The sequence below is a fragment of the Lactuca virosa genome, chromosome 7 (genome assembly GCF_052849685.1).
Source record: "Lactuca virosa cultivar CGN04683 chromosome 7, Lactuca_virosa_CGN04683_v6, whole genome shotgun sequence".
Classification (NCBI taxonomy): domain Eukaryota; kingdom Viridiplantae; phylum Streptophyta; class Magnoliopsida; order Asterales; family Asteraceae; genus Lactuca; species Lactuca virosa.
In genome coordinates this window covers 225838525-225910613 of record NC_136432.1, presented here as the reverse complement: position 1 = coordinate 225910613, position 72089 = coordinate 225838525, and the positions used below count along the sequence as shown (strand labels likewise).

Genomic DNA, 72089 nt, shown 5'->3' with positions numbered 1-72089 from the left:
AAGAGATCACAAAAGGAATGATCAAGGAGATAGCTTTTTACATCCAGTTGACAGCTAGCACTGAAAGAACACTTGATCCAAAGCTTCTTCTCATTCCAAACCTTCTTGCTCTTCAATCCTCTTCTAAAAATACACTTGAACACAAGATCTTTAGCCTTTCTCTCTGTCTCTCACAACGACTACAGCTCGTCTAGGGTTTCTCTTAGTGTGTCTAAATGATCAAGGAGGCGGAAATGAGGGCTTAAGTTCCTTTAAATAGGGTGCAAACCCTAAAATTAGGGTTTTCTCAACACAGACTCAACTCGTCGAGTTCAGCCCTTCGACTCGACGAGTAGGCTTCATAATTCGCGTGACCAACTCAGCCCCTACACGACGAGTCGGGACCAACCAACTCGTCGAGTAGGTCCTACAAAGTGCATTATAACTCTTAAATTTTTCATCCAGGATTCGGGGTGTTACATTTCTCCCCCACTTGAATTAGATTTTCCCCCCAAAATCGCTCCTTGAAAACACATAGATCAAACCCAAAAACCCGAGAAGCACCACCAAAAATCTCGTATCATACAACAATCTCCCTTCCCAGACACTCGAACCTAATCAGGAACTCCCTATCCCGAAACAGGACGGACCCCTCTACCGCTGTGTACCATTCTGACTCTCCAGAACCTGGGAATCGAATTGGTCTGTCTCCCTGCTAGACCGCCTATACAAGATATCAACATGTTACTCGCTTATCGAATAAAAGGCCCCAATAACACACTGCTAACTCTAATTTTCTTGTTGCAACTATTGGAAACAAGTCGTTGACTAATAATTGGCTACCGATCACTTATGTCAGATATAACAATCGATCCAGATCGTAGCTCAAAAGGAACGGAAGGGTCACACCTCACCAGGGACCCACCAGCTGTACTGCTATCAGAACCCATCTGAAAAAAATGAACCTCAATACTCTGTCCACATACACAATAAAATGATCATGCCCGCTCGGAACTATCCTCTGACATCTATACTAATAAGTCCCAGCTTCCTCTCAAATACCCCCTGCAACACTGAGCACAAGGTCAGCTCCCGACCCAACAATGGAACTCCCAAAGTCTATCCATTGCACACCAAATAAATCGACTTTACAGACTTCCTTCCCACAATATCTATCCCTGCCCATTATATGACACACCAGTCATGAAGTTCGATTTACCTCGAGCGCATATTACAATCCCATCTGAACTCCCTTCACCCTCAAACTCTATCGTCTACCACTCGCTAGTTCCATGTGTCTCGTGGTCCTTCCCAAACTAATGAACTGACCCACTCAAGTCTAAGACATCTGATGGAACCCATTACCTTTCAAAATGAAACCCATCCGAAAATCCGGAATCTCATCCTGCCTACTCATTACACAAATAGAGCCAGACTCAAGCTTGGGAGTCTGATTCAACAAAATAATTGGAACCACTCATCTCCAATCTGATACTCAACTCACGCCCCGCGATCTACAAATATATGCGTACACCACTTCTCCAATCGGGATGTGACGATTCCCGGCCATCACGGAGACCCTAGTCTTGCCCCTGGTCCGACCTTCAGTTTCTCAAAGGCTGAATTGGTATGGCTACCCAAGCCTAAGAACTCCTCTGCGTCAATCTCTGACTAGTGAATACTACAGATCCCCGTAGTTACAAGATTCTTCCTTATCGACTAATGAGTGCTACGGCTCCCCGTAGTCTTAAGACACTACCTCACTGAATCGTGAATGCTACGGCTCCCCACAGGCTCACGACACTCTCTCACTGACTCGTGAATGCTATGGATCCCCGCAGGATTACGACACTCTCTCACTGACTCGTGAATGCTACGGCTCCCCGCAGGCTTACGACACTCTCTCACTGACTCGTGAATGCTACGACTCCCCGCATGCTTACGACACTCTCTCACTGACTCGTGAATGCTACAGCTCCCCGTAGGCTTACGACACTCTCTCACTCGCCATGGGCTCACCCAATGGTTTTCCCTGACAGTCCCAAGTGATTACTCCCACTCAGATCCACTCGCTCTCTTATCACCCCACAATCTCATCCTCGAGTCATCACCCCACTGAGTTCACTAACTCATGCTCTGCAGTCCAATCATAGATAGGTACATACACCCACCCGGATTAAGCATCACTGCTCCTGACAACAATCGTCGCAACAAAACACTTTCTCTCGCGACAATTCACATTCTTGGATAATCTCGTTCGATGAACATTAGCTGAAGGGATCCCATTGGAACAATAGTCATTCGGTACTCCACTTGCCATCTCACAAACTCAAGTCTCAAAATAATCCAAAAATTTAGGGCATCATACTCGGATACTTCGGTACACCATCACAGAACCTCACGATGTCTTTCCTTAACCACTGATCTTCCACTCATGGTATCATACTCAGATACCGCAATACACCCTCTCAGGATCTCATAATGTCTCACCTCAACCACTGATCTTCCTCTCGAACAACTCGTAACCTCGAAATACTCCAACTCACAATTTGAAACACGGAGGAGTCGTCAATGACTAGAAACACGTTGACGACAATCCGAAACCCCATCCTCTACTGCTCAAAACCCATGCGAGAATACTCATACCGACTCTGAAGTTGGTTGCCAAATCAACTGCTGCCCTTCCCGGAGTGCATATAACAACCCACACATTAAACTAGAAATTCTCAACAGTCAAAACTGGACCTCAATGAGCCAACCTCCTCGAACTCAACCACTACAAACTCGAAGACTTCCTAACCACAATAAGGTCCCTGACCAACGTCTACTCGCGGTGGATACACTCATCCTTCCTGAACACGTATAACATGCATTATCTCGCTTTGCACCTTGCCTCATCCACCAATAATCCAAGTCTCATGCGTCCGTACCGCATATCTCCATAATCAGTTCTCTAACTACACTTGAACAGATCGTTGATCCGCTCAATAGAATACCCAGTTCTCCCCCACTCAGGGTTTGAACCATCACCAATTGGCATACCTGCAGTCTACTACACAGACTGTTTCACTAGGTACATCACACTTGACTTTTGGAACGTACAACATAACACTCGATGATCTTCCCGATAGAGACCAAGCAACTCCAAATATCCCGAATCTCAGATGAAATCCTTGGAACCCTCCCAACGTGACTACCTCTAGTCATCCCGAAATCTCATACCCACACACCGCCAGATATCCCAACTATCCCGAATTAGTCACAACTCTCAATATGGAACTAATGCACTATCACACACCTCGTCTCTGATCCCTCAACCAACATTCCATTGTGTGGATCATCATATAAGTAAGAGACCTCACTCTCACAGTCGATACACAACGTAGGCAACGAGGGCCGCCACACAGGCATACTCTGGTTGATCACCTGGAACTGCTGCTAAAAAGTATGCCTTAATCAACTAAGGCATCTCCTCGTCCTCATCCATATCAGTCCCCACTGATGACTCTCTCACGGTATAAGAAATACCTCGCAGCAAACATACCACAATTACTCTAGTGAAAAATATTGCAACTATATGTTACCCCTCGGGGTTACCTCCAAACTCTGGAATCGGAAGCTCGTTATCTCGTTCTCTTCACACGAGAAGTGGAAATAGTGTAATTCTCGTCACAGGATGTGACATCTCAACCATCAGTCGATCACTCAACCCAGACCGCGATCCTCCTCAGCGTATCACCTCCACTTTTCCTCAAATCATGCGACTCCAACTGACATCCCACCAGTAAAATCCTCGGGATCTAACTCAATTACCTCACAAGGTACACTCTATCGAAGCTCAACCGACATGGCCCTCTGGCCCCCACAGTTTACCATATCCATTCTCAGTCTAAACACCCATCGTCGGATAACTGGTAAAGATGGAAACACACTCTTCTACGAATCATGGTACCCAAACCATGTTATCTCCCCACAACCTGCTATTTAGAACCTCTAGAATCCTCCCTGTTTCGAGTATGGGTCCTCTACTTTCAGTAGTACGATCCTATACTACTTGCCACATTTACCCATACTTTCCATACGGATCGTCCCAGATTTCCTAAGTAGTTGCTCAGCCTTCTCGATCACCAATCTCGTTACACATGGCTGCTCTCCAAAGAATACTCTCCTCTATCAGTGTACTCATCTAACTAAAGTAACTAAAGTATCTCCCTAGGCTCTTCCTAGGTTCTCACACTTCTCTGCCATCAACTACTGAAGAACTCCTTATGATGCCAGACATCTACCTCCTGAATATCGTCATACTCACTTAGTAGCTGACTCCCATCATCAAGAGTTCCGCAAAGCACGAAGCAAGCAGCATTCGGGCATCGGATAACCTCCACCGGCACATAAAACCACTATAGCATACAACTCCACTTGCTCTATCCATAACTCAAAAGGCATTACCGATCTCAGGCAACCCTACTTCTCGTGGGTATCTAACTACTCTCTCAATAGATTCCTCAAATGCACATCTAGGTGTCTCTCCTAGATTACTCCTCTACTCAAAGCTCTCTCTAAAAGATTCCTGCTAGATACTACTCAGCATGTACTCTAGGCAAATAACAGATAGCAACAACTCCTAGGCTAAGGCATCACAAATCAGGCAACTCTAGCCCTAAAATATGAAATACCTAGCCTATCCTCTAGTATGCATCCCTAATATCTCATGAATATCTCATAACACAAACAAGTAAGGGTATTTTGGGAAATCACCGTTCGGGCTCTGGCTGATTGTACACACTGCTCCGTCTCGTTTTCTCTTTTAAACTCTTACTCATTTTTAGAAAAATCATTTCTTTTCTAAAAAATTTCTCAAATCCTTAGTTTGAGTTCGGACATACCCGAGAGTACATCCGAATCCATCAAACCAAGGCTCTGATACCAACTTGTAACACCGTAAATTTTCAAACAAAATTTTCATTTTAAGATCACATAATTCTCATTAACACATTTGACAAAATCCCAAAGTGTCAAATTATCAAAACACAATCCAGAATTGTTTAAATAAAAATCCAGGATCCTCAAAAACATAACTCCATCTCGTGTGTACAATCAAGCCGGCGCCTTCCCGCGATCTTGAGAAGTACCTGAAACACATATCACATAACACGGTAAGCACGAAGCTTATTGAGTTCCCCAAAATACCACATACACAAATAATAAGCCTCTTATGGCTATAGCTCGACATGGGCCCTCCGGTCATGCGTCTCGGTGAGGACCCTTCGGTCTCACGGCTCGGTATGGACCCTTCGGTCATGTGTCTCAGTGAAGACCCTCCGGTCTCACAACTCGGGGTGGACCCTTCGGTCCAAACTCAATAAAGTACATAATAATATACAACATAAATCACAAAGACATAATGCATGGTATCACATAACTCAGTATAAGCATACAAGACCTTCCGATCGATAACTCAGATAAGTCCCTCAGGTCACACAGTATTACCACTCAGGTAAGTATAATGAGAAGACTCACCTTGCAGAGTAAAGAAATCTATCCCACACTCGAGCTGCTAGTCTAATCTCCGCCCCTCCATGGCCTCCAAAATCCACAGTTGACCAGAACCCTAAAGTCAACGGAAGTCAACCGTCAAAGCTGACCCAACTCTAAAAGTCAACGGAGGTCAACACTCAAGTCAACAGTCCATGTTGACTCAACTCGCCGAGTACAGCTCATGAACTCATCGAGTCCCTCAGAACTCAGAAAATCATGAAAACCCGAGTCTACTCCCCGAGTTGCTAGCCCACTCGTCGATTCCATGCAGCGTCCAAAATACCAGGAAAACCCTACCTACTCGTCGAGTTGTCTCATTAACTCGTCGAGTACACTTTGAATCCAAAGACGGGTAAAACCCTTTCAACTCATCGAGTTGTCTCATCAACTCGTCGAGTCTATCACGCGTCCAAACCTTTGGGTAAACCCTAACCGACTCGTTGAGTCGGCTCACTAACTCGTCGAGTCTCTTCAGTCCATTTCCTCATTCAGACGATTTTGGACAGAATAAGGTCTCATACTCTAGATCAAGCCTCCTAAGGCTGAACCATCACGTAAAGTTGCAAGCTTTACCTTCATGCACGGCGTATAGGGCTCAAAATGCCAAAACAAGCTCCATAAAGGTATTTATGCTTGAAGACTTGCCCAAATCTTGATAAAGCTCGAATCTTTGGGCTCATAAGGACTCATATATCTCAGATTGTAGTCTCAACTTCCACGAGTAGATCAACAACTCCAAACCAAAAGATGGATGGGATAAAGCCCTAAAACTCTCTAGAAAGAGATCTAACAAAAGGAATGATCGATGAGATAGCTTTTTACATCCAGTTGACAGCTAGCACAGAAAGAACACTGGATCCAAAGCTTCTTCTCATTCCAAACCTTCTTGCTCTTCAATCCTCTTCTAAAAATACACTTGAACACAAGATCTTTAGCCTTTCTCTCTCTCTCTCTCACAACGACTACAACTTGTGTAGGGTTTCTCTCAGTGTGTCTAAATGATCAATGAGGCGAAAATGAGGGCTTAAGGTCCTTTAAATAGGGTGCAAACCTTAAAATTACGGTTTTCTCAACACAGACTCAAGTCGTCGAGACCATCCCTTCGACTCGACGAGTAGGCTTCATAATTCGCGTGGCTAGCTCATCCCCTACACGACGAGTCAGGACCAACCAACTCGTCGAGTAGGTCCTCCAAAGTGCATTATAACTCTTAAATTTCTCATCCAGGATTCGGGGTCTTACAATCACTCATTTATTTTAATTTCCAATTAATTTATTATTCATATAATAGACTAAAAAAATTATCCTCTCTCTCTCTCTCTATCTCTTTCTCCAATTGCAATTCTTCTTAGTTACTAGTTCTAGGGGCAACCCAAAAATTACTTTGCTTTCATTTCAAAATTATACCAATTTATTTATTAGCTTAGACACCATAATCCAACAGTCTCCCACTTGGATAAGTCTATAAATAAAACTAGAAGTATAGACCTTGAAGTAAACAACAAAATGTAATACCATTACACAACCGATTCACGAATTACAACTTATATATCTCTGTTTAAAGAATAAAAATATTATCGTCTTAGAATTACTCGTGACAAGATCCATGAAGTAATCTAAAAGTGTGGGTTTATCCAATACTTAAAAACCCTATTTTAACAGTACTCATGAATATTGTAGCAGTTCCAATTACAATGTCTTAACCTTAATCAAAAATCTACAATCAATTCATGACAATCTTGATTTACTACTTACTTCCAAAAGTATGAACGACTATGGAAGTTTGAATAAATTAAATTACTCAGGAAGTATAAACATGAAAGTTTGAATAAATTAAATTACTCAGGAAGTATAAACATGAAAAAGGAAACACAAGAATGAATAATTGAATAAACGAGTATGATACTCATAAATAATTCTCTATAATTCATTCACCAAATCAATTACATGTATTTTGTTAAAAGTTTTAAATGTCACCTAACTACTAAAACTAATATAGTCTCTTAAACCTATGCTCCTAGTATGCTGGTAATGTTTGACTCTAATCAGAGCCTTTGTGAAAGCATCTGCAATATTATCCTATGATGATACTCTCTTTACCAGAATGTGTCCTTCTTCTACCCGATATCGAATATAATGGTACTTTCTGTCGATATGCTTGGATCCACCATGATCTTTTGGTTCTTTTTTCAAAGCAACTGCTCATTCATTATCATAGAAGAGCTCCATTGGTTCCTGAATAGTTGGAATGAATCCAAGATCTCTGATAAAGTTTTTCAACAAAGGCGCTTCCTTCGATTCTTCACTTCTAGCAATGTACTCTGACTCACAGGTGGAATCAGTCATCGTGTCTTACTTGAAACTTTTCCAAGTAATTGCTCCCCCATTTAACAAAAATACCCACCCACACTATGAATAACAATTCTCTTGGTCTGTTTCAAAGTTGGCGACACTGTAAGCAGTTACTCTTAACGTATCACTGCCAGCAAGAACTAGGATCAAGTATTTTGTTCTTTGCGGATACTTAAGATTATTCTTCACCGCAGTCCAATGGGCTCTGTCGGGATTTACCCGAAATCCACTAACCATGCTCAAAGCATAAGACACATCAGGGCGGGTACATGTCATTCCATACATGATCAATCCTACAGCCGAAACATATGATACTTGACTTATGCAACTATCTCTTGATTAGTATTGGGACTTTGAGTCTTACTTAATTTGAAAATACTATGAAGAGGCAATTCTCCTTTCTTTGAATTCTCCATACTGAAACGCTTCTATATTTTATCCAAAGATGTACTCTAACTAAGACCAATAAGACGATTTTCCTATCCTAATGAATCGTTATTCCCAGAATATAGGTCGCTTCGCCTATATCATTCATAGTGAAACACATTCCAAGCCAAGACTTAACTTCTCACAAAGTTGGAACGTTGTTTCCTATAATGAGTATGTCATCAATATACAACACTAGGAAAACTAATATACTCCTACTAGCTTTGACATATACAAAAGACTAATCTTTGCTTCTAAAGAACCCATATTCTTTGACTTTCTCATGGAAACAAAGATTCCAGCTGCGAGATGCTTGTTTCAATCGATAAATGGATTTCTCAAGCTCACACACTCTATCAGAAAACTTGGCATGTGCAAAACCCTCTTGTTCACTCTTGTCGACGTTCTTAGATAATTTCCCATTATGGAAATCAGCTTTAACATCCATCTACAAAATTTCAATATCATGAAATATAGCTATAGCAAGCATGATACTGATAGATTTTATATTAGCTACTGGTGAAAAGGTCTCATCATGGTCAATCCCTTGGGTTTGAGTAAAGCCCTTTGTAACCAACCTAGCTTTGAAAGTGTGTACTTTCCCATCGATGTCGGTCTTCTTCTTGAAGATTCATTTGCACCCGACTGTCTTTCAACTGGGTACTTGATTAACCAAGTTCCACACTTAGTTATCATAGATGGAATGAATTTCACTCTCCATTGCCTCGTTCCATCTAGCAGCCCCAGGTCCTGCCATCGCTTCCATATAGTTAGTTGGCTCATCCAAATTTACTAGTTTCCTATCACTGATAAACGTGTCACCGTCCGAACTAATATGGAAACCATAGAACACAGGTGGCATGCTAACCATACTGGATCAACGAAGGGGTAATGAGTTGTCGACTGGATCAACTGGAATTTCTTCCTCGGGTTGAGTGCTAGTGTTGCCAGAGGTTCCTTCATTGGATGAACCTTTAATTTCTTCAAGATCAATAGCACTCCCACTATCCTCTTTGAACATGAGCTCTCTCTCGCGAAAGACTCCTCTTCGAGCTACAAAGACTACGTTCTAAAAAGGTCTATAGAATAAGAATGCAAACAAATTTTGTGGGTAGCCAATGAAATAACACTTATCGGCTCTAGGTTTGAGTCTGTCGTGAGTCTTTCATCTTACGAGTGCTTCATAACCTCATACCTTGATATGTGCAAGAGAGGGTTGTTTCCTTGTCCACATCTCATGAGGTGTTTTGGCAACCTTATATGTTAGAACAGATTCACAATTTTGGCGGTTGTATCTAATTCATACCCCTAGAAATGAATAAGAAGAGAAGCTCGACTCATCATGGAACGAACCATTTCTAGTTAGGTTCGAATACGCCTCTTATTCACACCATTAATTTGCGATGTTATCGGAGGAGTTAGTTATGAAACAATTTCACATTCCTTGACATAGTCGTGGAACTCGATACTAAGATACTCACAACCTTTGTCAAATATAAGCATCTTTATCTTCCTGCCCAATTGATTCTCAACTTCGTGCTTAAACTCTTTGAACTTTTCAAAGGTTTCCGATTAATGTTTGATTAAGTAGATATAACCATATCTGCTATAATCATCTGTAAATGTCACGTAATATTGATTAGCATATTTCGTGGAAAATCTAAATGGGCCACATACGTCTTTATAGATGAGGTCCAATAACCCTTCACTTCTTTCACATGTTCCAGTGAAAAGTGATTTTGTCATCTTTCCCTAAAGACAAGATTCACTTTCATCATCTATCCTAAGATCAAATGATTCCAACACTCCATCCATTTGGAATTGAGCGATGTGTTTCTTGTTTATGTTCCCAATACGAAAATGTCATAAACATGCCTTGTCTACACCATCGGCCGAATCAATATGAAACACATTATTGAAAAATTTATCAATAAAAATCACAGTTTCATACACTCTATTACATCGTAAAGCTTTAAACATAAAACACCATTTTTGAAAGTAGAAATTCAACCAATATCATTATCAAAAGATTACTTAAAACCTTGTCTAAACAATGCATGAAAATGAATAATGTTTCGTGTCATTTCTGACGAGTAGCAATAATTCAAAAAATCAATCCTAACATCACTACTAAGAATAAGTTCATATGTCCCAATCTTGGTAACAGGTGAAGATCACCTATTTCCTATTCCCAGGTTCAGTCTTCCATGCTCTACTTCCTCATTTTCTCTTAGTCCCTGCAAATCAAAACAAATGTCAAAACAACATCATGTATCAAGAACCCAAGAATTAGAAAGTTGTGTAGTATTGACTTGGATACTGTATATATACCTGACGAGGACGCCTTGATGTTACCATCCTTCAAGTATTACAAGTATTTAGGCTAGTTTCTTCTCCAATGATCCTTTTCACCAAAATGGAAGCAAGTGGCCTCTTCTAGACCACTGATCACAGGAACATCAAAGTTAGGCTTCGTCTTGGACCCACTGCTAGACCCTCCAGCATAGGCATTCCCTTTCTTGTTGGATTGGGAAGTAGCCTTCCTATTTTTCCCTTTTCTAGATCCAATGACTAGGATATAATCATTTGTTGCATTAGGAGCACGATTTTTCTTCATCCGCGACTCAACAGTTTGCAACAAAATATGGAGTTGGGATAATGTTGTCTCTGTGTTGTTCAAATGATAAGTCAAAACGAACTGATCATAACTAGGAGGCAATGAGTTAAGGACCATGTCAATGACTAACTCCTTTTCGAACGACACATTGAGCCTCTAGAGTTGCTCCACGTACCTTTGCATTTTCTATATGTGAGCACAAACCGATTATCCTTCCTTAAGCTTGCATGCCATAAAAGACTTGACCACTTCGTAACGCTCTTGTCTAGCCTTCTTGTGGAACTTTCCAGTAAGGTCAAGAATCATCTCATATAGTGACTACTCCTCATAGATCTTGGCCAGATTAAGTGCCATAGTGGCCACCATGATGCAAGCAACCTTTGTGTAGTCATCAGAATGTTTGTTGTAGGAAATGATTTCCTCAAGGTTAGTGTTGGAATAATCGATTTCAACAAGAGGCTTTTGAAGGACATATTCTTTGCCCTCGTATCGAAGAGTCATCTTTAAGTTTCTCACCCTGTCCATGTAGTTGGAACTAGTGAGCTTCTCTTTTAACAAAACCCAGAGAAGAGAGAAGTTGGAGTTTAAGGGGCCGATTGAGTAGTAGAAAGATCGACATTTCCATACATTTATATAAATAGACGTAGTTTAGTTAGTGATATAAATCCTTAATATTTTAACTCAAAATAAATATTCAAAGCTATGAGGCTAAATACAATTCACAATAAAGAAAAGGCATGTCGTATTTGAATTACGAATGTATTAAGATAGGTAATAAAATTTTACCAATTCCAATATAACATGAAAGTCCTAGATCTTTTGAGATTCATTGAATCTTATCAATGACATGGTTAATCTCAGATTATACTCTTCAATTTGTGTCTGAGATGCAGATGATCACAAATAAGATGTGAATACCATGCAAACCCGCTTCACAACATCGATATCATTTATCATCAGAAATTAATGTGTCGGTTAGCCACACACGCTCCATTAACAATGATAATTTTTTATTTGTCCATTACTTATCTTTATAGTCTTAAATTAGTGTGTCGGTTAACCACAAACATCTCATTAACAACACATAAAAAGTGATGTGTGTTTTCATGGATTAACATACTATTCACATTTTACCCTAAAGTAAATAGATTTGGGATTCATATAAAATGTTTAGTACTTTATTGAAATATATTTTTAAATGGTTATGTCCTATTAACTCGTTCGGCTAACGACCCTCCACCACACAAGGGAGCGGTGGTTGAGGATAGACACCCATTCAACGATCATTTTATAGGTTGTTTCCTTATACTCCCTTATAGAATGACTTCGTAAATGAGGCATACTGACGATTGACTGACTTTTCGTATTCATATAATATATTTAACTTTTAATCATATATACTATAAGACGTATTTTAAATATTTTTCAAAATACAAGGTTTAAATATTAATTATGTAAATTATCATGTAATTAATCAATCAATTGTAAGTTAAAGTGAATTTATAATTATCCTCTAATTATTCATATAATTAAATTAATTATTAAATTCATAAGAAACTAATTCAATTTAATTAATCTAATTAAAAATTATCAAATAAGGACATCTCCTAATATCTTGGGTTTTATTGATTAGCACACAAGGAATTTAAAATTTAACAAAGTTAATACAGGATAATTACAACATATAACACCATAAATCTGATTAGGAAGATAATTATGGAAATTTTGGAAAAATCCATTCTCACGTCGTGACAAATGCATTGTCATGTTGTGAGATCAGTGATTTGCGAAAACAAGTTTAGTTCGATTCAACTCATGTGCAATCAATGTTTGAAAAGCCTAAACTCTGATATCACTGTTGGGTTTTGTAGAAAACAAATTGTACAATGCAGAATATGATTAAAAATTAATAGGGTAAATGCATCCTATAAAAGATCTATGCCATTCACCTTGATAACAACATACAATGAACAACCAAACTACCTTAACCCTAGCGTAATTCGAAACTTTCAAGGTTAAGGTACATACCTTTTGATTTTTTATTGCAAACAAATCACACCAATCCTTATAGTTGTGAAGCTTCGAAAGATTAGCACCAAAGAGGTGATGCCTCTTATGGTTTATACCAAAACCATAGCAACAAGAACACAAGAGGAGAGAGAGGATAGAGTAGCAAAATGTTGGCTGTAGGAGGAGTAAAAGAAGTGGACGAAAATATGAACCAAAGGGGTCCTATTTCTAGCTGATAAGGAATCCTTAGATAACTCTAATTTGAATATAATAATAATATCTCAAATATGGTGATTATCCAACCCCTTAATTATCAATAAAGAGCATTCTAGAAACCTTAATGCACAAGCTAAAACCGGCCATGCATGGAGGATTCTAGAATAACTCTGCTGTTCAACTATTGAACAATTATAGCTCAGTCAATGAACTTCTAATTAATTCTAATTAACCCCAAAATTAATTCCAAATACTATTTGATTCATTCTAAATTAATTATTACTTTTTCTAATTAATATATTAATCATATAATATATTGATAAATCATTTCTTTTAATTTCCAATTAATTTATTATTCATATAATAATCTAACAAATTATCCTCTCTTTCTAAATAAAAAAAGAAAACTCTCTAGAATTCCAAAAAGTGTTACCGGCTCTTGCAATGGGTCTACAAATGAATTCTTATACTTACAACACATGCATAGTCAACGATGTTAGGTTTATGGTGCTTAGTCGTGCACAACACACAACTCCAGGGTTTTAGCGGTGGGTGAGAAATGGGAGAAATATTATGCCCAGTTAGAAGAGATTATACAGTTGCGGTATACACATGATTATTCAACTATACTATTTCGGTGCAAGTGGTTTGATACTCGAACATGAGTTATTTCTGGTGATAATTTCACCTATATCGAAACACGATGCGAAGCATACAAATATAATCAACTCATATGTTCTACACAAGCCAAACAAGTGTTCTACATTAGAGAGCCTTCTCGAACAAACCAAAACAATAACCATTGGTGTGTCGTCAAGCATGTTAATCATCGAAGTATTTAGGATCTATCATCGAATGATGATCATGTCCAACTTGTTTACAATGACTCCGTCCAAAATGTTAACAATGGCTCACACAAAAATGTTGACAATGTCGACAATGGCTCATACAAAAGTATTTAGGATCTATCATCGAATGATGATCGTGTCCAACTTGTTTACAATGACTCCGTCCAAAATATCTCTTCATCCAATGCTCCACTTTTTATTGATTCTAGCATGTACTTTCAAAACATTCCTATAGTTGTTGCTAATGTAGAGAGTGCAACTGAAGTTCCTCCGCCAACTAGTAGAGTCAATGATATTTCTGATTGCGAGATTGATTATGATGAGACCGATTATGATTATGATACCGAAGAAGACACTGAAAGATATGAGGAAGATTCTAATTAGAATAGTTCTTATATAATGCGTATTTATAATAGAAAATTTATTTGGATTCCTAGTTCAAATAGAAATGTTTATTCCTATGTAATGTGTATTTGTAATAAAATTGTATCTATATATCTTATACTTTTTTCAGGAAATGGCTTCGATATGGCTCTTGTTTTTGTACACCATGGTTACTGTTATGGGTCGTGGACATGGGGGTGAAGGAGCCGAGGACCCACCTTTCCATGGCGGTAGAGATGCTGATCATCGTGAGCAGGATGATAAATCTTATTATGAATTTGTGTTTACTATTTTTATTCAATTATTATAATATATCGTTTCTGATAATTTTTAATTATAGTCATAGTTGTGCCACACATGAGAGTCCAAGGAAAAGCGAAAAACATTAAGCTCGAAAGAGCGCTCTTACAAAATAAGGGCAAACCAATTGACATGGACTATGATAGGGATACGACATATGATCTCGTAGGAGAGCCGAATGACATGTTTGTTAGCGAAGTTGGGAAGATAATGTGGCAGATGGTCCCTTTTGATAAATGGACAAGGAAGAAGGTTTCCCTCGCAATAAACGATACAGTAACGCAACATTTATGGGAAAATTATTTATATAAGAATATTTTATTTTGTTAATTATGCTTGGTTTTTACTTGGCTAACTTTTTTTGTTATTGTAGACAAAGTTTGATTTAGATCGGATGTCCCGTGATCCTGATATGGCTATGTTGTTAGAGAGTTTTAAAGCGACTTTGTTAAACGGTTATCGAGATCGTAAAACTGATATTTTTCGAAATTCGGAGGGTATGATGATAACCCGAGAGCATTGGCCACCCCCACATGATATGGAGGTTGATAATTGGAGGAAAATAGTTGAGTATTTCCAAACGGATGAACACATAGCTGCTTCGGAAAGGAAGAATGTAAACAACCGTGAACCGTGGGTGGTCAAGCTCGTATATCAGTACTTTCTATAAGAAGGTAATTATTTAGTTAAAATAAAATCTAAATTTTAATGTTAAACATAACCTGAAGAGAGTGGAAACGTTTCACAAGACTCGTACAGATAAGAATGGTGCATTTGTTAATGTCGAGGCGGAATAATAATATGTAAGTATTTAATTATAATTATGTCATATAATTAAGAGTTTATTTATACTAAATTGTTAATCACTTTTGGAAAACATAGAATCGGTTAGAAGAAGAGCTCTTAGGACAAATGCAAGGGCCAAGAGGTGAATGATAGTTAATACCCGCTGAAGAAAGAGCTACTTTCGAGAGAGTATTAGGTGAACGACGTGGCCATTTCCGAGGCATCAGCCGAAAACCTTCTACAATCCTGCCGATTTCAGAGCCATCGCAGCCACCACCACAGTCATCAAAACCATCACTGATAAAAAAATATTATTTAATTTCAATAAATGCATGTTGATTTGGTAATTTTGGTTTGTGGTGATTATTTGCTAAAAGCTTTCGTAATTGGTTTTTTTGTCCTAAATACAATGTACTTTTGGTATTTCTTATATTTAAGTGCAATAAATCGCAATGTACGTTGGTATTTTTTGTATTTAAGATTCTTTAGCACAAAAAAGTAGATTATTTAATTTCAAAGTCTCATGTATCTATATAATGATCAATAAATGCATGTTGATTTGGTAATTATGTTTGTAATTGTGTTTATGTTTTAAGTGCAAGAAATATCAATGTACTTTGGTTTTTTGTCCCTACTCTAAAAATAGCAATGTACTTTGGCATCAATAAATGCATGTTGATTTGGTAATTGTGTTTTTGTCCCAAGCGCAAGAAATAACAATGTAATTTTGGTATTTTTTGTATTTAAGTGCAAGAATTAGCAATGTACTTTGGTACTTTTTGTTCATGTTTGATAATTTAACTTACAAGTTTATATATGTTGTTGGAAAATTTTCAGGAAATACTCAACAGCCCGTCATGTAGGGAGGAACTTTATGCGTTTTTTCAATCGGGGAAAGCTCAAGGAGGAAACGACGTGAACGGAGATAATGCTTCGTCGGATAATTTGTTCGTGTTTTGTATGTTAGAATTGTCGTGACACTTTGCTACTTGTTGGAATATAAAACTTCGGTTGTTTAGTTTGATATGAAATTAATTATAACACTATATGGTATCTAATCGGATGTTATTATATATTTTTTTCTGCCTTTAATGTTGTTTTGTATCGTTTTTTTGCAACCAAAATCGTTGATTTAAAAAGAATTTAAAAAATGGAAAATGTTAATACCGGCAACACTATTATCTGCGACAGAAGGAATTGGCGACAAGAGCATTTAACAGCGACATTTTGAGCAATAGTGACTACCGACGACTTGTCGCCGCTATTGTCTTTACCGGCGACATTGCTAGCCTTTTCCGGCGACTTTTGTCGCCGTTAATTCCCTTTTTTCTTGTAGTGTTTTAGCTTTTTGGGGTAACCACCAATGATCGTGATATAGTTCTTAGGTTTTTCTTGGTTTTTGAGTTGAACACCATCAACCATCAAGCATCAGCACATTGTTATGAAAACCATCAAACACATTCTTCCAAGGCTTATATTCTCTAATCCACCGACATGTCCAATTCTCAACGCATTCTGAAAAAAGAAATTATTTAGCCCTCAAACTGAAAAACATAAAATAAATAAATAAATTGCATGTAATTTTTTTGGGGTTTTGGATTTTTCACATGTATATGTGATAATATTTAAAAAAAAAAAAAAAAAAAAAAACAACTGGAAGCGACATCATTACTGGCGATAATGTATTGGCGGCTATGTATCTCTCCCGGATGGCTGTAAAATGATGTAGTGGTTTCCAAGATTCTCTGATGTAAAAGCCTAAATGGGACAAAAGTTGCGTCAGAAAGATAACGTTGAACGAAAAGAAACAAAATAGATAGAGACGAAAGTTGCATATTACCAAAACCTCAATGACGATTTATGTAGTGATTTACTCTACTTTCCACTGTAACATAAGGACCATTTTAGTATTACTTTCATGTTTTCTTTTAACAGCAATATCACTTTCAGTTATCCCTCCGTTTTTTTATTCTAAAATTTACCACTTGAGCAAGCCATGAAACTCAAGAAGGAACGGAAATGATATTTATGGCATCTTAAGAGACTATGTATCCCAATGTCGAATCAAGTTCCGATAAGCTTGTCAAGGAAAGATATAGGCCCAAACTCATTTACGTATTATACGACCATCGAACCACGAGATCCTTGCATTTCTAAACTCCATGATCAATAATGCATACCTATTAATTATAGATTTGACATTTTCGTACTTTACATGATAAAATAGTTCCTTGATGTCAGATGACAAGAACAGCAAGATATCGCAAAATGTCCAAAAATGGTTTCTCATATCTATAATTATTGGTTGTTTATGTAAAAGAATTGCAAAGCATTACCATTGCAGAACATGTCTTTCTTGATTAGCCTCCTGGTGACTTTCTTTTTTTCGTTCATTCTAGTTAAGTTAATCAAGAGATCTAGCTCAGGGAAGGTAGATAGCAAATTGCCGTCAGGTCCATGGAATCAAGAGATCTAGTTAAGTTCATCGGGAACATGTTATCGATGGTTAGTTCAGAACTACCACATCAAGTTCTTAGAAATCTGGCCAGAAAACATGGTCCTTTGATGCATCTTCAACTCGGAGAGATATCTTATTTAGTTGTTTCGTCTCCTCAAATAGCTAAAGAGATACTCGTAAAGCACGATCTCTAATTTGCCAGCAGACCTGAACTACTAGTCAGCAAGACCGTGCTTTACAACTCCTCAGACAACGCATTTTCACCCTATGGGAATCACTGGAGGCAGATGCGCAAGATTTGCACCTCGGAACTCCTCACGTCCAAGAAAGTCCAATCATTTGTTGAAATATTTCCACGTCAAAGCAAACGAGTTCAAGCAAAATGGCGTACCGTTCGAAGAATTTTGGATCGTGATGCAGGTTATCTGGGGAGATATTGAACGACGAGATCCAAACCCGATGACGTGTTCTACCGACATCGCCACTTACAAGAACGTCAGGTCAGAAAACAAATTGTTTCAATTTGTAACACCCAAAAATTTTCAACCAATTTAAACTTTTAAAACATTTCAAACCATTAAAAATCATTACAACTTTGTTTTCAAAATGTATAATATCAGAGTTTTCCCAGAAACATAGACAAAACATGAGAAGCTGTACGATCACGCCTTCGCCTTGCCGCGATCCCCTGATGTACCTGAAACAATAAACTGAAACTGTAAGCCCGAGAGTTTAGTGAGTTCCCCCAAAATACCCATACCCGCAACAATACACATAGAATCATAACAGCATACTATGGGTCCAATCAACCATCGGGTTGGAATACCCCAGGCCCACAACAACAGGTTGGATTGCCAACACACTATGGGTCCAATCAACCATCAGGTTGGAATACCCCAGGCCCACAACCAACAGGTTGGAATGCCCACATACTCTGAGTCCAATCATCCTCGGGATGGAATACTCACGGACCACAACCTACAGGTTGGAATGCCCAGGTCTATTGGCCTTCGCACCAAGCAGATAAGCCTCAACCGCCAAACAAACATGTGCACATATAATAGATAATCACATAACAGTCTATAGACAATACTTGATCTAACGGATCTTACCACATAGCACATAACACCATCCTATCTACCAGCATGCCAATCTAATAGATCATACCACATATCATATAATATTATCCTACCCTCTAGGATACCGATCTAACAGATCATACCACATATCATATAATATTATCCTACCCTTTAGCTCGTCGAGTTCATACGTGTCCAAGAATTAGGATAAACCCTAGCCGAATCGCCGAGTCATCGAACGACTCACCGAGTTCAAGGCAATCTTCAACGGACTCGCCGAGTTTGTTCATCAACTCGACGAGTTCACGACCATCTTCATATGACTCGCCGAGTTGACTATGCAACTCGCCGAGTCCTTGCAGACCTTCATCCATGCAGACACTTTTTAAGCCATGCCAAGGTTCCAGATTACAAATCCAAGCTTCTAAGGCATGTTTATCACGTAAAGTTGCAAACTTTACACACATGCAAGGCCCTAAAGGCTCTAAATGACCAATCTAAGCTTCTAATGGAGCTTTACACCTTGGGAGAGTCTCATCCTTGCAAGAGCTGGAAACTTTATGGACTTAGGACTCAAAAGAGGTTCAGATCTAAAGTTTCAACTTCAAATCTAGCTCCCATACCAAAATCCTTTCATGAATAACTAAAGAAAGCCCTAGTTTTCACATATGAATGATTCTTAGAAGAAAAAGAGGTTAAGGTAACAGCTGGTTACCTCCAAAACGTGCCAAAACTGAAGTAGACTCTGGATCCACACGAAAATCTTGATGCTAGCCTCTTGATCTACAAATTTCCTTCACAAAAGTCACTCCCAAAAGCTCCAAAACACTCTCCAAGCTCTCACTCACGGCAATTAGGGTTTCTGGGTCTTAAGAGGGTGATAGAGGACAGTGGGAGGCGCTAATGGTCCAATATATAGGGTGCAAAACCCTGAAAATTAGGGTTTCCACTGCCAGCTCCTACTCGTCGATTCCCCATGCCGACTCGACGAGTCACTCATTAATTGACGTGTCCTGGCCCGCTGCTACTCGACGAGTCATAGCGCCAACTCGTCGAGTAGACCTTAAACATGAAGTCTAAAAGGAAAAATTAATAATACCTGACGGTTGGGATGTTACAATTCTCTCCCACTTGACTTAGACTTCGTCCTCGAAGTCAGCTGTACAGAATAACTCGGGGTAATGTGAAACGCCCGTGTTTCTGGGCTAGGCATTAATGTTGATGTAATAGTCTAGGTTAACCTTTGTAACCCGTCTTGAAATAATAAAGATGTAATATTTGAGTATTATGTGTTTTATGCTTAATTGTGTGGCTTAAATGAATTAAGAATAAAAATAAGCGTAAAAATAAAATGTTATATAAAACCGATATCGATACATGAAGACGTAGTGGTCGTGGCAAGGTTTCCGAAAATATAAAGAATGCCAAAATCCGAGTTATAACGAAGAAGTTATGACCTGTCGAAGTTTCGCGACAGAACCGGCGCGACACTGCGTGACGTAAATAGTGAATTTACGATAAAGCGATATTTAGCCTTAGTGATCTAAACGAAATTCGTAGAGTTCGTTAAACCGAGAGCGTGCATAAAAAGAACGCCCAAATCTGATTTCGTATGAGGAAGTTATGATTTTCCGGAGTTTCGACTTAGCAGTAGACAGACCACAGTTCGAATTTGAGATCAAGCGAGTTTTCGCCGAAACAATCTAAATGAGAACTGAATATCTCATCGATAGTAGTCCAACGGAAGAAAGACAGACGAAAACGGACGTCGGATGTAGAAGTTATGATTTTATAACGTCGTTTTCCTGTCCCGACCTACTAAAAATAATATAATAAAAATGAAGTCAACATTAGCCGACAGAGTCTAAATGAAAGTTGTAGATCTTAGTCTCATCTACGCGTGGATATAAAGAACATCGAAAACGGAGATCGTATAAGGAAGATATGATTTTCTGAAGTTTTTAAATAATTAAAATATATAAATTTTATTATTTATTCGGATAATATCCGAAGAGCTGACTCGTCCCATCTGATCCGAAGGGTACGCCCCGCGTAACCTTTGAGTACGCCCATCGTACTTCGGCCTTGTGTGGTCCGAGAGAGAGCCGCGTAGCACCACCCGAAGCTCGCCACGTAGCAGTCTTATCCGAACTACGCCCAGCGTACGCATGAAAGAGGCCTTACGCCCCGCGTACTTGCGAGTTACGCCCAGCGTAACCCCGAAGTTCAGCCCTATAAATAAGAGACGAGGCCTCCGGGTTTGTTGCCCAATATTTCTTCTCTTCCCCCTTATATTTCTTTCTTCTTGGCAATTTATACCCCCGAAGCCCCAGTATCATCCCGAGACCCGAAGCAAGTCCCGAAGCCCCGAAGATCCCGAGAAGTAAAGTTTCCGAGCCGAATCTCTGCCCGCGTAAAGCCCTGTTTTGGAGAAAACGTCCTGGTTTTATCGAAAAATATTATTTTAATAGACGAGGTGCTGTCCGATCATCGTCTTATCAAGTGAATGTATATTCCTTTTCTTCTAACACATAGATACGAAGTATTCTCTACAAAATACGTGTTATGTGTTTGTATATTATTTGCTTATTTGAATAATTTATTGAATGAACGATTTGTACAGGTTTTAAGCTGTATATAAATATATATATTTTTATCTACTAATATGTTGGGTAGAACATGGGTAGACAGTTGTTGTGTGATGAAATAAAATGATGAGAGGCCTCGATGTGATTGTGATCTAGTCATTCAGCAAAATATGGATGACGACCACAGACTCTTTCTAGACTGTCATGTGGAATGCTGGCAGGCTCATAACCTGTAGGTGTTGGTGAACTTGGGTGTTCATTTTTTGTATTCTATCACCCTCATGGTTGCCTTAGGACATTCATTGCTGAGGAAACCCCTTTGCAGTATTGTCCGTCCCGATGAAAATCCTAGATTAGGTCCCTTGTAATAGTTGTTGTCATAGGGACGTAAAGTGAGGATAACGGGAATGGGTAATCGGGTTATTGTTGGTTGGTGGAATTAAATATAATTATTTATTGTGGGTTGAAAACCCTATATGCTCACCAGGCTCCCAAGCCTGACCCACTCAGTTTCTTTGTATTACAGGTAGTGGCGGGAGAGCATAAGTTAGAGAACTTGTGAAGATGTTTTTGTTTATAGACCAGTAGTTTTATAAACTGTGTAAGGTCTATGTTTTATTGTTTATGCTTTTGTGTCTGTATCGGAACATGACATCCCGAGTTTTGATATATAAGGAAAATACGTTTCTTTAAGAAATGCTTTGATAAACTTTATTTTAGCATGTATTCTTTTGGGGACAAATTCTGCAACTCTTTTAAATCAATGCATTTACTCTGAAATTATTTTAAAAGCATAAATGAAACCGGTCTTTTCTGGCCGTGATTTTGGGGATGTCGCAGTTGGTATCAGAGCATTAGTTTAAGCGAACTAGGAATTTGTAGGATTTCTAGACTTAAACTTAGAATGCTAAGTGAAGATTTTGAGATAGTGTCTGTTATATTTTAGACACGAGCACTAGTTTATTTTAGGAAAGTTGCCTAAAAATGCTTTTATGTGCTAAATGTTATATGTTTGCCATATATGATATTATTTGTTCGGATCTACGGTTTGTTACCAACCGGATCTGGAAACCTTATGTGTTTAGGATTCTAAGTGTATGATTACGGTATTAGAACTAGCATGTAAACGTTTCGGAGTGATAAGGATGATTTGATTATCTATCGTGATTGAGGATCTAAATTCTCCTTATTCGGTGTATAGATCAAGAATGGCAAGAACAAGAAGCGGAGTTGGAAACGCTAACGAAAACAAGAATCAACAGCCTCAACCACCAGTGATTGAGCAAGCTCCTGTAGTAGCTGCAGCACCTGAGCCAATGACAATGGCTGGGGTACAAATGATGATTCAAACTATGTTGGATCGTCAAATGGAAGAAACGAGGCGTCTGCTTCGACAGAATCGTGAAGAACTGTCAATTCACGTGGAAGAGCCCGAAGTTAATGGAGGGCAGTCTGAAGGAGAGAACTTTAGTGGGATAATTGGTTAAGACAACCCACCGATAGTTCGACAAAACAACCAAGATGGAGGGAATAATGGACTGGGATGCAAGTACAAGGACTTTTTGACTTGCAAACCATCGACCTTCACTGGAAAGGAGGATCCGATTGGAGTCATGGATTGGATCTCTGCAATGGAGCTGGCCTTCATGACGTGTGGTTGCAAGGGCAAGCTGCAGACCACGTTTGCAGTACGGCAGTTCAGGGGTGGGGTTGTTCGTTGGTGGAACACTCTGGGGAAGACCCTAAACCCTAATGAACCACTGCAATTGACATGGGCAGAATTCTTGGTGCAGTTCAAGCGCAAGTTCTGCTCGGCCCAAAATCTGTTGGAGTTGGAGAACAAGTTCCTGACATTGACGAAAGGCAGCATGTCAGTTGACGATTAAACAAACGCCTTCACAGACAAGATGGAGTTTGCCTTGCGCATCGTCCCCGACGAGCTGACAAAAGTGGATCGGTACGCAAAGGGACTCCCATGGGAGTACGCAGTGCCAGTACGTCAGGCACCTACTCTGGAGGCAGCTATTTGGGCTGCTAAGTCTGTTGAGGACATGATCAAGGGAAGAACCGCTAGCAAAGTTGAAGTTGGTGAAAAGAGAAAGTTTGAAGGAACTTCAGGTACCAGCAAGAAAAGCAAATTTTCGAAGTCTGATTCGAAAAAGTTTGGAGGAGGAAAAGGAGGCGAATCGAAATGGTGTGAGAAGTGCAAGAAAAAGCACTCTGGAAAATGTAGCGAGGATGTAACCTGCTACAAGTGTGGAAAGACGGGGCATTATGCCAATGAGTGTCCGTCCAACAAAAGAGTGTGCTTTGGATGTAACGAAGAGGGGCACATTTTGAAAGACTGTCCGAGAAAGAAGGAGGCAGCAAAACCCAATATTCCCCCAAAGCCTAAAGCAAGAGCTTTCCAGATGACACTGGAAGCTGCTAAAGAAGAAGCTAATGTCGCTTCAGGTACCTTTCTCGTAAACAATTTGCCTGCCCAAATTTTATTTGATTCTGCAACCAACTACTCCTTTATATCACATGAATTTGGTAGAAAACTAACTTTGCCTGTTGATAGACTAGATAATGCTTTATTAATCGAAGTTGCTAGTGGCAAGTTTGTACCTGTTAGCCATCGTATGAAAAACATCTTAATCGACATGAATGGGAATAAGTTCCACGAGGAATTATTGCCTATCGAACTAAATGGTTTCGACATCGTGCTGGGAATGGATTGGCTTAGCGCCAATGATGCCGAAATACTGTGCAAGAAGAAGATTGTAAAAGTAATACCGCCAGGGAAGGAGTCATTTATGGTGTATGGGGACAAACGTAGGGTAAATTCTGGAATCATTTCTCTAATGAAAGCCAGAAAGTGTTTGGCCAAAGGATGTACATCATATTTGGCATTCGTTATTAACGCAAAGAAGGAGAAAAAGGAGGTGCAGAACATTCCGGTGGTGTGTGATTATCTGGAAGTATTTCCCGAAGATCTTCCTGGATTACCGCCTGATAGACAAGTGGAGTTCAGAATACACTTGTTACCAGGGACGATGCCAATAGCAAAAGCACCTTACCGACTAGCACCGACGAAGATGAAGGAGCTAATGATGCAACTTCAGGAGTTATTGGACAAAGGTTTCATAAGACCTAGTTCATCACCTTGGGGAGCTCCGGTGTTATTCGTGAAGAAGAAAGATGGAAGTATGAGAATGTGCATCGATTACAGAGAGCTGAACAAGGCAACAATAAAGAATAGATATCTGTTGCCGAGGATTGATGACCTATTCGATCAACTACAAGGTTCAAGTTATTTTTCAAAGATCGACCTGAGGTCAGGATATCATCAGCTGAAAGTAAGAGAGCAGGATATAGAGAAGACTGCATTCAGAACACGATATGGACACTACGAGTTCTTGGTTATGTCGTTTGGACTAACCAATGCTCCCGCAGAATTCATGGATTTAATGAACAGGGTTTGTAATATGTTCCTTCATAAATTTGTGATAGTGTTCATAGATGACATTCTAATTTATTCGAAAAGCCAAGAAGAGCATGGCAGACACTTGCGAGAAGTGTTAGAAGTCTTGAAAAATGAGAAGTTGTATGCTAAGTTCTCCAAATGTGATTTTTGGATTCGATAAGTCCAATTCTTGGGTCACGTGGTCAACCAAGAAGGAATAATGGTTGATCCAGCAAAGATTGAAGCTGTGATGAAGTGGGAACAAGCAAAAAGTCCCACGGAGATCCGAAGCTTTATAGGATTAGCCAGATATTACCGAAGGTTTATCCAAGGCTTTTCTTCGATCGCTACTCCATTAACAGCTTTGACTCACAAAGGAGCTACTTATGCTTGGAGTGATAAGCACAAAGAAGCATTCGAGTTGTTAAAGAAGAAGCTATGTGAAGCACCGATTCTTTCTCTACCCGATGGAGTTGAAGACTTCGCTGTCTATAGCGATGCGTCTGGTGTTGGGTTCGGTTGTGTTTTGACCCAAAGAGAAAGGGTGATAGCATATGCGTCTCGACAGCTGAAAGAGCATGAGAAGAACTACCCCACTCACGATTCGGAGCTAGCAGCGGTAGTTTTCGCTCTAAAAATATGGAGGCATTACCTCTATGGCACGGAGTGCAAAATTTTCACTGATCATAAGAGTCTCCAATATCTCTTTAATCAGAAAATAATTGAATATGAGGCAACGACGCTGGCTGGGGTTACTCAAGGACTACGACTGTGAGATACTTTACCACCCTGGTAAAGCAAATGTTGTCGCTGATGCTCTCAGTCGGAAAGTCAATCTTGAAAGAAAAAGGCCAAGAGCGTTGAGAATAGAAGTTGTCTCGACAATTGTGGAGAGTATAAAGAAAGCTCAAGAAGAAGCTTCTGAAAAGAATGACCGGAAGGAGGAACGTTTGGGCAAAACGTTGGTGTTTGGTACAAACGGTTAAGGAGTGAAGGTATTCCAAGATCGTATCTGGGTACCTAAGGCAGGAGGAATAAGAGATCTTCTGATGGAAGAAGCTCACAAAACCATGTACTCGATTCATCCTGGCAGCACTAAAATGTATAGGGACCTAAAACCCTTTTACTAGTGGCCGACGATGAAGCTCGACATTGCGAAGTATGTGGCGGAGTGTGTGACATGTGCGAGAGTCAAGGAACAACATCAGAAACCATACGGGAGTTTAGAACCTTTACCTATGCCTATGGGTAAGTGGGAAGACATCACTATGGATTTGTCACTAAACTGCCCAGAACAAAGAATGGTCACGACATGATTTGGGTGGTCGTTGATCGCTTCACTAAGAGTGCACATTTCATCGCATCCAATGAGAAATGGTCTATGGATAAGCTTGCGAATTCTTATGTGAAGGAAATTGTGAGGCTTCATGGTGTTCCGTTAACGATTGTGTCAGATCGTGACAGCCGTTTCACCTCGCGATTTTGGAGAAGTCTACAAGAGGAATTGGGTACAAAGTTGTGTTTAAGTACAGCTTACCATCCACAGACTGATGGTCAGAGCGAACGAACGATACAAACGCTTGAAGATATGCTGAGAGCATGTTCCCTGGAATTCCAAGGTAACTGGGATGAACATTTACCTTTGGTAGAATTCTCCTACAATAATAGTTTCCACTCGAGCATAAAGATGGCACCTTATCAAGCTTTGTACGGACAGAAGTGTCGTACGCCGTCTTGTTGGCTTGAGGCTGGAGAAAATCAGTTTATGGGACCGGAGATAGTCCATCAAACTGCTGAAAAGCTGAAAATAATCAGGGAAAGAATGTTAGCAGCTCAGGATCGTCAAAAGAGCTATGCTGACAAGAAAAGACGACTGATGACTTTTGAAGTTGGAGATTCGGTTTTGCTTAAAGTCTCGCCGTGGAAGGGACTTATAAGGTTTGGCAAAAGGGGAAAGTTAAGTCCAAGGTTTATTGGACCGTTTAAAGTTCTTCAGAGGATTGGGAACCAAGCTTACAAGCTCGAATTACCCGAAGACTGAATGGAATTCATAACACTTTCCATGTGTGTTATTTGAGGAAGTTCACGGGAGAAGTTCCCGATATAATTCCAATTTCTGAGTTAAGAATTGATGAGAACAAAAGGTTAATTGAAGAACCAGAGGCAATCGTTGACCGAAAGACTATGAAGTTGCGACGCAAGATGGTCGAATTAGTGCTTGTCCGATGGAAACATGCGAATGGGCCAAATCTCACTTGGGAAACGGAGAGTGACATGATGAGTCGCTATCCGCATTTGTTTGTTGATGTGTGATTCCGGGGACGGAATCATTCTAAGGTGGAGAGAATTGAAACGCCCGTGTTTCTGGGCTAGGCATTAATGTTGATGTAATAGTCTAGGTTAACCTTTGTAACTCGTCTTGAAATAATAAAGATGTATTATTTGAGTATTATGTGTTTTATGCTTAATTGTGTGGCTTAAATGAATTAAGAATAAAAATAAGCGTAAAAATAAAATGTTAGATAAAACCGATATCGATACATGAAGACGTAGTGGTCGTGGCAAGGTTTCCAAAAATATAAAGAATGCCAAAATCCGAGTTATAACGAAAAAGTTATGACCTGTCAAAGTTTCGCGACAGAACCGACGCGACACTGCGTGACGTAAATAGTGAATTTACGATAAAGGGATATTTAGCCTTAGCGATCTAAACGAAAGTCGTAGAGTTCGTTAAACCGAGAGCGTGCATAAAAAGAACGCCCAAATCTGATTTCGTATGAGGAAGTTATGATTTTTCCAAAATTTCGACTTAGCAGTAGACAGCCCAAAGTTCGAATTTGAGATCAAGCGAGTTTTCGTCGAAACTATCCAAATAAGAATTAAAGATCTCATCGATAGTAGTCCAACGGAAGAAAGACACACGAAAACGGACGTCGGATGAAGAAGTTATGATTTTATAACGGAGTTTTCCTGTCCCGGCCTACTAAAAATAATATAATACAAATAAAGTCAAAATTAGCCGACGGAGTCTAAATGAAAGTTGTAGAGCTTAGTCTCACCTACGCGTGGATATAAAGAACGTCGAAAACGGAGCTCGTATGAGGAAGATATGATTTTCTGAATTTTTTAAATAATTAAAATATATAAGTTTTATTATTTATTCGGATAATATTCGAAGAGCTGACTCGTCCCATCTGATCCGAAGGGTACGCCCCGCATAACCTTTGAGTACGTCCAGCGTACTTCGGCCTTGTGTTGTCCGAGAGAGAGCCGCGTAGCACCACCCGAAGCTCGCCACGTAGCAGTCTTATCCGAACTACGATCTGCGTAAGGCTTGGTACGCCCATCATACGCATGAAAGAGGCATTATGCCCCGCGTACTTGTGAGTTCCGCCCAGCGTAACCCCGAAGTTCAGCCTATAAATAAGAGACGAGGCCTCCGGGTTTGTTGCCCAATATTTCTTCTCTTCCCCCTTATATTTCTTTCTTCTTGGCAATTTATACCCCCGAAGCCCCAGTATCATCCCGAGACCCGAAGCAAGTCCCGAAGCCCCGAAGATCCCGAGAAGTAAAGTTTCTGAGCCGAATCTTTGCCCGCGTAAAGCCCGGTTTTGGAGAAAACGTCCCGGTTTTATCGAAAAATATTATTTTAATAGACGAGGTGCTGTCCGATCATCGTCTTATCAAGTGAGTATATATTCCTTTTCTTCTAACACATAGATACGAAGTATTCTCTACAAAATACATGTTATGTGTTTGTATATTATTTGCTTATTTGAATTATTTATTGAATGAATGATTTGTACAGGTTTTAAGCTGTATATAACTATATATATTTTTATCTACTAATATGTTGGGTAGAACATGGGTAGACAGTTGTTGTGTGATGAAATAAAATGATGAGAGGCCTCAATGTGATTGTGATCTAGTCATTCAGCAGAATATGGATGACGACTACGGACTCTTTCTAGAGTGTCCTGTGGAATGTTGGCAGGCTCATAACCTGTAGGTGTTGGTGAACTTGGGTGTTCATTTGCTGTATTCTATCCCCCTCATGGTTGCCTTAGGACATTCATTGCTGAGGAAACCCCTTTGCAGTATTGTCCGTCCCGATGAAAATCCTAGATTAGGTCCCTTGTAATAGTTGTTGTCATAGGGACGTAAAGTGAGGATAACGGGAATGGGTAATCGGGTTATTGTTGGTTGGTGGAATTAAATATAATTATTTATTGTGGGTTGAAAACCCTATATGCTCACCAGGCTCCCAAGCCTGACCCACTCAGTTTCTTTGTATTACAGGTAGTGGCAAGAGAGCATAAGTTAGAGAACTTGTGACGATGTTTTTGTTTATAGACCAGTAGTTTTATAAACTGTGTAAGGTCTATGTTTTATTGTTTATGCTTTTGTGTCTGTATCGGAACATGACATCCCAAGTTTTGATAGATAATGAAAATACGTTTCTTTAAGAAATGCTTTGATAAACTTTATTTTATCATGTATTGTTTTGGGGACAAATTCCGCAACTCTTTTAAATCAATGGATTTACTCTGAAATTATTTTAAAAGCATAAATGAAACCGGTCTTTTCTGGCCGTGATTTTGGGGATGTCACATAATGCTCCCGCATCTCAGCCTCCGACTCCCATGTCCACTCGGATCCCCTCTGATGCTCCCATTGCATCTTTGCCAACGGAACCTCCTTGTTGCGCAGGACTTTCACTTTCCTTTCCAAAACGGCAATCGGCCTCTCAATATAATTCAGGCACTCATCAACCTGAATGTCATCCAGTGGCACCACTGCCTCCGGGTCCACAATGCACTTTTGCAACTGCGAAACGTGGAAAGTACTATGGATCCGACTAAGCTCCTCCGACAACTCTAGTCTGTAAGCCACCTTGCCAACCCTGGCAATGATCCTGAACGGCCCAATATATCGGGGACCCAATTTTCCCCTCTTCCTGAAGCGGATCACACCCTTCCAGGGCGAGACCTTCAGGAGTACCATGTCACCGACTTGAAACTCTAACTCGGATCGGCGTCGGTCAGCGTAACTCTTCTGCCGACTCTGAGCGGTCTGCAGCCACTGTCTAACCTGCTGAATCTTCTCGGTAGTCTGCAAGACCACCTCCGTCCGACCCATCACCATGTGACCAACCTCACCCGAACAAACCGGGGTGCGACATCTCCGCCCATACAACAACTCGAATGGCGGGGCACCAATGCTGGAATGATAGTTGTTGTTGTAGGCGAACTCTGAAAGCGGTAGGTGGGAATCCCAGCTCCCACCGAAATCGATGACACACGCCCTCAACATATCCTCGAGGGTCTGAATGGTCCGCTCGCTTTGACAATCAGTCTGCGGATGAAATGCTGTGCTGAAGTGAAACCGTGTGCCCAGCTCCTCGTGAAACTTCTGCCAGAAGCAGGAGGTAAACCTGACATCTCTATCAGAGACAATGGAAACGGGAACCCCATGGCGAGACACGATTTCGCGAACGTACACGTCGGCCAATTTCTCGGCCGCTGAGCTCTCCCGTATGGCCAAGAAATGGGCACTCTTGGTCAATCGATCCACGATGACCCATATAGCATCAAACGCCTTCGTCGTCCTCGGCAACTTGGTAATAAAATTCATCATGATCTGTTCCCATTTCCACATGGGTATTTCCAGGGGCTGCAGCTTGCCATGAGGCCTCTAATGCTCGGCCTTGACCATCCTACAGGTCAAGCACCTCTCGACGTACCAAGCGATTTCTCGCTTCATGCACGGCCACCAATAGCTTAAACTCAAATCCCGGAACATCTTGGTGGCCCCCGGGTGAATAGAGAAATGAGACTTATGAGCCTCCTCCATAACCGTCTGCCTAACCCCGCCAGACATCGGAACCCAAACCCGACCGCATCAGGAATCCCCGACTATCCTGCTCAAACCGGGTATTCTCACCCTTGATCCTCTCCAGCTTCCAATTCTCCGGTCGCATGCCCTCAACCTGGGCATCTCTGATAAGACTCACAAGTGGAGAGTCCACTGCTATCCTCATACATACCTCTGGGGTGGAAGACCCAGCTGACTTGCGGCTCAAAGCATCTGCAACCACGTTCGCTTTACCAGGGTGGTAAAGGATCTCGCAATCGTAGTCCTTGAATACATCCAACCACCTGCGCTGCCTCATGTTCAGGTTCGGCTGATCCATGATATGTCTCAAGCTCTTGTGATCCGTGTAAATGGTACAACGGACCCCATAAAGGTAATGTCTCCATATCTTGAGGGCGAATACCACCACCCCCAACTCCAAGTCATGCGTAGGGTATCTTGTCTCATGCGGCTTCAATTGCCGCGACGCATAAGCTATCACTCGTCCTTTCTGCATGAGGAGTGCCCCTAACCCTGTGATGGATGCATCACAAAACACCACAAAATCCTCAACTCCCTCCGGGAGTTTCAAGACTGGGGCCTCGCACAACCGCTGTCGGAGGGTCTCAAACGCCCTCTGCTGCTCAGGGCCCCACCGAAAATCCACCCCCTTCCTCGTCAGACGAGTGAGGGGTACCGCAATCTTCGAGAAGTTCTGTATGAATCTCTGGTAGTACCCTGCCAATCCCAAAAAGCTCCTGATTTCGGAGGGAGATTTCAGAACCTCCCACTGCATAACCGCTCGATTTTGGCCGGATCGACCAAAATCCCCTCTTGGTTAACAAGATGTCCGAGGAACTGGACCTCTCGTAGCCAAAACTCACACTTCGAGAACTTGGCGTACAGCCGTTCTCGTCTCATAACTCCCAACAACTCCCGCAGATGCTCCTCATGCTGCTCTCGGGTCTTGGAATACACCAAGATATCATCTATAAACACTATGACTGAGCGATCGAGCATCGGTCTACAGACCCGATTCATCAGGTCCATGAACACCGCTGGCACGTTGGTGAGCCCAAACGGCATCACCACGAACTCGTAATGTCCATAACGAGTTCGAAACGCGGTATTCTCCTCGTCCTCCTCTCTGACCCTGACCTGATGATACCCAGACCTCAAGTCTATCTTGGAAAACCAATATGCACCCTGCAACTGATCGAAGAGATCGTCTATCCTCGAGAGTGGGTAACGGTTCTTCACCGTTAACTTATTCAACTCCCGGTAGTCAATGCACATCAGGTGCGAACCATCCTTCTTCCGGACAAAAAGAATCGGTGCTCCCCATGGAGAACTGCTCGGACGAATGAACTGTTTGCCTAGCAGTTCCTATAGCTGTGTCGACAGCTCCTGCATCTCTGGCGGTGCCAATCGGTACGACGCCTTAGCGATAGGGGCCGCACCTGGCACCAGGTCGATCCTGAACTCGACCTGCCTCTCCGGAGGTATCCCCGGCAACTCCTCCGGAAACACATCTGCAAACTCCCTGACCACCGGTACATCGGAACCCGAAATCTGATCCCTGACCTACGTATCTACCACATACGCTAGATAACCCGCACACCCGTGCTGAATGTACTGTCAAGCCCTGGCAGCTGAACAAAACCCTGATCCCACTCTGGTGCCCTCACCATATACAGTCAGTTCTCCCCCACTTAGGGTTCGAACTACCACTCGCTGGCCCTCACAATCAATCATAGCACCGAACTGACTGAGCCAATCCATGCCTACAATCACGCACACCTCCCCCATGAGAATCGGAATCAAATCTATCGGAAAGGACACCTTGAAAATCTCCAAATCACACCCTCGATAAACCGAAGAAGCAGAAACCCCGTGTTCGTTGACGATAGACACTCGCAACGGACACTCTAACTCGCCCGTTGGCACACTGAACTCCCTACTAAATGACTGAGATACGAAAGACGGACTCGCCCCCGAGTCAAATAAAACCAAAGCAGGCAAAGAGTTCACTAAAAACGTACCTAATCACATGTACAACAGATAAGCATAACACAATTATAATAAATGAGATAGAGGGGAGAAACATACCGGCAACCACATCTGGCGCTGCCCTGGCCTCCTCTGCGGTCATCTGGAAAGCACGACCCTGAGCCTTCGGAGGCTCTGCCCTGACTGGTCTCCCATCCGTGATCCTCAAGGTAGTCGGCGCTGGAGCCTGCGCCGGCTTGGCGGCTAGTAGAGGACACTGGGCCTTTATATGGCCCACCTGCTCACAATGATAGCAAAGCCTGACTCTGGAAGTCGGAGTTGGCTGCCTGCAATCCCTGGCCAAATGGCCCTGCTTGCGACATCGATGGCACCCACTCCCTGTCCGGCACATCCCTGAATGAGCCTTCCCGCACTTCCGACAAGTGCGGCCTGGCTGTCCCTCAGTCCTCGTATCAGCAGTCTTGGACCGCTTTGGAGCCGGCTGTGACTATGTCGGGGCCTGCCGCTGCTCCCTCAACTGCAGCTCAATCTCCAACTCATGCCGTCTAGCGGCCTCCTGCAACTCCAGAAGTGTATCACATCGCTGGGTAGACACAAACTGACGGATGTCAGTCTTGAGCATGCTCAGATAACGGGTCATCTGAGCCTGCTCGGAAGCAAACTCCGGGCAAAACATCGCCCTCTCAGTGAACATACGGGTGATCTCCGTCACTGACTCCCCATCCTGTCTCAAATTCAAAAACTCCTGTGCTAAATGCTCCCGCTCGACCCGCGGAATGTAACGGGCGCGGAACATGTCTCTGAACTGCTCCCAAGTAACAGTAGCTCTCTGGTCATCAGTATACGACCCAGTCGCAAGTCTCCACCAGTCCTTGGCCCCGGACCTTAGCAGGTTCAGAGCACACCTGACCTTCTGGTCAGTAGGACACGAGCAGGTGAAGAAACACCCCTCCACATCCGAGATCCACCTCATATCCTTGATGGGATCCTGCGTCCCATCAAAAGTAGGGGGCTTCGTGTTATCGAAGTCCCTGTACTGAAAAACTCCCCTCGCTCCCCCTCTCGCCATTGTTACAGTCGCGGTGGTTGCAGCTACAGCTGTCTCAGCGAGGGCTACATATCTATCGTCGAAATACTCCATCATAGCGGACTTAATAGTCCTGAACAACTCCGGAATATGACCCCGGACAATCTCGACAACCTCCTCGCGGATGATCTCCCTGACCCGATCCTCTGTCAACATTGGCCCCTCCTGGCCGATAACCTCAGGTGCCACTGGGGCCTCCTGGTCACCCTGTTCTGATCCTGATCTGTACCCCGACGTGAAATGCCTCGTAACTGCCCTTCTGAAACATAACAGGAAGAGATAAGACAATCCGCATAAGGAACGGGGAACCAACTCCTGACTAATCCCTAGGGGTTGTGACTTCCTTGCTACGCGTATGGGTCCCATGCTTTCAGTAGTACGGGCCCATACTACCTTCCACACCTTCCCATATTTGTCTCAAGTATCACCACAACACCCTAACAACATACATATCATAGAGAACACTCAATCCTCACTCCTAGAGGAAGGCTAATCGTCTCACAACTGACCTACCGGTCCCCTACAACTCACCCATCCATGAAACTTCCACCAACCCCTGCAGCCCTAGTGTATGCTAGTCATACATAACGCTAGACCCTATAGACTTTCAAATATCTAATCCTACCCTAAGCTCCCAATCAAACAAGAACAGAACATAAGGCTAAATCAAACATTCTTAGGCTCTAAGATCTTAATTATGTACGGTCGTGATGCATACACTAAGCAACTACAGTAATGATGTCAATTTCATATAAGGGAAACCCTAGGCTATCAGGCATCATACAATCAGGCAATTCTATCATGCAATTCCTGAAGACCCCTAGCCTAGCACCAGCATACTGTTCTAACATATCACATAATCAAATAACTGTATGGTATTTTGGGGCTACTTACTGGCTCCGGCTGATCGTACATCCTGTATCCTCATTTACTTATTTCGAAAACCATTTTAGAAATCATTTTAAAAACCTTTCCTTGATTTGAGACTGGATTCACACGCATGTTCCTCCAATTCACTCAAACCAAGGGTCTGATACCAACTTGTAACACCCAAAAATTTTCAACCAATTTAAACTTTTAAAACATTTCAAACCATTAAAAATCATTACAACTTTGTTTTCAAAATGTATAATATCAGAGTTTTCCCAGAAACATAGAAAAAAACATGAGGAGTTGTACGATCACGCCTTCGCCTTGCCGCGATCCTCTGATGTACCTGAAACAATAAACTGAAACTGTAACCCCGAGAGCTTAGTGAGTTCCCCCAAAATACCCATACCCGCAACAATACACATAGAATCATAACAACATACTATGGGTCCAATCAACGATCGGGTTGAAATACCCCAGGCCCACAACCAACAGGTTGGATTGCCAACACACTATGGGTCCAATCAACCATCAGGTTGGAATACCCCAGGCCCACAACCAACAGACTGGAATGCCCACATACTCTGAGTCCAATCATCCTCAGGATGGAATACTCATGGCCCACAACCTACAGGTTGGAATGCCCAGGTCTATTGGCCTTCGCACCAAGCAGATAAGCCTCAACCGCCAAAAAAACATGTGCACATATAATAGATAATCACATAACAGTCTATAGACAATACTTGATCTAATGGATCTTACCACATAGCACATAACACCATCCTATCAACCGTGATGCCAATCTAACAGATCATACCACATATCATATAATATTATCCTACCCTCTAGGATACCGATCTAACAGATCATACTACCATAACATAACCATATAATAATCCAAAGGGTCGGCCTTGGTGCCTTAGACCCTTGAGTATAGTGAGGAAAACTCACATTGCAACTGTCGTCTGAAACTAGAAGCCCAACTCCCGGATCATCAACACGAACTCAACACCTATCGTTACCATAAAACCCTTTTTCGTAAATCTCCAAATTACCAGAATACTCTCAGAAGTCAACTGGTCAACTCTTGGTCAAATTCAAAGTCCTCAGTCATAGTCAACAGTCCATGTTGACTCGACTCGTCGAGTCCTTCCTGAACTCGAGAAGTCGTGAAATCCTTGATTAGCTCGTCGAGTTCCCCTTTAGCTCGCCGAGTTCATACGTGTCCAAGAATTGGGAGAAACCCTAGCCGACTCGCCGAGTCATCGAACGACTCGCTGAGTTCAAGGCAATCTTCAACGGACTCGCCGAGTTTGTTCATCAACTCGACGAGTTCACGACCATCTTCATATGACTCGCCGAGTTGACTATGCAACTCGCCGAGTCCTTACAGACCTTCATCCATGCAGACACTTTTTAAGCCATGCCAAGGTTCCAGATTACAGATCCAGGCTTCTAAGGCATGTTTATCACGTAAAGTTGCAAACTTTACACACATGCAAGGCCCTAAAGGCTCTAAATGACCAATCTAAGCTTCTAATGGAGCTTTACACCTTAGGAGAGTCTCATCCTTGCAAGAGATGGAAACTTTATGGACTTAGGACTCAAAAGAGGTTCAGATCTGAAGTTTCAAGTTCAGATCTAGCTCCCATACCAAAATCCCTTCATGAATAACTAAAGAAAGCCCTAGTTTTCACATATGAATGATTCTTAGAAGAAAAAGAGGTTAAGGTAACAGCTGGTTACCTCCAAAACGTGCCCAAACTGAAGTAGACTCTGGATCCACACAGAAATCTTGATGCTAGCCTCTTAATCTACAAATTTCCTTCACAAAAGTCACTCCCCAAAGCTCCAAAACACTCTCCAAGCTCTCACTCATGGCAATTAGGGTTTGTGGGTCTCAAGAGGGTGATAGTGGACAGTGGGAGGCGCTAATGGTCCAATATATAGGGTGCAAAACCCTAAAAATTAGGGTTTCCACTGCCAGCTCCTACTCGTCGAGTCCCCCATTCTGAATCGACGAGTCACTCATTAATTGACGTGTCCTGGCCCGCTGCTACTCGACGAGTCGTAGCGCCAACTCGTCGAGTAGACCTTAAACATGAAGTCTAAAAGGAAAAATTAATAATACCTGACGGTTGGGATGTTACACAATTTCTCAATGCCCTTGATCGAAAGTATGATTCTTGAAAGAGAGATCCTCCGGTGGGACCCCTTGCCGTCTGCTGAAGCCGCCTATGCTGCTGTCCGAAAAGAAACAACACATCAAAGTATTTTCGGGAACATACAACAAGGGGTGGCGTCGGGTCTGAACTCAACCGGTGATTCCGATGGGTTAGGGCTCGTTTCCAAAGGTCGCCCGTCAGACCAGAAATCCAATCCGTCATCATCCCGGGTTGATAAAAGCAGATTGAAATGCGAGCACTGTGGCATGACCAAGCATACGAAAGAACAGTGTTTCAAACTTGTGGGGTACCCGGAATGGTGGGCCGACGGACAAAATAAAGTGAGAGATGGCAAGGTCGCAGTCACCGTGGGCAATCAAGGGACCACCAGCAGCGGCGATAGCAGCGGCGACCACTCAAAACCCGCCGGAAATCAAGAGAGCACCAAAAAAGGAAACCATGGTGGGAATTGTTGTTTTGCGGCCATTAAAGAAGAAGAACCAGGGGGCATCGCAGGTATAGGGTTTGAGAATTACACCTCAAACCCTTCACTCTCTCAACAATTTCATTCACAACCCTATAGTTCCAATATGACAGTCAGGTCAACAAATTCTTTTAACGTTGGGGAAGTTAACATGGCAACAAAAAATAAAAAAAATAAAGACTCATGGATATTTGAATGTGGTGCTACTGATACAATGACTTTTGAAATTTCTGACATGTGCTCAATGTCAAAACCACAAAAATCAAGAATTCATACTGCAAATGGAGAAGTTCTCCAAGTCAAAGGAGGAAGGACCATTCAAATTTCACCAAACATGAAATTAAAAAATTGTCTCTATGTTCCATCCTTATCTCATAAATTGCTATCGATCAGTCATGTTACCAAATAATTAAATTGTGTTGTTCTAATGCATCCAACCTTCTGTATCTTACAGGACATCAGGACGGGAAAGATCATTGGACGTGGTATTGAGCAACAAGGACTATACTATGTGGATGAAGTGACTCGACAAGGTACTGTAATGCTAGCTCATGGATCTACAGATAGGGAGGCTTGGTTATGGCACCGAAGATTGGGACACTCATCTAGTGGATACTTGCATCATTTATTTCCTGAATTATTCCCAACAAATAAAGTCTTAAATTGTGAGACATGTTTTTTGGCTAAGAGTCATAGACACACTTTCAAATCAAATGATACTAAGGTTGATTTTCCTTTTTGTTGATTCATTCGGATGTGTGGCGGCCAGCAAAAGTTGAGGGGGGACAAAATTTCCGTTATTTCGTTGCATTCATTGATGATTGCACCCGCATGACTTGGATTTACCTCTTGAAAAATAAATCCGAAGTTTTTTCAAAATTCAAAAGTTTTTGTGCCATGGTTAAAACCCAATTTAAAAGTGATATACAAATTCTTAGGTCCGATAATAGGGGGAATTTTTTAATACTTCCATGAAACAGTTTTGTCAAGAAAACAGAATAATTCATCAAACCTCATGCGCTCACACCCCCGAACAAAATGGGGTATCTGAAAGAAAAAACCGCTTCCTCTTAGAAATAACTCGTGCGCTCATGATTGAATCCCAAGTTCCGAAATCCTTTTGGCCCGAAGCTCTTGCCACAACAACCTATCTTGTGAACCGTCTTCCAACAAGAGCTCTTGACCTAAAAACCCCAATTCAAGCCATGTCTAAATTTCACAAACCTCCATCTACCCTTACCCTTGAACCTCGTGTCTTTGGTTGTTCTGTGTTTGTTCACATACCAAAATCAGAACGTTCCAAACTTGATGTATGTGCTTAGAAATGTGTGTTTGTCGGTTATGGAGTCAATCAACAAGGTTATCGATGTTACAGTCCGAACAAACGTCTTATGTACACCAGGATGAATTGTGACTTTCTCGAAACCGAATATTTCTACAGTACCCAACATACTGGTCAGGGGGAAAAGGAGTATGATGCAACATTGGGTTAGATAAAATGGATGCCATCATCAGTAGAAATTAATCACGGAACCCAAACCATGTCACAATCCATGAGTCCAGAAGATTGTACCACTAACAATGATCCTCCCAACCTGGCGTCAGAGGTAAGTGATTCTCAAACTCAAGAGCATGTTGATTCTCCCATTGTCTCTGAGTCATCTACTAACTGTGAAACTCATGAGCATGTTGAAACTCCTGACTTGCCTAACCATAGGACAGAACACGAGTCATCACAGGTTGAACAAGCCAGATATGTTCTACCCCCAAGATCCAACAGAGGAGTTCCTCCAAAAAGATACTCTCCCGAGAAGGAAGCTCGAAGTTCTCGATACCCTATGGCAAACGTGGCAGCTAAAAATTTATCACAGGAAGCCCAGGCTTTTGCCACATCTCTATGCTATGAAGAAATTCCAACTACAGTTGAACAAGCTCTTGAGTCTAAGGACTGGAGAAAGGAAATGAAAATTGAAATGGATGCATTGAATAAAAATGACACATGGGAAAAATGTACCCTTCCTCCTGGAAAAAAACCAGTAGGATGTCGTTGGGTCTTCACTATAAAGTATAAGCCGGATGGAACCATTGAAAGATACAAAGCCCGACTTGTAGCAAAGGGATACACTCAAACTTACAGAATTGACTATTCCGAGACATTTTCTCCCGTGGCAAAAATCGACACAATCAGGGTCCTATTATCTATAGCTGCAAATAAAGGTTGGCCTCTCCTTCAATTTGATGTAAAAAATGCCTTCTTACATGGAGAACTTAAAGAAGAAGTCTATATGGAAGCCCCTCCCGGATTCATGGGAGACTCTAAAGAAGTATGTCACTTGAAGAAATCCTTATATGGATTAAAACAGTCTCCTCGTGCCTGGTTTGGCAGGTTTACTTTAGCCATGAAAAAATATGGCTTCAAACAGAGTAACTCAGATCATACTATGTTCCTTAAACGGAGGAATGGACTTGTAACATGTTTAATTATTTATGTCGATGATATGATAATCACAGGTAATGATGAGGAAGAGATGAAAAGGTTAAAGATAAAACTATTCAAAGAATTCGAAATGAAGGATCTAGGAAGACTTAAATATTTCCTTGGAATCGAAGTCCTGAGGTCCAGACAAGGGATTTTTATCTGCCAAAACAAATACGTCCTTGACCTGCTGGCAGAAACATGGATGATAGATTGCAAACCTGTGGATACTCCTATGATGGTGAACCAAAAGCTCTATATGGAGGAAAAGGCTAAGCTGACCGACAAGGGAAAATATCAACGGATAGTAGGGAAACTAATCTATCTCTCACATACCCGGCCTGACATTGCTTACGCAGTGGGAGTGGTGAGCCAATTTATGCATCAACCTCAAGTTACCCATATGGAAGCCGTGTGGAGAATTATCAGATATCTCAAAGGGACACCTGGTCATCGAGTTCTGTTCAAGACAAATGGGCATCTAGAAACCCAAATATATACCGATACGGACTGGGCAGGGGATAAGGGAAATCGGAGATCAACATCTGGTTACTTTACCCTTGTTGCTGGGAATCTTGTTACTTGGAGGAGCAAGAAACAAAAGGTGGTGGCTCTTTCAAGTGCTGAAGCAGAATTTCGAGGAATAGCACGCGGTCTAGCAGAAATACTTTGGATACAGAAACTCTTGACAGAAATTAGGTACCCTCCAACCCAATCCATCAAAGTTATGTGCGATAACGAAGCAGCTATTCAAATTTCAGAGAATCCAATCCAACATGATCGCACAAAACATGTTGAAGTAGACCGACACTTCATCAAAGAAAAACTTGAAACAGGGATAATTGAACTTCCGTTTGTCCGCTCAGAAGACCGACTCGCAAATATATTAACAAAGGCGGTCAATGGAAAAATTTTTAATCATTGTCTTGGCAAGTTGAGTATCCAAAATCCCACTACTCAACTTGAGGGGGGATGTTGAAATATTTGATTAAAATACTCCATCATCTCCCAAAATAGATCATTAACCTTTGAAATCAAGACCAACATCTTTCAAGCCTTACTTCTGGTCCTAGCTAATTGCCAGCCATTCTTTTCAATGCAATTTATTGTATTTTCCTTATTTAGTTTTTTGTATAGATTATATATTTAGTACGTGGGCTTGTTCATACATATAAGAAATATAAAAGTTATTCTACTTTCTCTTCCATTCCTCTGATCATCATGGTTATCATTTTCCTCAATCCGGGAGGAAGAGATCGGTGCTCTGATGACCCTCATTCTTTCATCTGCAAGATCGCCTGTAGATCTTTCCAAACATTTTTTCACGTTCATGAATAGTGTAACATCAAGAGCTGCATTCGGCAGGATCTATAAGGACCAGGATCTATTGATTGAGTGTGTACAAGAACTTTCGGTTCTGGCTGGAGGTTTTGATATGGCCGATTTGTTTCCTTCGTATAAGTTTCTTCATGTTTTCACCAGTATGGGGTCGAAGTTGAAAACCCTTCATCGAAACCTTGATATGACCCTCAATAGAATCCTCGGTGACCACATGAGGAATTCAGAACATACAGATGGGTGTAAAACCGGCATGGATGATGAAGATTTTCTTGATATTCTATTCATACTTAAAAACAGTGGCGAGCTTGAGTTTCCATTCACAACCGACCATATCAAAGCGTTGCTAGTGGTTAGTACATAGGACACCATTTTGCTAGACTCAATAATTTGTGTTTTTCATGAGCAATCACTTCATATCTTCACTCCAAAACTTGTCCTGATTGAACACTTTGTAGTAATTGATTATGGCTTGTTTGTATGCAGGATGTTTTCTCAGCTGGAACTGATACGTCTTTAACAACTATGGAATGGGTCATGTCAGAACTTGTAAGAAACCCGAGAGTAATGAAAAAGGCACAAACTGAAGCTAGATCAGTGCTAAATGGAAAGAAAGAAGTACATGAAGCAGATATTCAAGAATTGAAGTATCTAAAACCAGTGATCAAAGAAACCATGAGATTACATCCATCACTTCCCCTGTTGCTTCCTAGAGAATGTCGGGAAAGTTGCGAGATTGATGGATATATGGTACCGTTGAAGATCAAAGTGATAGTTATATAATGCATGGGCTCTTGCAAGGGATCCTGAGTATTGGCATGATGCTGAGTCTTTTTTACCTGAAAGATTCGAAAAGAATTGTTATGATTTAAAGGGAAGTAACATGGAGTATCTACCATTCGGGGCAGGAAGGAGAATCTGTCCAGGAATTTTATTTGGTGTCGCTAATGTTGAGCTTCTTCTCGCAAGCTTACTCTGTTACTTCAACTGGAAACTCCCTGATGGGATGGAGATTAGAGATTTGGATATGAAGGAGAATTTTGGTGCTTCCCTTGGGAGAAAAACGAGCTTGCAACTGATTGCAGCCCCTTATGATCTCAATTGCGGGGACTCCAAATTAAAGTGCACCTTATTCCATCTTTTCATCATATTCGAAATTGCATTGTTTAAAAAATAAGGAACTATTATATATATATATATATATATATATATATATATATATATATATATATATATATATATATACTACCCGTTTAACCGCGCCAAGCGATGGTGCAAACAGTTTTTTCAGAGATAGTATACTTCAGATGATTATTTTATTTTCCGTATGCATCAAATAGGCTTTCAATGAAAATGGAGAATGGTTTCCTTTCGATAAACGAATAATACTTTCATTTTAGCAAAAAAAAATATTAACTACTTTCCACAATATAGCCACAATTTTTGCAATCGCATCCAGGGCGGGTGGATGGTTGAAAACCAATGATTACTCCTATTTGATTTTTTATTAAGATGGAAAGAGGGTGGTCTACAATAATGATAGTAATAGAAGTAATAGTAATTGTAAAGCACATAATGGGTTAGAAGAAGAGCTCTTAGAACAAACGCAAGGGCCAAGAGGTGAAAAATCTTTAATACCCGCTGAAGAAAGAGCTACTTTCGAGAGAGTATTAGAAGAACGACGTGGCCATTTCAGAGGCATCAACCGAAAACCTTCTACTATCTTGCCGATTGCATAGCCATCGCAGCCACCACCACAGTCATCACAACCATCACTGATAAAAAAAATATTATTTAATTTCAATAAATGTATGTTGATTTGGTAATTTTGGTTTGTTGTGATTATTTGCTAAAAGCTTTCGTAATTGGTTTTTTTTGTCAAAATACAATGTACTTTTGGTATTTCTTGTATTTAAGTGCAATAAATCGCAATGTATTTTGGTATTCCTTGTATTTAAGATTCTTTAGCACAAAAAAAATAGATTATTTAATTTCAAAGTCTCATGTATCTATATAATGATCAATAAATGCATGTTGATTTGGTAATTGTGTTTGTAATTGTGTTTATGTTTTAAGTGCAAGAAATATCAATGTACTTTGGTTTTTGTCCCTAATTTAAAAATAGCAATGTACTTTGGCATTAATAAATGCATGTTGATTTGGTAATTGTGTTTTTGTCCCAAGCGCAAGAAATAGCAATGTACTTTTGGTATTTCTTGTATTTAAGTGCAAGAAATAGCAATGTACTTTGGTACTTTTGTTCATGTTTGATAATTTAGCTTACGAGTTTATATATGTTCTCATTTATTATGTTGTTAGAAAATTTTCTGGAAATACTCAACGACCCGGCGTGTAGGGAGGAACTTTATGCGTTTTTTCAATCGGGGAAAGCTCAAAGAGGAAACGATGTGAACGGAGATGATGACTCGTCGGATAATTAGTTTGTGTTTTGTATGTTAGAATTGTCGTGACACTTTGGTACTTGTTGCAATATAAAACTTTGGTTGTTTATTTTGTATGAAATTAATTATAATACTATTTGGTATCTAATCGGATGTTATTATGTATTTTTTTCTGCCTTTATTGTTGTTATGTATCGTTTTTTTTGCAACCAAAATCGTTGATTTAAAAAAAATTAAAAATGGAAAATGTTAATACTGGCGACACTATTATCTGCGACAAAAGGAATCGGCGACAAGATCATTAGTGGCGACATAAGGTATTACCGGCGACATTTTGAGCAATAGTTACAAAGCAGTACCGACGACTTTTTACCTTCGACTTGTAGCCGCTATTGCCTTTACTGGTGTCTTTTGTCGCCGCTAATTCCCTTTTTTCTTGTAGTGTTTTAGCTTTTTGGGGTAACCACCAAGGATCGTGATATAGTTCTTAGGTTTTTCTTGATTTTAGAGTTGAACACCATCAACCATCAACCAACCATCAAGCATCGTCACATTGTTAAGAAAAGGGTGTTGTTAAAAAACCCCCGATGGGGGTTTTTACTATCTAGTTTTCAGCGTCAATGTACTTTTCAACTATTCATCTCTTTATATATATATATATATATATATATATATATATATATATATATATATATATATATATATATATATATATATATATATATATGACTACTACAAAATGTGTTATAGGACTCGCCAAATAGGACCCGGTTTTTGGGAAAATCGGGATATATTATGCAAAAACCGGGATTTATTCAGGAAAAACTTTATGACCTGGTTTCCGTTAAAGAACCGGTGTATTTATTACGCATAAGTAACCCGGTTCCCGGCATAACAACCGAGACTTTTTAGTTGTATTGATATGTGACCCGGCCTTCATAAAACAACCTTTAGTTCTAGCATGACACGCATCACGCATCACACATTCTAGGAAGCTATATGACCCATTTTTTAACAACCGGGTTTTATCAGTTTTTTTACTTAATATAAATGTGGCTTAATGATTGAGTTTGAATTCACAAATATCATTCTATACTCAAAATGTACAAAGTAGTCAAAACAACAACTAAATTTGCAAATCCACACCAAAATAGTTGAAGTTTCATTGCTCTGTACGCTTGTAATTTGGCACGTGTAACGTCGAACATAGATTTGGTATTCAACTTACAACATCAAACTTTCAAATTAACCATTATCTTATAAGTTTTCCTTTTTAAAGCCCAAACACTTTATTACAGGAAAAAAGGCAGCTGCTAGCAGATAAATACAAAACAAAAGACATACATCCAGATACATAGAACACCATTAATCCAAGAAAAAGACATTGTATATATGATTAAAAAATATTCATCAGTTTTATTAGAAAAATCAGCCTTGAAAAACTTAAAGCAACAAAAGCAGCAACATAGCTAATAATCCACACCATCATGTAAATAAAAGCAATTCCATTTCAGTAAAAGATGAGTTGTTTGATACAACCAATGATACACACATAATTAACTTGCTTGCAACAACAACATTTAACCAGAAACCAACTCTTAGGGGCATGAAGTGATGCCTGACTTAAAACTATTGAACTATTTGTGAACTCAACAATTAACACCAACCAAAAATCACATCAGACCCATTTTGGGTATAACAAATTGACAACGTGATATGATTACCATCAATGTGTCCAAATCAAGCTTTTCATCAACATCATTTTTTATAGTTATAGATTTGGAATCAAAAGTTTCAATTAACCAAAACAGAGTACATGCCTTTATATTATATACATAAACAATCAACTAACAGTAACACCATCTGACTTGTATAACTCACTAAATACATAAATGACTAAAATACCCGTGAGGTTCAATATCCTTACGAGCTTTCTAAGCCAAGTACGAAGGAACAAACTGGATTAGGACAAATAAGGCATACGTTTGGTCACTATTTAGTCCTGTCATTATCACTTCTGAAATTCATGCACTCTGTAAAAAAAACATATAAGAGATACTCAAAAAATTCACCTAACCAGAATAAAACTTTAAATTTTAAAGCTTAAGAGATATTGATAAAATAGATTGAAAGATAATTACCTTTGATTCTTATGATTATCTACTTAGTTTCTGTTTGTTTTTCCAGGATAACAGAGACACTATAAGTTTTCCAAATCTGATCTGATTTGGAATGAACAATTCATGAATCGAGAAATTGAATAAAAAATCAGATTACGAAATCTGAATTGGAAGCATATGGTCTGATACCATTTTACATTCTAGAGAGAGAAATTAAATGAGAGAAAGAGGCAGAAAGACGAGAAAGTAAGCTCTCATTAATTGAAATTGATCTATAACAAAACTGCATATATACAGTTTATCAAACTACCACTTAACAAAAACTCTGAATGACTAACTTTACATATGGAGATTACCAAACTACCCTTCTGCATATTTACAAAGATAAACAGTACGTCTAATAGAATTCAAGTACCTCGATGATAAAGGAGTGGAAAAATAGCGATGGTGTTGGAGAATAGATGTGCCTTGCAATGTCAAGGCTCCCCCAAAGGTCAGGATTCGATGATGGTGGGAGGGGATGAAAGCATTTATGGCTACATCAACTGGTAGTCGAGTATTATGTGGAAGCAGGGACAAAAGCAAAGAAAACTTGTATTCGTTTTAATGTTGATGAGCAATGAGTAAGCCAATAAATTGGAGGGAGACTGAGGGGGAAAAAATATGGGATGAAATTGGAGGGAGATATGAAGGAAAATGAATATGCAAAGAAATTAGAGGGAAATTCAACGAGAAATTAAATGGTAAAAATCATTTTGGAGGGAAATAAAAGAGAATAATAAATAAATTACTTTTAGGTCTCTAATTTTAAGGTTTTCTTATTATTTTTTTAACTTTCGATTTTGCCGTTCTTTTATTTAAAAAAATAATTTTAGTATAACTTTTAATATATATATATATATATATATATATATATATATATATATATATATATATATATATATATATATTTACACAGAGAGAGAGAGGTATGTTTGAGGGTCGTGACGAATAACTAATTTGGATTACGACAACTTAGGTTATATTAATTTTGAAAATATATCATTACATTGTTATTACATTTAAGGAATTAGAAGTCCATTGCTATTATAAGTAAAGAACCCACGAATTCTCACTTTCTATTTCCTTACTTCGAAGGCAAAGGGTGTGATTTGGTTGATGTCTCCCATGGAATATCCTAGGAAGATAAATCGATAAAAAAAATGTTACACCTTCAAATATAAACTCTAAACCATATTATGAAGGCAACTAGCAAGTTATGTTTTAATTACTATCAAGCGTCGGTAATGGGTTACAGTAACACCTGGTTCCTGGTATGTATTTAAACTCAAATTATTCAATTTCATAGAGCAACTCGACGAATTGGAAGCCCCAAACTCGTCGAGTTGAAAGGATTTGGACCGCGGGTTTTGAGAAACCTACTCGACGAGTTGAGAGCCCTCAACTCGACGAGTAGGCTGGCAAAAATGAAACCCTAGTGTTGGGGTTTTGCACCCTATTTAAACACCTTAACCCCCATAAGTTGGCCTCATTTCCAGCCTCCGTTGTTCTAAACCCTAGCCTCGAAACCCTAATGTATTTTTTAGAGTTTTGAGCTAATATTGTGCATGTTTGGAAGCTTTGAAGAGAAGGGGCTTGAAGAAGGAGCAAGTACGTGTAGGAGGATTGTAGATCCAGAAGTTGGGCTTCATTTCTAATTCATTTGAGGTATAAAGCCTCAACCTTGTCCATGGCATGCTTAGATCTAGTCTTAGGATGTTTTATTTCACATTTTGGTCCAAGCATAATGGTTGTTGGGTTTTGAACGTCCCTTATGGGCTAACCCTTTAGATCTAGGGTGTCAAGTAGCTTGCATGGCTTAAAGGTGCCAACTTTATGGCCCTATGAGCTCCATGCACCTTCTAGGCCTTTGCTTTGGCCTTTTAAGCTCCATTAGGTCATGCATGTGAGTAAAGTTGGGGACTTGATGTGTCCTTTTAGCCCTTAAGGTCCAGATCTGTGTTTATGGACTCTGTCTTGAAGACATGGGGATTATTTGGTTAAGACATAAGCCTTTTACGCTAGGGTTTGGGTTTAATGCCTTTACAGTGGTTCTTAATGGGTAAAGTTGGAAACTTTACCCTTCTAGCCATGTTTTCAGCTCAGATCTGGAAAGATAGGGCCGTGATTCGAAGATTAGTGACTTAATGCATTAAGTGAGCTGGTAGACTTATGAACTCGAGAAGTCCATAAGGGGACTCGGCGAGTTGGTTTGGCATTGGCTCGATTATGTTGAAAAAGGAGGAACTCGACGAGTTAAAGGAAAACTCGTCGAGTTGGATCGGGATATCACGATTCTGTGAGTTATGGAAACTCGACGAGTTGAATAGTAACTCGGCGAGTTGGGTCAACTCGGAGTGTTATGTTTGACTTTGACCTATGTGTTGACTTTGACTTTGACCTAGGTGCTGACTTTGACTTTGACTTTGACCAAAGTTGACCCTTAAGGGGTTATGAGCATGAGAGGGTACTTAAGGAAATCTTCTATGTTCAGGGATTGAGTTGGGTTGATTTTGGAGCCAGGGACTGTTCAGCTATTTCTGTGTGATCGAGGTAAGTTACCTTCTTGGTAGTAGTGGGTCTAAGGCACCAAGGCCGACCCATTAGTAGTTGTTTATAGTTAGATGGTTGTCCGTGTGATAATTTTCTGGTATGCCACTATATGTTATTATTTATGTGCTAGTATGCTATGATATTATGTGGTAGTGGTAGGGGTGAAATAGACCCCGTATCCGGTTGATAAAACCGAATGGAAGGCTAGCACCCAGATATGCTCGGCAGTATTTGGTTGATAAAACCGAAGGGGAGGCCAGCACCCAGATATGTTTGGCAGTATCCGGTTGATAAGACAGAAGGGGAGGCCAGCACCCTGATATGTTCGGCAGTAATCGGTTGACAAGACCGAAGGGGAGACCAGCACCCAGATATGCTCGGCAGTATCCGGTTGGGACATTGCCTTGAACTCGCCGAGTTCATCCTTGAACTCGTCGAGTTCTTTGATCTTCAAGTCCATATTCACGTCCATCTTGTTGACTCCCTGTCAGTCCCGATCTATAGATCCAAATCAGTAATCAATTAATGCAAACAATAAAACAGAGTGTAGAAGGAGTAGACGAAGAATTAATCCAAGCATGTACACATCTATTACGTATAAATGTCAGGTACACCTTGGGAAACACACACACATACGTCACTATTCAACTGACACAGACTCAGACTATTTATACCACCTGAAGCAGTACACAAGTGTGCAGCCGCACACACGTGTACGGCCGCACACAGCGTGTGCGGCCGCACACACATGTACGGCAGCACACACCCACAAACACATTACAACCACCACAACACACTCTAACATCCTACCAAGACCTATACATTAGAATGCCTAGCCCAAACCACAAAAGTATAGCCTATCAATCTCCCCCTTGGTTTGCGGATAGCAAAGATTTGGTCTTCATTCTCCAGGTTTGTCAAATAGCTTCAGATCAGATTTTCCCATGGATCCCATCCAAAGCTTTCCGTTTATGATAGTGGTGACCATCCCAGTGAATTCCTTGGCTGCAACCTCCATGACTTCTTTTCTGCAGATAATTTGGTGACGAGCTAAGGTACGAATGTCTCTTTCTGTGAATCTGAGAAGATCTTTTGCACTGATAAGCCTTAGCACGTTTTCGATTCTCTTGAGCTTGATGGCAGCAGTAGCAGTTTCATCATCATATGCCCAAAATTCCATATCGTCAAGATATCCTTCATGGAAGTGTTGAGGGATAGGAATTTCTTTCTGTTGTTTTGTTGCTGGCCAAAGTATGATCTTCATTGGCTTACCAGATTCAGGATCAATAACATTCGCATCCTTTCTGTACAGGGCTTTTGCAGTTTTCATCTTTGAGAAGTTATCTTTGACCTGCCTGTCTAGAAATCGTTTGAAGTTGAAAGCATTGGGATCCTGTGAAGGATTGTGAAATGGGGCCCTTGAAAATTCGGCAAGATCAACTTTCGTCCATGAGTTGAAGTCATGGATGCTCTGGTAGTATTCAGGAATTCCAGAGTTTCTCTTTACAACCCACATTTTTACTTCATGATCATAGGCCCACATTCTGATCCCTGAGCGATCACCATACTCGTCACCAAACTTTCTCTTTTTAAGATCTGTCACTGTCAATACAGGATCTTTTGCTTTGCGATTTTCGTTCGAATTTTTCATAAAAAGTAACCCTTCACTTCTATTGGCAGTGACGGTCCTCTTTCCATGTTTGATCGTGATCCGAGGTCTGGCACCTTCAGGTTCTTTTTCAAATCGATCAACGACGGTTGTTGTTCTTGGAGGAGGTGGATTAATAGGAAAGTCGCTTTCTGAAGGTTGAGAGGAAGCAGTGGGAGGATCTTCAATACCATGAGGCTGTTGAAACAGAGATTTAAGCTTATCCCCAAAAGCGTCAAAAACCTTGTTCTTCAAGTCAAAGTAAAAGGCAGTTACTGACCCAAGATTGGTTTGCAGGTCAGTAATCTGTTTTGACTTTGAGGCATTCTTTGCCAGAAGCTCAGCGATAAGGTTGCCATGTTGTTCCAGCAAGATGTCCTTTTCAATGTTTTGCTACTTCAGAATGCCAATTTCTTCTTGAAGTTTGGACACAACAACATTTCCATCCCCTGAGCGACCTTCATCGAAAGATATTCCCTTTCCACGGGAGGAAGATTCTGGGCATTGAGACAAGTGCATAGCGAGTCTGATAGAAGCCTCATCTAGCGACGGTCTTGTTGGGGAATATGCTGGAACATTAGATGGTCCTCCTGTCTCAAGCAAGGTACTTGGACCTTCATGGGATTGGAGGGGTGGTGTTGCAATAGTAGTGGTGATAACAGTGGCTGAAACAGGTGGTGACTGGCTTTGAGTGAATACTTCCTGCCTCACATTTTGATGTCTTCCTTGTACGGGAGGCAGAGAAGTCTGCGTCTGTGTCGAGATACTTGAAAAAGGAATTGATGTAGGAGTAGCAGAATCTAGGGGATGAATCCTTGAATCTGTACCCTGTTGACTTAAATTTTCTTCCATTTGAGTGGACGAAGGAGGCATAGTTTTAAGAGTCTTCTCTACAGCCCTAGTCTCAGTTGCAGTTTGAGCAACTTCATCGACCTTTTCGAAGAACCTGTCGGAGAGATCCAGACCTGTGTCAAGTTCAACTTCATGTTCAAAATCGAAGTTGAGGGGAATGGCAACATTATCAAGCCCTGAGAAGTCCATTTCATGTAGAAATTCGTCATTTCCTTCACGTTCTCCTCTATCTCCATCTACATCAAAATCACTCTCATCCTCCACATTCTGTATCATTTCATGTTCTGATGCAACTCTGGCCACAGGAGAGTTTAAGCCTTCTTCAGTTTCGTGTTCAGAAGTGGAGATGACCACATCGTCAGTCTCCGTAGGACAAGAAAATTCGTTGGGTTTTGACTGATCACTTTCCTCGGCAAAGATATCAAATCTGATTAAAGGATGTTTTCCTTCAAAGTTGAGCTTTCATGATCTCTTTTGCTTCATTAAACCGAAAGCACTTGGGCCGACTGACTTGATATCCAGGGTCTCTCCTTTCCTTTCAATCTCAGGATGCTTGATGTTAAGGATCAGTTGGATAAACCTTGGATACATTAAAAATTTGTCCCTTTTGTTTCCCTCAATATTCAAAATCATCTCATGCAAGATGAATTTTGAAAAATTAAAGTTTACTCCAGAGGCCAAAGCAGTGATGGCACCAGTATTTGCCAGGGATATCTCGTTAGCACCAGATCTACGTCCTGAAATACAACTCACAAAGACATGAGCTAGATATTTCCAACAAGGTGGCAATAACTTCTTGTGGGTAGGTGGAAAGGTTCCTTCATAACCCATTTGTCCAAGGCCATTTTGAATCTGGTTAACATCAGTTTCCCTTGGATATTCATGCTTGTCACCAATTTGTAGGACTTCTCGAATGATGTCTTCAGAGACCAATACTTTCTTTCCTTGTACACATGCCTCAAGATATTTCTCATCGTCATTGTTCCTTTTCACAGAAGCACTTCTCCAAAATTCTTTAATCAGATTTTGATAAATTGCTGGACTGAAGGTGAAAGCAGAGACCAAGCAGCATTTTCTCAGACCATCGACAATGAATTTGAGATCATTGTGGGCCACTGGAGGATCTTCTAGAAAAATGGCCAGGTTGTGCACTTTTGCAAACTCAGAGTCTCCCATGATTTTTCCTGAAAAAGAAAGTAAAAATTTAGAGATTTTCCATTAATCAAATTAAAGTCAATTTTAGGTATGCAACCATACCCCTAAATTCAGTCACACACACAAGGTGTGCGGCCGCACACGGTGTATTGTTACACAATGACTCCAACCGTACACAGGTCCAACCGCACACGGATGGTGTGGCCACACACGGGTCCCACCGTACACGAGTCAGCCACACATGAGTCAACCGCACACGGGTCAACCGCACGTGGGGCCAGCCGCACACAGCCAGCCGCACACGGTGTGTGCGGCCGCACACGCACAGTTGATACCGATTCCTTTAAATGACCATCGATTCAATGTCGATTTTGCTCAAAAACTGTATTATGGGAGTCGATTTCATGATACTTACGAATATTAAGCTTAAGTTTCACGAAAAATGAGATGCGTTCTTGAAGTTTTTAGAGAGAGAGAAAAACAGAGGAGTGTGCGGTCGAGGTAAAAGTGAAGAAGTGGATTTTGACTGCACATTCCCCTTTATATACTTCCCAACAAGGCTGCGCCCCCCCTTCATCTTTTTATCTTTTGACAATAAAGACCCAAAACCCAAAATATTAAAAAAAAAAAAAAAGACATTTTGAGGATTAATTAAAATAAAACAAAAAATAAAAATGAAATAAAAATAATAATAAAAAAAATAAAAATAAATAAAAATAAAATAGATTCTAAGATTTTACCAATCCTAAAAATTAAAATAAAGATAAAAATTAAAAATAAAAATAAAATAAAGATTTATTCAACCTAAACTTAATCCGCTATATTGAAATTGATTAACCTGATGTGATATGGGATCAAAGTTGTTAGACAATTATTATTCGTTTATCAGTCTCTCTCATTTCATAAATAGATCTGGTCGATCGCCAGTATTGTGGTCCACTTAAGCACAAAAAATTTGTGACAAGATTTAGGAATTCTATTAGTGACAAGACAGATTGATCCTAAGTTACTAGATAAAAATACCTAAGGGCCATTCATCTGACGACGACCAAGGATATTGTTGTCCACCTAAGTTGAGCAGCGAGATCTACAGACAAGCTAGAATTGTTCAATTTTAGATGTACTAGAACATGTTTCGCGCTTCCTGACATACCTCAATAATCAAGAACTTCCGAGATACTCCTTACTTTAGGTGAGCAGACGATTATTCATAGAAAGGAAAGATTTAGATTGCATATGATGTACACTCAGGTCGGATCTTTCAATCACGCAGAGAGTGAAACATATGACTGACTAGAATTTCAGAGGGATTGAGAAGTAGAAGATTGCATATGCTGTGTACCAGGTCGGATTATTAATCACACAAAGGAGACAGCATATGGCTAACAGATAGAAAGAATTGCATAGATAGAAGATGCAGAGAAATAGAGTTGCATATGCTGCAGTCCAGGTCGGATCTTTCGATCACACAGAGGAGGCAACATATGATTAACAGTAGGAGAGAAAGAAAATAATTTCCTACAGACATACTTTATCGGAATTCCCCAGTCGCCCCGTCAATATCGGAATTAAGGACAAAATCCGTACATCAAGGAAGAGTTAAACCACAGACCTAGATACGGGTTCTTTAATGTGATGGGAGGATTCTCATGTATATCTCCCTGCTCAACCTATCCAAGTGTCGTATTGTCAGGTTAAATGGAACTATCTAGGTCAGAATTTATCAAGTCTCTAGATTCCTTAAGTTCATCTGTACCTAGTCAAGTCCATTAAACTTTTCGTGCCTACCAGCGCATCGAACACAGAGCCTAGACAATTCAGCTTTGGTACTTTACACAGACTCAGATTGTCTGTTATCACTTGTTGATATCACTTCCCAGCACATCACTTCACAAAAAAATATTTTTGATTTTTCTGTTTTTCTATTTTTTTTTTTTTTTGGATTTTCTGATTTTCTAATTTTTGTTTGGTTTTAGTTTATTTCTCCCCCTAAATTTGTGCATGGGTGAGAATGAAATTGAAATGCGCAAATTTAAGCTAACCTAAACAAAAATTAATCCTCAAAGCGAATCATTTTCAAAAAATTTACCAGCACATCGAATCGAGCTTTGTTAAACGGCTTGGTGAACAGATCCGCCACATTATTAGTAGTGGGAACCTGTTCTAGCCGAATGAGCGAGCGCTCATAACAATCTCTAATAAAATGAACTTTAATGTCGATGTGCTTGGTTTTTGAGTGCTGGACCGGATTTTTAGCAATTTGAATCGCAGCCTCATTATCACAGAATATAGGGGTTTCTTGAAAGTTCAAACCGTAATCCAACAGCTGATGTTGGATCCATATGACTTGAGAACAACAGGCAGACGCAGCTACGTATTCCGCTTCTGCTGTTAAGGTCGAGACAGTATGTTGCTTCTTGCATTGCCAAGACACCAGCCTATCTCCAAGATATTGACATCCGCCTGAAGTCGATTTCCTGTCAAGCTCGCAGCCTCCGTAATTGCTGTCTGCAAAAGCATAAAGATCAAATTCGGAATTTTTCGGATACCAAAGACCCAATTTTGGGCTGCCTTTGAGGTACCAAAAAATCCTTTTAACAGCAATAAGATGAGACAGTTTAGGATTAGCCTGGTAGCGCGCGCATTGACAGACCGCAAACATAATGTCTGGGCGACTGGCAGTCAGATACATCAGCGATCCGATCATTGATTTGTAGTACGTTTGATCTACGGATTCGCCTTCAAGATCAGGAGTCAGCAGTGGTCTCTCCGCCATGTGCGTCAAAGCAGGTTTGGCGTCTCTGAACCACAACTTCTCGAGCATATCATCCACATATTTAGCTTGATGAATCAGGATTCCGGCAGAAGATTGTTTGACCTGAAGCCCCAAAAACGTGGTCATTTCCCCCAACAAACTCATCTCGAACCGCTTTTTCATGACGTCCTAGAACTCCGTGCATAGCTGATGACTCGTCGACCCGAAAGTGATGTTATCCACATAGATTTGAACAAGAATTTGATCTGGACCGACATGCTTGATGAATAGGGTCTGATCAATAGTGTCGTGTGAGTAGCCATGATTGAGCAAGTGCTGTGCTAAGGTAGCATACCAGGCCCTAGGAGCTTGATGCAGCGCATACAAAGCCTTGTCTAACTTGTAGACATGGTTGGGAAGTTTTGAGTTAACAAACCCAGGAGGTTGGTCAACATAAATCTCCTCCTTCACCTTGCCGTACAAGAAAGCCGTCTTGACGTCCATTTGGTATATGGTGAAGTTCATGTAGGAAGCATAGGCGAGGAAGATACGGATAGCCTCCAAGCGTGCCACCGGAGCATAGACTTCTGTATAATCAAGACCCTCAATTTGCCTGAACCCACGGACTACCAATCTCGCCTTATTACGGACAATGACACCCGAATCGTCTTGCTTGTTATGAAACACCCATCTGGTGTCGAGAGATTTCTTGCCTCTAGGCAGCTCCACCAACTTCCAAACCCCGAGCTTCTCGAATTGATTGAGCTCGTCATGCATGACATCCACCCAACTGGGCTCATTCAAAGCCATTTCGACGTTCTTGGGCTCTATTTGAGAAATGAAGCAAGAATAGAGACATGTGTTGACATCTCCACTCTGGCTTCTCGTTTGAACTCTGTCGTCCAGCTGGCCAATAACGTTCTCTATCGGATGATCGCGCTGTATGCGAGAGGGGATTTCGTGACTGATTTCATTGAGTGAAACGGGAAGAGTATGAATATTAACAGCTCCTTCATGTGCTGAAGAATCCACGGTAGATGTACCAGATTCATTTGTTGGATTTGCTACAAACTCATCTGCGATATGATCGGGAAAGAGAAGGTCCATCAAATTTTGAGTGACAGAGGAAGTATCTTGGTTCATGAACTCTCTTTCAACTGGAGTTAGAGGAGTAGCATCAGCATCTGGAGCATGTTGTTGTGTTGAGGATTCAGAAGAAGTGATTGGAACAGTAGACACCACCGGAGGATCAGTAGCAGAAACCAATGGTGGTCTGTAGACAACCTCTTCATCTTCGTCTTCAATAATAGTCTTCGAGCAAGAGGTAGACCCAACTTGGTTATTAGACGACACACAAAAAGATTTGAATAGCGATGTGTAGTCAAATAGCCAATCCGGACCCACCCTAGCGTCCGTCTCATTCTCTTCAAGCCAACGAACATCAAAAGACTCCACGATTTGTTTCGTCTTCTTGTTGTATACCCTGTAAGCAGTACGAGCAGCGTAACCGACAAAGTAACAATCATCGGCTTTTGCATTGAATTTTGGGTTGGATTCCAATTGGAGAAGGGTGCAAGGGCAGCCAAATACTCGGAAATGGCTGACAGATGGCTTGTGTCCATAGAGAATCTCATATGGGGTTTTCATCTGGGCTTTGTTGATCAGAACACGATTTTGAATGTAACAAGCTGTGTTGATCGCCTCCGCCCAAAAGAAAACTGGAAGTTTGGAATCACAGAGCATCATCCTTGCTATGTCTTGTAGCGTCCGATTCCTCCGCTCAGCAACACCATTTTGTTGTGGTGTCCGAACAGAACTATACTGATGCACAATACCCTTCTTAGCACAAAAATGATCAAGAACAACGTTCTTGAACTCTGTTCCATTATCTGTGCATAGCGCTTTCACTCGGTGGTTGGTTTGGTTCTCGATCATTACAATGAACTTCTTGATGAGGTCAGCGATCCCAGCTTTGTTGGACAGAAAGAAGATCCACGTGAAACGAGAGAAATCGTCTATCACAACGAGACAATACGAATTTCGGTTGATGCTGAGAACGTTGACCGGACCAAACAAATGCATGTGCAACAACTGGAGCACCTGATTGATGGAGTTGACCTGCTTTGGTAGATGTGGTTTCCGATGGTGTTTGCCTTGAGCACAGGAAACACATTTTTCAAAAGTAATAAAATCTCTGACAGGCAGACCGCGGACCATTTCGTTCTTAACAAGCCGGTTTAGGTTCTTTGCATTTGCATGGCCAAGTCGACGATGCCACAACATTGCATTTTGTTCGGAGACCTTGGAAAAGAGACAAGTGACTTCATCGGGTACATTGTTGTTCATGTCGATAATGTAGGCATTCCCATCCCGCTTAGATTTGACGAGAATCCACTCCTCCGGAATGACAATGTCTGGCTTTAAGATTAGACATTCTTTATCGGTGAAGTGTGTTGAGAAACCCTTGTCACAGATTTGAGAAACGCTCAGCAGACTGTGCTTCAGCTCAGGAGCATAGTTGACATTCTCAAAACTAAGCACTCCGTTCGTCACCGTTCCTTTTTGCGTTATCTTTCCGCCTTCTCCGCCCGCGAAGGAGACATATCCCCCATTAAATGTCTGAATGTCGTGCAGTTGGGAGATATCTCCAGTCATGTGCCGGGAGCAGCCGCTGTCGACATACCAGGGTCTGGCGACATTCCTCCGCAACTGTCCCTGCACGATGAGCGGAATCATTTAGATTTGGGGACCCAGGTCATTACAGTCCTGGGTTGACCCTTAACTTTCACAGATTCATCCCTTAATTTCTCTTTTCCAACAGATACAGAGGATGATGATGACTGATCAGATTTTAATTTTGGCATCCATTGAAAATTAGGTTTTGAAAATTTTTTCATTTGAGTTTGCTTCGAGCCGGTGGATTTTCTACTCGAAGAGTTTGAAGATCCAGACCTACTCTTTGACGAAATCGACTTTGGCTTAGCTTGGGTCGATTTAGGCAAACAGTTTGTGAATTTATTGAAAACCTGTTTGTTCTTTTAAAAAACTGCCATTTTCTTGTTTTGATTTGATTTCCAGTCATCATCTCGAGAGCGAGTTCTGGAGGATTTTCTAATTAATGATCGTCCTCTAGAGTCATTCTCTCCCCTTTTTGACATGTGATGCACAAACATCCGGTTTGGGCAATTTCTAGCAATATGACCAGCAGTACCACAGTTGAAACAGATTTGTTTATTATCATTTGAAGTGGTACTGCTCTTGTCAGATTTCAGGTTTTTCTTATCTTTTCTAGCATTTTCACATTTGCAAGAACAAGCACTAGGTTGTGTTGCAAATGTGGAAGAAGTAGAAGCACTCGAATCAGATTTAGCAACATAATAAAAAACAACATCATTATTTTCAATCTTATCATTCTGAAATAACACGCCACCAGAAACAAACACATCAGTTTTAGAATTTAAGACAGACTCATCACAAAACTCAACACCAAATTTAGACACAGAGTTATTTGACTCAGACTTTTCAGCTTCATGCTCCCCCTGAACTATTGACACATCTGCACTTAAGGTAGAAATGTTAGTATCGAAAATTTTATCAGTAGAGCACGTTGCTTGTTCAGCAGCAGGCTTTCCATAAATCATGAAAGGTTCTCTATTAATTTCTTCTTGAGATAGAGGAATAACATTGTAAGTATGATTGAATAGAGGAGGGACACTCTCAAGACCTAATCCTACTTTCTTTTGGTTTCCACAGGTAATGTCCTTCCACTGCATTTGTTTCTCAATCATTTTTGCAACTACTTCACTTGACCCATCGAACTTGTTAAAAATAAATTCAGTATTTTCAAGTCGATTTTTCAATGAGTCAAGTTCAGCGGTCACAGCAGCAAATTTCCTTTTGATATGATCATAGTTTTCGCATTTGTTGCTGTAATCTTCTTGTAGTTTCTTAAAGTCCTTTATTTTATTCTCTAATTGTGTTTTTAAAGGCTTTTGATTTTTCCTAAGTGTGTAACCCTCATACTTAAGGTCCTCGTTCTCTCTCTTGATTAACTCAATTTGGTCACGCAAAAATTTAATTGTTTTAATGCAAGTTTGAGAACAAGAAACTTCATTGACCGGAATGTTTGAGGAACTCATTTTTATCAAAAATGCCCTTTGACTATAAACCTCAAAAGTCAACCTTAAACGTCAAATTTGAAAAGTCAAACCAAAAATCTAAATTTGAAAACTTAAAAGTTAAACGAAAAAGTCAAAGTTTAAATTCAAAGGTCAAACTTGGAAGTCAAAGACAAAATTTAAGGTCAAAATTCAAAATTAAAAGTCAAAAATTAAAAACTAAATTTCTTTGTTGAAAATGTAATTTAAAAATGAAAGAAATTGATTTTTGGCGTTAAAAGTGACAATATTGCGAAAATAAGGCAGCGAAGGATCAATATTTCAATTAAACTTCGAAGGCTTGTACCATCCAGCAATGTGGATCAGATGGTAAGACGCTGATTGTGTAGGGAGGAGACTCAGGTTCGATCCTTGGCACCTCCAAAAATCCGTCCCCCCCCCCTTTTTTTAATTGTACGATGCGAGGTTGCTGAGTGCGAAGACCGCTGCGAAGCGAGCCGCACACGTCCGACCGCACACTCCGAGCCGCACACCGAGCCGTACACTCCGAGGCCGCACACTCCGAGCCGTACACCTGACCGTACACTCCGAGGCCGCACACTCTGAGCCGTACACCTGACCGCACACATTCAACTGTATACCTTCAAGAGCTCAACCGCACACCTTCAAAGTCCAACCGCACACCTTCAACAGCTTCGCGAAAAAACGACGTTTTTCATCCTTTTTTGCTCTAAAACTCGATCAAAAACTCGTTTTTATGAAAAATGCAAAGAACAAACCCCCCTTAATTTTCAGAGATCTATCCAAAAACGCAAAAATATTTTCAAAATAAGATCAAATAAGCTCCAGATCTGACAAAATTGACTGATACAATCCAAGCTCTGATACCAATTATAAGTCCCCAATCTGCTTGTGTATCAATCAGATCCGTTTGATGGTGCGGAATCCCAATCAAACGGATGATGCCAGATCACAATAAGAAGAGAAGGAGAAGAAGAAGATGATGAATCTTGTATGTATTGATATGAATGAAGATCTGGATACAAGATTCAAACACACTAATACACTCACTTCTTCTCTCTAGTTTCTCTCTCTATAATATGCTCTCCTTTTCTCTCTCTTCTAGGACAACTGTTTTGCTCTAAAGACAGCCATGGCCATTTTCCAAGTGATGTCCATCTCCTCCACATCCTCAGGATGGATCTGGTCTAAGTCAGCGAAAGATAATTGTGGGGAAAGCTCTCCAGCCACAAAAGCATTGTAACAATTCACCAGACTAGTGGCGAGAGCCAGATTTTCTTCTTTTTCTTTCAAAGATGAATCTTGAGAACTGAACCATTGAGATTGACTAGGTGCAACTGTGGATGAACCAACTTGTTGAGATAAAGTTTGAGGTTGAGAAACTTGAATATGTTGCATTTGAGGGATCACGTAGGAGGTAGGTTGATGAGTCACATATGGTTGAACTTGTGGAATATGAGAAACTAGAGGAACTTGAGAAGTAGTAAAGCTTGAAAAACCAGTGTTGTTGGTGGTTTGGATCCCAAGATTTACTGTGGAGTATGAATTAACATGATTAATTTCCTTTTGCTTATCATCGAGACCACAAGCCTTAATGATTGCCATTGTTTCAGCCAAACTTAAACGGTTCAGATCTTTGGTCTTTTTGATCACTGAGACGTTCATATCCCAGGACTTTGGTAAAGAATTCAGCAATTTCTTGTTGATCTCAGATCTTGTGACCATAACACCAGCAGAGCTCATTTCTGTGGTAAGTGTGATAAACCTTTGCAACTGATTTTCAATTGTTTCTCCCAAGACATGGTTAAACATATTGAACTTCTGTCGCAACATGTCTTGGCGACTCTATTTCATGTCTTCATTGCCTTCATAGACTTCAATCAATGCTTCCCATAAAGCCTTTACTGATGTATACTCACGAAAACATTGAGCAATTTCCGGAGATAATGCCATGGTAAGTGTAGCAAGAGCCTTTTCCTGCTCCTCGACTCTCTCAAAATCATCGTCCGTGTAATTTTCAATCCGCTTGTCAGTTATGGTTCCATCTTCCAATGTAATTGTGATGCAGATTGGACCTCCTAGAATACTGCGCCATATCTTGAAATCTTTCATTTTGATGTACTTCTCAATTCGATATTTCCATTCAGGAAATCCTTCTGCCGACAGCAACCGGGGAATGCGAGAAGTGGTACCCAGAATAGCATCCAATTCATGATGAGCAGACATGCTTTGAGATTCCATTTTTTGAACAACAAAAGTTTCTTTAATTAATATAAGTGTGGCCGCACACTCTAACCGTACACCCTTACAGTATACTCAACCGCACACTCTAACAACACACTCAACAGTACACTTCCAACCGCACACTCAAAAGTACACTCCAACAGCACACTCAACAGTACACTCCAACCGCACACTCAACAGCACACTACAACCGCACACTCAACAGTACACTCCAACAGCACACTCAACAATACACTCAACCGCACACGCCAACCGTACACTTGGCAGCACTCGTTCAACCGTACTCCTTCAAAGTTTCAACCGCACACCCAAAAATACTAGATTCTTGAATTAATTTTGGTTCCAAACTTAGTAAAAACAATGATTAGAAGCAGTTTCTCAATAAAAATTATAAATGCACCTCAAAAACCACAACTATCTTCAACCGCACACTCTTATGATTCTTCAAATTGACACTGAATAGGCTCTGATACCAACTGTTAGTCCCGATCTATAGATCTAAATCAGTAATCAATTAATGCAAACAATCAAACAGAGTCTAGAAGGAGTAGAAGAAGAATTAATCCAAGCATGTACACATCTATTACGTATAAATGTCAGGTACACCTTGGGAAACACACACACATGCGTCACTATTCAACTGACACAGACTCGGACTATTTATACCACCTGAAGCAGTACACAAGTGTGCAGCCGCACACACGGCTGTGTGCGGCCGCACACACATGTACGGCAACACACACCCACAAACACATTACAACCACCACAACACACTCTAACATCCTACCAAGACCTATACATTAGAATGCCTAGCCCAAACCACAAAAGTATAGCCTATCACTCCCCTTCTAGACTCAACCAGATCTTTCAGAAACAGAAAAGGTAGGGAACCATGACCCGACTCACCGAGTTCTACGAACGGCTCGTCGAGTCCCCCAAGGTCCAAGTCTATCTAGTCGATTTCAGTCGGGCTTTGTCACACCCCCAAACCAGATGGCGGAAACGTCCGGGGGTGGATGACTTCATTTGTAGTATCACAACACATGCATTATAGTAATCAAAGTACAAACAACCATTGCATTAATAAGTATAACTTTTTACATGTGTTCAATCAAATTTATATTGACACCAAAATAGTTATACCAAAATATAGAAGACATGACTCAAAACGGCTCCATCTTCTCAAAAGTTGGGGGAGTACCTGTCTATTGATTCCCTGAGAATACAAGTAATTTGAAAAGAGAATATCAACATAAAGTTGAGTGAGTGCATAAGTATTTATGTTTGAAAGTATGTTTTCTGTTCATTGATTATGTATACTGTTCTAGAAAATCCTATATTTTATGTTGTATAAGAGAAGTAGTTTTAATCATATAAAACCGTTCTATTTGTAAACCAGTGTTCTGTATTAGTATTCCTCTGTAAAACTTGTAAAAGACTCATGTTAGCTAATTATACACTAACCGTATTGTTAATATCTTTTTAATGAGTTATTATAACCATACTGAGACTAGATGGCCTGAAACATCGTTTTGAAGGCGTCGAAACTGTTGATAATAACTGCCACTCATAGGCGTGTATGACTGGCTGTAGCTAGCAGTCTGAGTGCGAGGTTGTCAATCTCAATATAGATCTATACACACTTGTTTCGATCCCCGGCTGGAGATTCTGGTTATAATGTCAGGACTTTAACTATGTTGTTTAAATGAATAAACAACCTGAATCTATTGACTCATAAAAAGCATATAGACGTTACGTGTATAATAGAAGTGAAAACCCAATCATTCTGAAATAAATGATTGATAGTATGCTCCTGAACTAGTATTCTTAACATGTATTTGAAAGATGTATACCCTTGATTAGTTTTAAATCAAACCCTTGTTCTTGTAAAATGGTGTACTCTAGTATACTTGAATCGTGAATTAATGTTCTATTAATCATAAATTATACCTATTATAATTTATATGTACTTTCTGAATTCATACTAACTGTTTATGAATGCAACCCCTTGCTCAACATGTTATAAAGGGTATTGAAACTAAATGAAACAACTTTTATATTTATATACATATAAAAATATATATAACTAAAATTTAAACAACATTCGGACAAATAATTTTACTATAACCCCATATCCAAACAAGGAAAAGGAATCAAAGCGAATTATTAGTCTTAAGCCCTTTAAATCTTTTATATATATATATATATATATATATATATATATATATATATATATATATATATATATATATATATATATATATGATTGTTTGGGGAAAAACATAAGTTTATAAAATATTTTAAAGAGTTTATCATTTGAAATACTTTTGATGACTTGATGTCATTTTAACACAATTTAAAACCATTTAATTTGATGACAATTGAAATCCATTTTGGTGAGATATTTTGAAACCATTTATTTGTAACACAAAGTCCTTGTGTTAGACTTGTATCCCCCCCCTCCCTTAAAACTATAAAAACTATGAAAATACGGGGGTATGAACTCACCTTTTAAAGGGCGATTCTATTGATGATTTGATATAGGATGTTTATTTCCACAAGTGAAATCCAGTAGCAAAACAAGTCCTATATAGCAATTTGAATAGCATATATGCAACCAATTAGCTAATATAATCATAGGAATGATTGGAAATCAGACTAATTTGTAAGTATAACTTACAAATAGAAGTGTTAGAAGCTAAAATGGAGGCTGATATGTGTTCACGGCCCAGATGGGGTGTTCACGGCCCAAGGACATGAAGGGTTCACGGTCCTGATGTTCTTGACGAATGAAGAACACTTGAAGATCTTAAGCAAGTATCTAAGAAGATTCAAAGGTTTTCAGATGGGTGTTCTTCGTGTTCTTCGTGTGTTCTTTGTGTTCTTCACGAAAACTAGTAAAATTAATGGTTTTTAGCCTAGTATAAGAAGATTGAAGGATGTTCTTGAAGTGATAACAAGATCAAGAAATGATACCTGTTAGATCTTTATGAAGAACTAGTGATTATCACTTGAATATGATAAGAAAGGATGAATTTAGCATGTTCTTGAGGAGAGAGGTTGTTCTTGGCTGATGATACTTGAGAGAAAAAGGTTGGAATTGTGTTTGAAAGTGTAGAAATGAACTAAAAATTGGCTGAAATCTATATATATGCGAGGGTTCACGGTCCGAAGGGTTCACGGCTGTGAACCTCGTTTGCGGTTCGAAGGCGGTGGTGGCCGAGAAGCGTTCACGGTCCGAGGGTTTGCAGCCCTCGTTCACGGCCGAAGCTTGTTCTCGGTTACGAGGCTGTTGTTCCGAAGGGAAAGAAAGAATGGTCTTCGGACTTAAAGTTTTCACCTCATAAACATATAACACTTATAAAATATTAATCTAACCCATTTAAGATAGAATAAGATTTAAGTTGACTTTAGTTGACCCAAGTTTGACTTTGGTTGACTAGGGTTGACTTTACAAGAAGAAAATAATTGGATGTTACAGGCTTAATGTATCCATAACATAGATCTAACCTCCTAAGATCGATATAGCACGTAAAGTTACAAACTTTACATGCATGCATGGGTTAACTAGCTCATAAAGTCCTAAAAAGTGTTCCATAAGATGCATGGGACTCCCATGGCCATAAAGTTGGCACCTTTATGCCATGGAGTCCCTCTAAGACTCTGGATCCGAAGTCCTAACACCAAAACAAGCTTGCATCCATGAATGGCTTCATAATGAGCTCCAAATGGCCCTAAACTACCCCATGGAGAGATCTAATGAATGAATGATCAAGGTATAGACTTTATACCGCAAATAGGCTGGGAATGTGACAAAATCTCTGGATCTACTTGTTTCCTCTTGATCTCCCAAGCTTCCTCTTTCTTTTTCAAGCTTCAAAAACACACAAAATGGCACAAAAAGCTCAAGAACACTCACAATCTGATTAGGGATTCGAGAATAGGGTCTCCTCAAGATGGTTCGTGGACACTGGAGCCACTGTGCATGTTTGTGCGCAACGAGAGAGCTTCCGCACTTACCGCCCAATGCCATATGGGACAGTTGTCGTCTGTGCTGATGGACACAGAGCTGAAGTTCAAGGAAGAGGTGATGTTCGGTTGAAGTTCACACGTGGTGAATGGGTAACCCTTCGAGATGTTCTTCGTGTTCCTACTATTTCGAAGGGGTTGGTTTCTGCGGACAAGTTTGACAAGAGTGGGTTCAAGATGGTGCTTGAGAAAGGCAAGATTTTGATCATTAAAGGTTGAAAATATGTTGGGAGGGCGAGCAATTGTTCGGGGATGTATCGCTTGTGCCTTAGTGATGAGGGTAATATGAGTGGTCCTAGTGTTGAGAGTGGTAGTTCTAGTGTTGCTAGTGTGTCAAGTGTTGGTAATGATGTAATTGGTGGATTGGTTGCTAATGTGAATGAAGTGAACTTTTCTGGTTATTTTGTTTGTTCAATTTCTTTATGGCATAAACGTTTAGCTCACACTAATGTTAAAAATATTGAAAAAATGCAAACTAAAGGAATGTTAAAATATGACACAAAAGATTTTGAAAAATGTGAAACATGTGTAAAATCAAAGTTCACTAAGAAACCATTTCCATCAGTTAAGAAAAACACATCATTACTTGTGTTGATTCATTCTGATATATGTGAGTTAAATGGAATCCTTACTCGAGGAGGAAAAAGTTATTTCTTCACATTTTGTGATGACTCCAGTCGATATCTACATGTTTATTTGCTGAGATCAAAATATGAAGCTTTTGATGCATTTAAACGATATAAGGCTGAGGTTGAAAATCAAGTTGAAAAACACATCAAAATTCTTCGCTCGGATAGAGGCGGAGAATATTTCAACCAAGAGTTTGACACATTCTGCGAAGAGAATGGAATCAAACATGAGAGAACTTCACCATACAATCCCCAACAGAATGGTTTGGCTGAAAGAAAGAACCGAACCCTTTGTGAGATGGTCAACTGTATGTTGAATCAATCGGGTCAACCAAACAATCTGTGAGGGGAAGCACTATTGACTGCTTGCTATGTTCATAATAGGATGACTAGTCGTGTGATTCCTACAAGCCCTTATGAGTTGTGGAAAGGTAGAAAGCCTAACCTAGACTATTTGAAAGTGTGGGGTGTGTGTTGCTTATTATCGGACTCCCGATCCTAAGCGAACCAAATTGGGAGCACGAGCTAATAAGAGTATATTTATTGGATATGCTCAAAATAGCAAGGCTTACCGGTTATTGGACATTGATTCAGGTGTTGTTATGGAATCCAGAGATGTGGAATTCTTTGAGGACAAGTTTTCTAGGGATGAAGAAAATTGTAGTCATACAATACCTACAAGTACTTCTCAATAAATACTCCCACCTCCTCCTATTGTGGAGGAACCAAGGAGAAGTACTAGGGCTGGAATAGAGAAAACCTTTGGAGATGATTTCTACTCTTATTTGGTCGAAGGAACGGAAAAGAAAGTGACAAGAGAGGTCATCTTTTCAATTAATTTGGATGATGATCCTAAGACCTTTACTGAAGCCATGATGTCTCAAGATGCTCCTTTATGGAAGGAAGCCATCAATGACGAAACGGATTCAACTATGGGTAATGGAACTTGGGAGTTAGCTAATCTACCCAAGGGGAGAAGACCCATAGGATTCAAATGCATATTCAAGAGTAAATATGTTAGGTGCATTTCATGTACCCATTTTGTAGCTTTATTTCATAAAAGTACATTGCATATAGGCTTAAACTCATGCATTTTGCATGTTTTTCGGGATTTTTCATGAGGCAATTTCATTCAAATACTTTTGTGATATTTCAGGGACTTTTGGAGGTAGGATATTGTTGGAGGAGGTAAATAAAAGTTGCGGACAAAATTTCAGGACTTGCGGAGCACCGAGGAGCAAGATATCAAAGAAATGAAGATTTTGGCTTTACAGACGTTTACACGGCCGTGTAAATGGAAGCCTTGCATTTACACGGCCGTGTAAACGTAGATTTCTGCACAGTGTATTTTTGCGTTTACGCGGGCGCGTAAACGACAGTGTTAATTTACGCGGGCCGTGTAAACGTAAATGCGGGTTTTAAAGCAGTTTTTCACCATTCTTAAAGGGAAAAACCAATTTTTTTAAGAGGGGGTCGACTTTTGGGCAAAGAGAAGGCGATTTTCAGAGCTTTTGGAAGTAGATTAACACTTGGGAACATTTGATTTCATTTTGTAAGAACTTTAATTTCATTTTCTAGATTTGTGATCTTGTTCTAGCCATGATTGGCTAGAACCCTAGATTCTCCAACTTTATGTCTTGACTTCTAGTTGTGATTTCAATCATATGACTTGATGTTTTCTTTCAATTTTCTATCTAGTGAATTTGATTTTGTCTCAATCGAATGTTTGATTCTAATTGTGATTCTTATTGGCCATTTGAATTAGGGTTAGATCATTCAAGTTATCTAATTGCAAAATCCGTAATTGTTTTGTAAATTGGACTAGGTAACAAGCACTAATTTGATTTCTATTGAATGAATTTAGTGTAAATCTTTTCACACACTTTTACACTCCCGAGCTTGTGAGGAGTATTGAGTGTTGTTGGGAACATTCACATAAAGTTTAAAGCAACCTTTCAATCTAATTCTAAGAGCTTGTTTAGATTAGGTTAGTAAGGTTAGGATTAATCAAAGAGCTTGTTTTGGTTAATTATTGTGGTGAATGGGAAGTGTTAGAGCTTGTTAACACTTTCAAGTACCAACTTAGATAGAATTAAACAAATATCTTGTCATCCATGAAATCACATTGCTAATTTGTCTTGCATAGAGTTGGAGTACTTACAAATCTTGAACTTATTTCACTTAATTAATCATTTACTTATTGCTTTATTCTATAGTTTAAATCATTGCTTATAAATTCCCCCCATTCTGTGACCATTTTTGTACCTTACGCAAAAAGGTATAAACACTTGTCCCGTGTCTCTGTGGATCGACCCTACTTACCTTGTACTACGTTTTTAGTGCATAGTAGTAGTGTTTAAGGAGTCATTTGTACCCTTTATTTGTTGGGTTTGACACGCCTAACAAATTGGCGCCGTTGCCGGGGATACGGTGTTACTAATTGTTTATGCCAAGCATTTTGTGAGCAGGTGCTTTCAAAAAAAAAAAAAAAAGTCAGGTAGAAGATAAGTTTTCAATTAAAGGAAGTGGCGAGAAGGTTAATGTGTTGTAAAGGCCCACCTACTTAGAACAAAGCACATTCAGGGGCCAAGTCGAGCCAACGACTTAAAACAAGGGCAGCTAACCGGGAGGCAACCCGGGGTTATTTGTTTCCTTTCTTTTAAAATTTTTTAGTCTTTGGTAAATTTCAATTTTTTTTAATGTCCCAAATGGTTTTAAACTTATTTTTTTATGCCTAGAAAATGAATCTCCGGCTCCAAAAATACTTCACGGATAGCTTGGGGAGGATGAAGAGGAGGTTCTCACCATAATTGCAAGGCTCCAAGAACGATTTGGTAAATTCTTTCCATATCTTAAGTCGTTCATATTTTGCTTAAAAATTCAACTGGTATGCATCTGTGACTGTTTTGGACCCATTCCCAACCCAGCTACCATCCTCCACCATCCGACTCTCAATAGGCCGGCTATGCCTCTCTCCAAGCATCGAGGACGATGCTATATTTTAAGCTTGGGGAGGGGTATCCATCCATGCATAAATCCCGTTGCATGTAGGTTGCATTAATTTTGTACATATTGCATTAATTTTTATTTTCTTGTTCATTTTTCTGCATAGAAAATTTTTCAAAAACCAAAAAGATTTTCTTTCTATTCTAATTTTTATTATTTTCTTTGCATTTTGTTTGCATCCAAATTTTTGCATTGCATTCTTTGAAGAAAAAAAAACAATTGATCCAATCCCAAGCAACCGAATCTTTTCAAAACAGTTGAGCTGGTAAATGAGTCATGTGCCTTGAAATTGGCTTGCTCTTTTTATTGAAAAATCTAAAAGCAAGTTAATCACACACGAACACACCTCCCGAAGCTACTTGTGCAAAACATAAAGTGAGAAGATTGTCAACATTGGAGCATAACAGCAGGTATGAGTTAATTCTTTGGGACATATGACTGGTCTTATGAGTAGTAAGTGCTCAATTGAACTTAAAATGCCAAATAAAAAAAAATGCAAAATTTCAATGTCCCGAGCCTTCCAGCGCTCTAAAAAGTCTTTTCTACTCATTCCCTTTTATATACCCTGCTTGGGGACATAGCTTTCAACTATACTTACGGGTCTTTGCATGTTAACCTTTAGTCCCCTGAAAAATGTCTTAGAAGTCCTCACGGTAATAGACCGTGAGATGTCCCACAATAGAAAAGTCAAGGACGAAAATATAAAGAAATTGGCCAAATAAATAAATAAATTAATAAGAGTGTTATGTGTTAACTTAGTTATTTGTATTTGTGTTACTTAAAAAAAAAAAAAAAAAAAAAAAAAAAAAAAAAAAAAAACTATTATTAAGTTAATCTGTGACATATGGGATTCGAACAAGTAAACTCTGAGGGGTGTTTTACATCTAATCGCCTAAAGCTAAATTGTTTGGGACTGATTGAGTTGAAAATTCGTTACATGTGTTCCATAGAAAGTCATGAACTTAATAATAGCAAATAACACTAATCTGTGGCCTTTGAGGTTCGGGCAAGTAAACCCGAGGGATCTCTTTAAATCTAGCACACTAAGGTCATTTGATTTGGATGTGTTGGTTGGAAGCCCGTTACACGGATTTCAAAGAAAGCCATGAGCTTTATTTGTAAAAAATATAATTAAGAAGTTTGTATATAATTGTGTTTATAGTTTAATTGAATATTGTGTTTAGGAAAAATACTTGGCTGTCAAAAGATTCCCTTGGACTTGGATTTGAACTTATGACATTGGACTGAATGTTAATTACTTTGACTGGTGTAAGTGGTTTGAAGTTTGTAACCAATCTGGATAAATATTAGGGAATTTTTAGAAATTGGCTTGCTCTTTTTATTGAAAAATCTAAAAGCAAGTTAATCACACACGAACACACCTCCCGAAGCTACTTGTGCAAAACAGAAAGTGAGAAGATTGTCAACATTGGAGCATAACAGCAGGTATGAGTTAATTCTTTGGGACATATGACTGGTCTTATGAGTAGTAAGTGCTCAATTGAACTTAAAATGCCAAATAAAAAAATGCAAAATTTCAATGTCCCGAGCCTTCCAGCGCTCTAAAAAGTCTTTTCTACTCATTCCCTTTTATATACCCTGCTTGGGGACATAGCTTTCAACTATACTTACGGGTCTTTGCATGTTAACCTTTAGTCCCCTGAAAAATGTCTTAGAAGTCCTCACGGTAATAGACCGTGAGATGTCCCACAATAGAAAAGTCAAGGACGAAAATATAAAGAAATTGGCCAAATAAATAAATAAATTAATAAGAGTGTTATGTGTTAACTTAGTTATTTGTATTTGTGTTACTTAAAAAAAAAAAAAAAAAAACTATTATTAAGTTAATCTGTGACCTTTGGGATTCGAACAAGTAAACTCTGAGGGGTGTTTTACATCTAATCGCCTAAAGCTAAATTGTTTGGGACTGATTGAGTTGAAAATTCGTTACATGGGTTCCATAGAAAGTCATGAACTTAATAATAGCAAATAAAGCTAATCTGTGGCCTTTGAGGTTCGGGCAAGTAAACCCGAGGGATCTCTTTAAATCTAGCACACTAAGGTCATTTGATTTGGATGTGTTGGTTGGAAGCCCGTTACACGGATTTCAAAGAAAGCCATGAGCTTTATTTGTAAAAAATATAATTAAGAAGTTTGTATATAATTGTGTTTATAGTTTAATTGAATATTGTGTTTAGGAAAAATACTTGGCTGTCAAAAGATTCCCTTGGACTTGGATTTGAACTTATGACATTGGACTGAATGTTAATTACTTTGACTGGTGTAAGTGGTTTGAAGTTTGTAACCAATCTGGATAAATATTAGGGAATTTTTAGAAATTGGCTTGCTCTTTTTATTGAAAAATCTAAAAGCAAGTTAATCACACACGAACACACCTCCCAAAGCTACTTGTGCAAAACAGAAAGTGAGAAGATTGTCAACATTGGAGCATAACAGCAGGTATGATTTAATTCTTTGGGACATATGACTGGTCTTATGAGTAGTAAGTGCTCAATTGAACTTAAAATGCCAAATAAAAAAATGCAAAATTTCAATGTCCCGAGCCTTCCAGCGCTCTAAAAAGTCTTTTCTACTCATTCCCTTTTATATACCCTGCTTGGGGACATAGCTTTCAACTATACTTACGGGTCTTTGCATGTTAACCTTTAGTCCCCTGAAAAATGTCTTAGAAGTCCTCACGGTAATAGACCGTGAGATGTCCCACAATAGAAAAGTCAAGGACGAAAATATAAAGAAATTGGCCAAATAAATAAATAAATTAATAAGAGTGTTATGTGTTAACTTAGTTATTTGTATTTGTGTTACTTAAAAAAAAAAAAAAAAAAAAAAAAAAAAAAAAAAGAAAAAAAAAAAAAAAAAAACTATTATTAAGTTAATCTGTGACCTTTGGGATTCGAACAAGTAAACTCTGAGGGGTGTTTTACATCTAATCGCCTAAAGCTAAATTGTTTGGGACTGATTGAGTTGAAAATTCGTTACATGTGTTCCATAGAAAGTCATGAACTTAATAATAGCAAATAACACTAATCTGTGGCCTTTGAGGTTCGGGCAAGTAAACCCGAGGGATCTCTTTAAATCTAGCACACTAAGGTCATTTGATTTGGATGTGTTGGTTGGAAGCCCGTTACACGGATTTCAAAGAAAGCCATGAGCTTTATTTGTAAAAAATATAATTAAGAAGTTTG

At 39.9% G+C, this 72089-nt stretch overlaps 1 pseudogene; it reads left to right on the top strand.

Moving 5' to 3' along the window:
- The first annotated feature begins 17913 nt into the window (after positions 1–17913).
- Positions 17914–42489, top strand: LOC145127608 (cytochrome P450 CYP71D312 pseudogene; annotated as a pseudogene).
- The last annotated feature ends 29600 nt before the right edge of the window (positions 42490–72089 follow it).